The 71,108-nt window shown below is 52.9% G+C and overlaps 3 protein-coding genes across 3 annotated transcripts in view; all 3 read left to right on the forward strand.

The window, feature by feature from the left end:
* The first annotated feature begins 14,356 nt into the window (after nt 1–14,356).
* On the forward strand, nt 14,357–36,265 carry LOC133341664 (gelsolin-like). Its single transcript, XM_061550256.1, has 17 exons — nt 14,357–14,440; nt 18,192–18,412; nt 18,887–19,041; nt 19,183–19,344; nt 23,891–24,040; nt 24,437–24,526; nt 25,166–25,298; nt 25,868–25,956; nt 30,582–30,797; nt 31,717–31,838; nt 32,620–32,710; nt 32,889–33,059; nt 33,360–33,537; nt 33,948–34,069; nt 34,560–34,637; nt 34,976–35,060; nt 36,240–36,265. The coding sequence occupies exons 2-17, from the start codon at nt 18,220–18,222 to the stop codon at nt 36,263–36,265; spliced, it is 2,061 nt and encodes a 686-aa protein (XP_061406240.1). The 5' UTR covers nt 14,357–14,440; nt 18,192–18,219.
* A 2,088-nt stretch (nt 36,266–38,353) lies between these two features.
* Nucleotides 38,354–53,027, forward strand: LOC133341720 (scinderin-like). Its single transcript, XM_061550367.1, has 17 exons — nt 38,354–38,416; nt 40,558–40,774; nt 41,189–41,343; nt 41,482–41,643; nt 42,432–42,581; nt 43,075–43,164; nt 43,651–43,783; nt 44,408–44,496; nt 45,133–45,348; nt 46,295–46,416; nt 47,363–47,453; nt 47,609–47,779; nt 48,047–48,251; nt 48,657–48,778; nt 49,326–49,403; nt 49,626–49,686; nt 51,610–53,027. Exons 2-17 carry the CDS (start codon nt 40,582–40,584, stop codon nt 51,774–51,776), a joined length of 2,205 nt encoding a protein of 734 aa, XP_061406351.1. The 5' UTR covers nt 38,354–38,416; nt 40,558–40,581; the 3' UTR covers nt 51,777–53,027.
* Nucleotides 53,028–65,337: 12,310 nt separating this feature from the next.
* Nucleotides 65,338–71,108, forward strand: part of LOC133341635 (retinol dehydrogenase 8-like) — an 8,429-nt gene continuing 2,658 nt past the window's right edge. The window contains exons 1-5 of the mRNA XM_061550232.1: nt 65,338–65,469; nt 65,680–65,795; nt 67,663–67,824; nt 69,440–69,619; nt 70,578–70,671. Of these exons, the coding sequence (XP_061406216.1) occupies nt 65,687–65,795; nt 67,663–67,824; nt 69,440–69,619; nt 70,578–70,671 (545 nt within the window). The 5' untranslated portion in view covers nt 65,338–65,469; nt 65,680–65,686. The remainder of the gene's footprint in view (nt 65,470–65,679; nt 65,796–67,662; nt 67,825–69,439; nt 69,620–70,577; nt 70,672–71,108) is intronic.

Below are 71,108 nucleotides of genomic sequence, written 5' to 3' on the forward strand. Positions count from 1 at the left end.
CGTGTTGAGTTTTCTGTTGTCAATTTACTTTGCGGTGAAATAAATACGAGAGGCCTGGAGGTTTCGGGCTGCAGCGCACACGCGTGCCAACTGGTGATCAGCTCGACGCACGATCCACATCGCTTTTGCATCACGCGGGTTATTGTTGCTCCCATCATTGTTTTTACAACGCCTGCTGCCGGGGAGAAAAACGGAACGCATTCCAAGTTTGCTTTTACACACACCCCTTGACCCCGGCGGCGGCGACTGTGTGGCATGTCTTTTGTACGCTTTGCAGAAACGCGTTTGGTGCGGACGCGCGTGTTATTCCGCCTGCCTCGGCAGCCTTACGTGCTAAGCTCGCGAGCGCTTTCAAAAATAAATAAATAAAGGCCATTTTACTCACGTGAGAATTGACTCGATGACTTTACTCCGCCGGTGTGAGACGCTACTTCAAGTACTGTAGTCCTCTGCAGCGGAGATCTGGGTTCAAACCGGCGACGAGAGATATTTATCCATAATGGAGGGGTTTTTTTGGGGGGTTAGATCGCGAAAATATATATGTGTCGCGAAACCCGCCACCAACCGATACAGCCAATTAGTAAGGTTTGTCGCGTCAACAAAACGTGCCAATTAGTTACTCGTACAGCACACCGGTGTGTTGGAGAAAACCCACAACATTTACATTTACCACTCAAAAAACCTCTATTATGAATAACTTCGGTCGTTAAAGCCGACGTGTTAAATAGATCATTGATCATCGTCATCACAATCATCACCAGCCTTGGTTAATTCACTGCTGGGGGAAAGTCACGCCAAGCATTCACCACCTCTCACGATGTTGCGATGGTCGAAATTCCAAGAGGTGGAACGCGTCCGAGAGGAATGTCCGCAGAGGAGATGGAGCAATGAAACCAGCTAGTGTGGATTAGCACGGTTGGATACGTACGTGTGAAAGAATTTCAACATACATACATACATTCTAGACTTGAAGCTTTCGTAACTGCAAGGAATCATATTCTTAGGTGTTTTCGGTAAAGTCACGTAGGTAAAACATCAAAATTAATAAAATAATAAAATAAAGATCACGACGTTTCGGAGGCAACACAAGTCTCCGTCATCAGGTGGGACAGTCACAGCCAGATTAGCTGCATCAAGTGAGGCAATGATTCAAGATGTAATCCCTTAAAAGCGAGTTGAGGGGGGAGGACAGGGGGGGGGCTCATCAGAATGTGGTAGCCAATGAATGGAAAGTATCGGGAGAGAGGGGCCAAAAAAGGGTGGGCGACGGCGTGGAAGCTATTGTGCGCAAGCGACACACTGCTGCCCACGCCAACACATTGGACAGAGAGGGGGGAGGGGGAGGTCTGATACACATGATAGAAAGAAAAGAAAATGCGCATGTTTATACCAATGCTGGCTGAACAATGAAGAGATTACTGTTAAACACTCGGTAAAGTAAACTAGTGCCTGTCAGATAAGATGGTCAAAAAGTGTAATTAAGTCTTTTTTGCGTGGTTAATAACATCTTTCCAATGATTACTCAGTTTGTACCCATCATCACGGTTGAAATTATGTCTGTGTTTGTATATTTGTATGGCTTCGTGTACAAACCTTTGATGGTAGCCAGGAGGTTTGCAGAGAACCTTGGTCTCGGAAAAGACAATTTCATGAGAGCCCACTGAGTTGTAGCGGGCTCTCATGAAATTGTCTTTTCTGTCCAATGCGTTGGCGTGGGCAGCAGTGTGTCGCTTGCGCACAATAGCTTCCACGCCGTCGCCCAGCCTTTTTTGGCCCCTCTCTCCCGATACTTTCCATTCATTGGCTACCACATTCTGATGAGCCCCCCCCTCTCCTCCCCCCTCAACTCGCTTTTAAGGGATTACATCTTGAATCATTGCCTCACTTGATGCAGCTAATCTGGCTGTGACTGTCCCACCTGATGACGGAGACTTGTGTTGCCTCCGAAACGTCGTAATCTTTATTTTATTTTATTATTTTTATTAATTTTAATGTTTTACCTACGTGACTTTACCGAAAACACCTAAGAATACATACATACATATGGGTGCCTGGCTGGATTGTTACATTTTTGTACCGTGAGTGATGGCAGCTGATTAGGGAGGTCTTCATCCAGCAGTGGATTGACCATGGCCGATGATGAATTCTGTTCAGATAGGCCTCATTGTTCATCAAGCTTGAACTGTGATGGCCATGGTAGCGATGGTGGCGATGGTGGTGATGGTGGCGATGGTGGTGAATGGTGGTTGGTCACCGGCGAATCTACCTGGTCTGTCACTCCGCAACAAAGCTTCAGGTCTTCTCGGCTACAGTCATTCCCGTCCCTTCTCTATGCTTGCGAAACGTGGAACCCCCTAATGGAACATCTTCGCCAGAAACAATTATAGCTGGCCTGTCTACGAATCCATCCTGGTTTAACCAGGCGGATTGTGTGAGGAGCTCACAAATCCTTGAAGATCTGGACACAGTCCCATCGGTGAGCTCCTTCGGCAGGCAAGGCTGCGTTGACTGGGCATGTAGCCCGCATGCCCAGTCACCGCATGCCTAAACAGCTTTTGTTCGGCCGGATCGAGGGGGCTAAACAGGCGCGACACGGGCTAGAGACGAGATGGAGTGATGCGGTACAGGAGGACGTGGAGCTGAGTGGACTTGCCGATGACTGGTACTAGCGGTGTCAAGATCGGCCTCTGTGGTGGAGGCTCGTGAAGGATACTACTGGGCAGTTGGAGGCAGTCGCCCTCCAACAATAGCGGAGGGCGGAGGAACGACGCTCACAACACGAGTGGAGTGCCGTGTGGTTAAAACACAGCAAGTTGGCACTTGAACGTGCAATCATCTGCCACTCTCGCCCGCGCGCGTGATCAGGGTTGCGTCGCAAAAGCGTGATATCCGACGTTTCAGCTCCACGCGTCGGTAGCTTCTTCAGCCAGAACTGAAATTGAGCGGCTCACGTTCTGCCCCGAAACGTCGGACACCGTACCGAATAAAGCACCGCGGAAACAACACAACAGCAGCAACGCGACGGAGAGCCGTGCGGAACGACCGCCGCAAACCCAGGCAGGAGCAAGCTTCGCCCATTGCAAACCAAGGGCGCTCGTGGCGAGTTGAGATCTCGCAGTGAGATGGACAAGGCCCTTGCTGCAGTGAAGGAGATGCAACCCATGTAATCTCTCACGGCCTTCGGGCTTGACCACGTGGCGGAGGAGTTTTCGCCTCTTACCCTACCGTGATTTGGGTGGCAGGGGCAGTGCAAGGGCCGAGAAACGAGTGACCTTTAACAGAGGGCACACGTGGGGGGGGGGGGGGGGTCACGGAAAGGGCAGCAGGGGAGGGACGGGACAGAGTGGGGGTGAGGGAAGAGGAAGGGAATGGGCGATAGAGAAGAGGTGGTGAGGCTTTGAGAGAGGAACCGCATGGGAGGTGAAGGAGGTGGGTTGCTTCGTGTGCACGCGGAGTTGATTCAAGTGGAAGGGGTGCAGAGGAAGCTCCCAGCACGTGGAGCGAAACGTTGGACACTGTGCCGAAAAACACTGAGCGAGGACCCTACCACAACGCAGCGGAGAGAGAGAGAGGGAGGGAGCCATGCGGCACCACGCCTGATACAGCGCGCGCGACATTCTGGACTGTCACACTCCGCTGCCAGAGAGTGATCTTAAGGGCTTACTGACAACGCAGCGAGTTGCGATGGATGCTGACAGCACGGAAGATTAACTAAAACAAACTAAACTATTTTTATCTTACCAGGTAAGGCCCCACTGAGCTATGCAGCTCTTTTATCAGAAGCGATCCGGCCATCACGAACGCTATCTCAACGAAGTGGCTCATCACGTGGGAATTTGTAGCAGCCGAACACTTTAAGACGCGTGATGTTGATTCCTCAATGTGGAGGCAAAAACCGGAGGACCCGGAGACACATCGACGCGACCACGGGGATCACGTGCAAACTACACACACACATATATATAGCAGGCGTTCAGGGTCGGCATTGAACCCACAACCTCCTGCGTACCAGGCGAGGTAATTGACATCTCGCCCTCACCTCACCTGGATGATCCAGGTGAGGTGAGGGGGCAGCGGAGGGGGGGTCATCCAGGCTGGATGACCCCCCCTTCGCTGCCCCCTTCACCCCCTCCCCCGCCCCTCACCTGGATGACCCCCCCCCCCTCCGCTGCCCCCCCTGCACGCCAGGAAGTGCGAGGGCTGCAGAGTCCGCGCCAGCCAAATTATAAAATTCCGCCAGTCCGGATGAAACCTGGACGGGTGGCAACGCGACCGTAGGCGAGCTGCACCAGGGGCTTGCCAGGTGCTGTAGGCGGGGGCTGGCAGGTGCGGCCACAGGTGGCAGTGCCGAGTTGCCACCTGAGCATCACCCCTCCGCCTTGCGTGAGTGGGAGGTGTCCCGATTGCTGCCACACGAAGCCAACCCCCCCCCCAAATAAAACCTCTCACGAACACGAACTTTGTGGCACAACGTGACAATGAGTGTTGAGATTCGGGACACTGTTGCACCACAGCGCTGTGATCATCATCACCATCATCATTGTTGCTGTTGTTACACTGGCATCGGCAAGTCGAGGCGAACATTGTCCTCTCGAAACAAATCTGGCCAGGTGGACGGAGCGCTGCGACTCAACGAGTCAACTTGATTGATTGCACGCTACGAACGCATTTCATGTTGCTGCAGGACATTACGGGCAAAGGCAAAATGTAAGCTGAACTAAATAAACACGTGTGTTCGCCCAACGGCCTATTGATTCCTGCGGACTAACGCTATCAAGTTGTGTTTGTTTAAGCGGGCAACTTCTGGAATGGTTTTGAACCGTCTGCAGAGTAAGGGCTCGCTATTCACAATGCTGCCGGTTGTTGTTGTTGTTGGCAAGGGCACTCCTTGGTGACTTCGTTCGTCAGCTGTTGTCGGTACTCAAGGCAAGGCCGTAATATAGTGGAGGGGACACATCCCCCCCAATATTAAATATTAAATATAAAAATATGCTCAAAATGTCCCCTCAATATATTGCTATGAAACTATTTTTGCTATGCTGTGTAAATAAAAAAACATTTGCTAAACCTTGGCCACAATATCTGGACTTGTCTTCATATAAATCAACGCGTAGATTTCTGTTCATATGATTGTGGTTATGGTTGTACTTTATTATCCCTAATCTCTGCCACTGCATACAATGAAACAAGAAATGGTAAAAAAAAGTAAAAACAGAGCAAGGTAATACAATACATATTAGACATTATTGTAAAAAATAAATGAAAAGTCCATCCATGTGTTAGTTAATTTTTTTATATTTTAGGCAGGAAATTAGTTTCAAATTTAGATATTTTTTTGGGTTGAGACCCCCAGACACCCTGGAATATTTGGTCCCCCCCAATGTTGACTCCATGGCTATGACCTTGACTCAAGGTGAGACAGCTGTTCACCTCGCCGATCTCGTCAAGGAGCATAAACCACCATCACCTGAGCCTCGGTGATCTGAAACCATCAATCATCACGCGAGCTCCAGCCGGTCATCCTTGCAGCAGCAGCAGCAGCAGCGGCGGCTTTTGGCTGGACATCGAACAAATGCTGACTGGGTATCGCGCTTTTGGATGCGCTTCTGCGGCCGTCTGGAACGCTCTTTCCTTCCGATGTTAGGAAGCCACTGGATTTATGCGCTTTGAAATCTAGAAAACTATTTTTTTTAGAACTGATTTTCGTATTTCGTCGTACTTCCCTGCACCTGTGATTCGCGCGGTTGGCTACTTACGGTGCCACTTCTGTTTAATCATTATTCAGAATCAGAATATGCATTTATACTGCAGGAATCCGATGAGCTATAAAGCTCTTTTCTCAGATGTACAGTAGGGGCGGGTCAGAAAGTTACAACAACAAATAGTCCACAAACACGATCGGAGTGCAAAGTCTATGAAAGCTGAGCAAACCACTTAAGCAAATTAACATGTGTTTGGTCTTACCAGGTAAAGCCCACCGTGGAATTAACTTATTTTTCAGCAGCGACCTGGCCACAAATGTTAATGACCGTACCGCCCACTTCCTCCTCCGTGCCACTGATAGCCTGGCACGTCTCTACTTTACCCCCCAGCACACAACAGCAGGGTAGACCATCCCCCTACACCAGCCTTCCCATCGCCACACACAACAACAACAACCGCCCTTCACCACTAAGTGGCGGTGACCGTCAACTCACGGCGCTTGTGCCAGGCTAGGTGCACTCTTGAGGCCTAATGAAGTGCGCGAAGGCCCGCTGGCAGGAGGTCACGGAACAGACCCAGCCGGTACCATGGGTTGACTGACCCAGATGTCTGGCAGATGCACCACCTGCGCTCCCCACTGTGCCACCTCGCTTGGCTTTCGCTCCACGTCGCTCCGACTCGCCACCCTCGCACCAGCTCCACCCAGCCGGGCTTTACGAGGTCAAGGTGAGTGAGGGAGCAAAGTCGAAGACGTGCATTGACCATTGACGCGTGTGACCTCCTTACTCACTTAAAGCGGTCGCAATTAGTCGCCCGAGATTTGCAAGATAACGCGAGAGACAGCGATAAGGACGCCCACTCCTCTGGCGGTGATTCGTGACTGCTCGCACGCAACCTTGGACCGAGTTTCAGGTATTTCGATGTCGCCGGTTTTGCTGAGAGATCAAAGGCGCTGAGATCCTGGGTTCGAATCCAGGTCTCGCCCACTGCCCCCCCCCCGCCGCCCCCCCCCCCTCCAATGAAACCGGGCGAGGTTCAAGTTCAAGTTCACTTATTAGGTATAGCCCTGTGAGCCATTCGGCTCTTGAATCGGGTGCAACCGCAACAAACAAAAAACAAAAACATGAACAAGAAAATGTCTTAAAGTGACTATGTGACTATGTGCAAACAGAAAATCCAAGAAAAGACAGCAAAATATTGCAGAAAAAGCACCGTACACCAACACTGTGTACAAAAATCCCAGTGGGATGCAAGTCAAACAACAACTACAAGACAACTTAGATTAAGGCCTTCAGTCTAACTCTGTACTACAACAAACAAACATGGCCAAACCGAAAACTTTTCGAAAATCACCAAAATAAATCCAGAAAAGCAATGAAACAGTGATCATAGGAACTGTGACCGAATTTTCACAATAAACGACGAAAACAATATGTACTACCAAACTCTGCAGCCATAGCTGGCTGCATGAGTCACTCCACAACAGCAGGAGCATCAGTCGGAGTATCAACATTTTGCAATGCACCTTTAAGATCAGCACACTAAATCAAAACACAGATCATACTTTGCAGCGATCATCCGGAGCGAAACATTGTATTTTAGGCCACTGAATTGCAGTGGCAGCTAAGGGTGTACAACTCCTCTAGAGCAGTTTTGAGTGAAGATCTCATAGGTAGTAATTCAAGTTGCAGTTTATTGGCAATAGCATTCCAGAACCTGGGGGCATCAATAGCAAAGGCCCTTCCTCCAGTATTTGTACGGCAATAGGGAATGTGAATCTGGTAAATGAGCGAAGACCTTAGGTCAAATTTGTTCTTTGAAACAGAGAGGAGATCCAGCAGGTAATCTGCGGATTTCTTTGTAAGTACATCATGAATACATAAGATCTGATGCACAAGTCGTCGAACATTGAGAGATGTTAAGTTTGAACCAATGTAGAGATCACAGTGTTGAGTCATATATGGGCAGTTCAATGCAAATCTTAAGGCCGAGTGATACATTGAGTCAAGCTTCTTTAGTACAGTACTTGGGGCTGATTTATACACGATGTCACAGTAATCAAGTACAGGCAGTATGGTAGCTTTTATCAATTCCAAACGGAACATAGGGTGGAAGCAGTGCTTGTGTCGATACAGAAAACCAATTTTTATTTTTGTCTTTTTACCAATATAATCAATGTGATCTTCAAAATTCAGTTTGAGGGTCTCAGCCTAACGCAACGATGCGTGGATCAAAAAACAACGGTGGTTAGAGCCAGGGCTAATATTATACGGGACACGTTGGGATAGAGTCGTTAGGATTAGGGGCCGTTGGCCGGTGTGGTTAGGGCTACTGCTAGCGTTCGTGTCAGAGTCTGGTTGTCTAAGTGTCTTCTCGCCTTGTGTTATCCTACCACCACAGAGCTCAATACTCTATGGCCTACCGTGGCTTTCGCCATCGCCGATTCGCAAATGAATCATTACTTCCCGGCCGATGTGGTGCATCAGCAGTGCCACAGAACCCCCCCCCCCCCCCAGGGGTCACCGCGATTCGGGGCCGGCTGCCCGGTGTGGTTGAGTTGGGGCTCGTGTCAGAGTCTGGTTGGCTACGTGTGCTCTACCCCGAGTTATCTCACGACACCACAGCTCGATACCTCCACGGTCTTTCCCCCTTGTGTCCACTGTTGTGTTTACAGCGCAGTAAAGCCAATCCTCTGCACCATTATTCATTAACTCGAGGTTATTTGAAGAAAAATACTACTTCCACTAAATTACTGGCAATCGCTTCCGCCAAGGCTCGACATTCCAACGACTGCGCAGAACGGTCGGATACAAACTGCTGCGAGCCTATTCATCACGGGCCATCATCTATCCACTGCTGGATGACGGGCTCCCCGAGCCGACATCATCCGTCACGGTGCTGTCTCGTTCCTCCACGTGAGGCTGACGACCTCATTGAAAACGCCTGCTGTGTATTTACCGAAGACCCAACTAGTATAATTGAAAACGATTAAACTGTAAACTGTATGCTTTATTTGACCAGGTACCGTCCCACTGAGCTGTGTTGCTCTCTGGCTATCACAAAGGAAAGCTGAACGAAGTGGCTTATCATCATCACGTGGACATTGATAGCAGGGTGAGAGGCACGCAAACTCCAAATATACAGCAGCAGGCGTCAGAGTCGGGATCGAACCCACGACGTCCTGTACACCAGGCGAGGGAGTTAACATCTCCTAGCCACCATGGCGCCCTAGCAGCAAAACTAATCACCAAGGGCCGTCATCGCGGAGAACGTGAATAACGAGGTGAATAACACCTCGACCAGCACACACCTCGTTACCCATGCGTGTCTCTCCACAAAAAGTAACGCGAGCTATTACTCACACACACACACAGTGCACGGTGGACAGCGAGCGGCCGATGCTCACAGCCATTGTGGTACCATGAGGGGCCTCATCTTTGGCCACAAAGAACAACTTCAACAACAACAACAGAGTGCCGCTTGTTGCTGGTCGCTTTGGGGGTTCGTGTGCCCCCCCCCTTTGCCCGGGGATTTGCGATCGACGAACGCGGAGCGGAGTTTGAGTCGAGTGGAGGAGGCCATTAGTCGTCTGCTCGTGGCTTTGTTGCCGCCCGACACCACGGGGTCAAGCTACCGCATGCTCGGGGCCATTGTGCTCGTGCAGCTGATACATTGTACACATCATTTTAAAATAGTCTCTTACGCAAACCACATTGTTTTAATTCCTTCACCTGCCCCAGGTGAAATATGTCAATGCCTTCCCGCCAAGGTGGGTCGCGTTCGTGATTTTCCGACTGCCTGCCTGTCTGTCCGTCCGCCCGTTCCTCGCGCAAGGCCACGGTAACTCTCACGGAGACGACCCCCGATGAACGAATCTTGAGTCGAAATTCGCGTGGCTATTCGGGACTCGCCACGCAGCAACATTGGCCGCAATGATCCAAGGGATTTGCCCAACAGAGAACCCGAACGAAATGCCGCGGTCACTTGTTCGCAAACGGTGCTTTGAGCGCTGGGTTGGATCTCCAAATCACGGATACGCCTTTAATCACTGCGGCCGGTTTTAACTCACGTAAAGTTCCAAACAGTAAAACATAATAAGTACAACACGGTCGTGTTCTTCAACAGCACTGCGGCCTTAAACGAGAAAAAAAATCTGAAAATAGGCGACGTTTCAGGCAATGGGTCTTCTTCATCGCACTCATTCCACGTGGGCTGGCTGTGCCGAGCAATGGCTCTTGTCCATAGCGCACAGTTTATGTGCTACGAAGTAGGCCCATTACGCGAAACGTCATCGATGTTGTAACTATTCCGTTGTGTCCGCTGTGCATGTGCACCGCTGCCAACGTAGGGACAGCAGCAGCAGCAAAGGCGGCGTCACCACAAATATTCACAATGAAGGTTAAATCATAATACTGGTCGCGAAAGCCGTCGCGTTAAAATCACCAGATGTCGTTACTTTGAGCCCCGCACACAGCACGCAGATCCATGCGGTGATCACTAAACCCCGGGCCCCGAGTTTAGCGAACGCGTCCAGAGCAGTTTAACACGGAGTAGTGATCGGGCTTTAGCGACCAATACTCTCCATAGTACAGGGGGGGGGGGGGGGGGTTGCGTCAGATCGCGTGAACATGAACGCGTCGTGAACACCCGCCACCGCCCGACACAGCCAACCGGTAGGGTTTGTCACGTAAACAAAACGTGCCAGCTCGTTACTGCTTCAGCACACCGGTTGCGCGTTTGCGAGTAAACCCCCACTGCGACATTCACATTGCGAGTGACGTCTTGTGAGGGACTGCCACCAAGACGCAGCGAACACGCTCAGCCGACGGAGTTCTGCGTTTTTCGGGCCGTTTTTTGGTTGTCAACGGAGGAAACCACGGCCCACGTGTGACGAGGGCGCGGTCCCGATAAGGCGGCCGCAGCCCGAGGTCTGCTCAGGGATTTTGCAGCGCCGCACTCCGGGGCGGGGCGAAGGGACCCGCAGCGCAGTGCCACGGGTGGTGACGACACGCGCAGTGCGTCCAGCCCCCCCCTCCCAGCCCCCCCCCCCTCCCAGCCCCCCCTCCCAGCCCCACCCCAGCCCCCCCTCCCAGCCCCCCCCTCCCAGCCCCACCCCAGCCCCCCCCTCCCAGCCCCCCCCTCCCAGCCCCACCCCAGCCCCCAACAGCCCCCCCTCCCAGCCCCACCCCAGCCCCACCCCAGCCCCACCCCAGCCCCCCCTCCTAGCCCCCCCCAGCTCCCCCTCCCAGCCCCCCCTCCCCGCCCCCCCTCCCCTCCATACGCATCAAATGAGAAGACTAAATATTTACAATATTTTACACTGCACATCATTCGGTTCCCTCTTCAAAAAGGGGTGGACCAGCGCGGAAACGGATTCTAACAATACCGCCTCGTGCTGAGAGAGAGAAGCTCTCTGGAGGTTCAGCAAATCGGAGCTCCCTTCTGCTAGCGGTGGCGTGAGCGAGCAATTGCAGGGGCTGCGCCTTCACCTTGCATCAGCGCCATGTCCCAGCGATATTTATTGTGAGGCTAGTTCATCCATGGAAGCCTCACGGAGTCACAAGACTCTGCTTCAGGAGGGTCCTGCCAGCTTTGTTTTGCTGTAGGGGGAACGATGTTGTTGCTGCTGCTGCTGCTGCTGCTTTGTAATCCCAATTGAGGAACTTGCGGTGTCATTGTCAGCATTGGGGTTGTTCTTAGCTCTGGGAACACGCCCGAGAACTCAGATGAAACCGATGCAGAGCAGGGGGCGAAGATACAACAGCCGACGTGGAGAGGCGCCCGAGTCTGGAATCGAACCCAGGTGCTTCTCGCTGCGAGGCACGAGGTGAACGGGACATCAACGACACGCCACGCTTGTGCGATGGGGAAATCCGACCCAAACTGTGGACCGTATAGGAAATCCATGTACACAGAGATACATAGATACTCATACAAGTACATAGAGAGACCCATTGAGATACATTGAGAGCCATAGAGATGCATAATTTAAAAACATATATACATCAACAACAACCGCCAGTCGCCACTAAGTGGCAGTGACGTCACCACGACGCTTGTGCCAGGCTATGTGCACCTTGAGGCCACGTGATAATGGAGACACATACATATACTGTACTTATAGACCCATATAGACCCCCAGATAGATAGAGAGATACAGTACTCGAATATATATACACATACAGACTCAAAGAGATACATAGAGACCCATAGAGTTAATAGAAAGACTTTAACAGACAAGCCGAAGCAGTGCAATTGTACTCTTAGGTTTTTTAGGTAAAGTCACGTAGGTAAAAAATAAAATTAAAAGTTAATAAAAGTAATAATGAAAATAAATAATAAATCACGACGTTTCGGAGGCAACACAAGTCTCCGTCATCAGGTGGGACCGTCACAGCTAAAATGACTGCATCAAGTAATTTTTTGCTGTGACGGTCCCACCTGATGACGGAGACTTGTGTTGCCTCCGAAACGTCTTGATTTATTATTTTATTTTATTTCCATTATTACTTTTATTAACTTTTAATTGTAATTTTTACCTACGTGACTTTACCGAAAAAACCTAAGAGTCCGAATCCTTGCAGTCACGAAAGCTTCAACTCTAGAATTAAGTGCAATTGTGGCTATGCAACCAAAACTGTGGACAGCACAAGTAAGCCCACTATAGCCTGTGCCCATTACACGGAGGAGGAGGAGCAGCAGGAGGAGTAAAGCCACACGAACTCTCTCGCTCTGCTGAAGCCCTCTCGTCATGGCCAGCAGACCTCGACATTGCCATCGAGCTCCTGGCCATCTGCTGCTGCTGCTGCCATCATATGCAATTATATAATATACATGCGTGTGCGTGTCGCCAGAGCCGTCCCTACGTTACGGCGAATCGGGGCGAGCGCCCTGGGCCCCGCGCTTGGGGGAGGGGCGCGCTTCGACGTCACGGTGTCAGATGGAAGACTTCCGGTTTAGTTTGAAGGCGTCCGTGGGGGGCCCCACACGATGGGACTTACCCCGGGGCCTCCCCTCCCCGTGTGTTGCCAAACTGCTGCGACACGTGGTGCTGGACTCACGGCGGTCATCAACGAACACGGCGGTCAATAACGCGATCTGAAACACGCGAGAGGATGCGGCTCACGTAGGGCTCAGCAAAGGTCGTTAGATGATCCACCAGGTAACGTGCCCGGGTCATACGACCATGCAACACGCCTTGGCACTCCGCACCCATCGAACTCCCTTCTCCTCTCTCGTCTCCCCTCTCGTATCCGCTGGTCCACGTTCCCAGAGCTTCGTCTCAGCCGGTGACTCACTGAGCCAGCATCTCGGAGTCGAATGCGAATTGATATCTCCCCGGCGCTTTGCCTCACTCGTTGTCCAGGGCTTTGTCCCTGCAGAAGACGACTCGCTGACGAAGCATATCTAAGTCGCGTAAATAATCCCTGCCCAGGGCTTTCCCCAGATGATGTGTTCCTGGGCCGGCGCCGCCGAGGCTCCGACGCACGTGCAGAAAAAACAACGTGGAGAGAGAGAACTACTTCCCGATACGGAAAGAGGAACACGTGGATTAGAGAACAACACGCAGCAAACATCAAGGACCTCATTTGCCAGTCTCAAAATACAAGAATAGGTTTTCCCCTTTTTTATGACAACAAAACCTCGTGCCACGGCAGATCTCTCGCCCACTTCAGCAGTTTTGGCTTGCTGTGGTTGTCCCTGCTGCTGACGATTGCTTGTTTTGCGATCGAAACGTCGTGATTTATTATTTTTCTACCCACGTGACTTTACCGAAAGAACGAAAGAGTATAGGTGTTAAGATGTTAAAACACTACACTGAAACCTTTTACGAGGAATCGTGTCTGCATTAACCACAATACTTGTGGTCAGAATGCAAAAAACATACTCTGATAATATATGCAAAATAATGAATTAAATCAAATCAATACTGTATATGCATTGTCTTTGAAAGTGATTGGTTTGAAACTGAGTGGACCAATCAACGACCAGATCGCGCTCGACGTGCAGGAAGAACGAGACGGATCTCTGTCTCTCTGTGTCTCTCTCTCTGTGTGGCTCTCTCTCTGTGTGTCTCTCTGTGTGTGTCTTTCTCTCTCTGTGTCTCTCTCTGTGTCTCTCTCTGTGTCTCTCTCTGTGTCTCTCTCTCTCTGCATTGCAACACGGGGACGGACGGCGATGGCAAGGGGAGATACACATCCAGTAGTGGATCGATCGTGGCTCACTAATTCGATGATCGATCAAATCGGCTCGTGTGCCCGTGCTGGGTGATGATTGCTTCTTAGACGGCAGGGCAGTGGAGGGGGTAGGGACTGTCGACAGCTTGGCGCGGCCTTCATCCAGCAGTGGATTGGCCACGGCTGGTGATGATGAATTATTGATGAAGAGATGAGATCAGACCGCCTCCTGATCAGTAACTGCGCGGCCTGCTGAGTGCTCGGGGGAAGCAGTCACCCAGCAGTGGATAGAACATGGCAACTGCTGGCTGATGCGGATGCAATTCTTGAACTTGACAGATCGAGTCGCGGAGGGTTCAATGTGGTGGGGATGGTGGGGAGGGCTCCATTGAGGGGGGAGGGGGCTAGGGAGTGGGGGGGGAGGAGGGAGGGGCGGAGCGGTCAATGTGAGAGCGACGCAGCCACAAGTTTAAAAGGCGGGGGGGAGGGGAGAGAGAAGCGAGTCGGGAACTTTAGGGCATCGCAGTGCGACGTCCGTGCAAGAATCCGTCTCGGATCTCGTAAGTAAACTTTGTCTCACCGTCCGATCGGCGGCGTTCTCATCCCTCCCCCGCGGTGTATCGCGATTTCGGATGCGCTTCTGCGGCCGTCTGGAACGCGCTCTTCCTTCCGATACTAGGAAGCCAATTTTAAATCGTCTACATTGAAACCCCGTTTCTTTAGAGCTGCTGCTTGTTGTTGTTGTTGTGTTTAGTGTTGTTGTTGTTGTGTTTAGTGTTGTTGTCCTTCCCACGCACCTCCAATGAGCGCGGTTGGCGAGGTACGGTGCGAAAGAAGTTCAACGCACACACAGAGCAGCGCGCTTGCAACCCACAGGGCGCCAGTTGGAATCCATCTCCTCCGATGCGGCAGTTAAAACAATCGTGCAAGTTTCTTAAATACTTATACATTCTATTAAACATTACACTATTATGCTATTTATTATTATACAATCGCCATAGCATTGACAGTCGCGTGAAGGTACTAAGAGGAAGCAAAGGAATATGTCAGTGGGAGAGTGGTAGCAGGAAACTTGCAGCGGAGCAAAGACTCCGATCCGTGAAGAGAAAACAAAAGCTATATAGTCAAGGCCAGCGAATGGCATGCGGTCTGAAAGTCACCGTGAACATGAACACAATCAATCAAGACCCAAAATGGTTTATCACGTCCTTCCAATGATTGCTGAGCCAGAATCCATCTTCTCGGTTGAAATTGTCTCTGTGTTTGTATATGTGGATGGCCTCATGAACGAATCTCTCATGGTAGCCGGATTGCTTGCAGAGAACCTCCGTCTTGGAAAAGTCAATGTCATGTGAGCCCACTGAATTATAACAATGGTCTGCCACGGCTGAGGAGTTTGTCCTACCGTGTTTCATGTCTGCTTTGTGTTCACGGATTCGGTCCGAGACATGTCGTTTGGTTTCTCCAATGTAACTGCTACCACAGAGGCAACTTCGTTTGTAGACGCCAGGGTACTGTATGTCTGGAATCACATATTTTACAGACGGGACCAGATCACAGATTGTATGTACTGTGTTGAATCGGACATGGATCTTGTGTTTATTCAGGATTTTGGAGTTATTTTTTGTGACCCCCACAATGTAGGGTAAGGTGATGGTTTTGAATGGCTCATCAAGAGGATCCTTCTTCATGGTTGGAGTGATGGCTTTGCGGATTGTGTAGTCGGAGTAACCATTAGCCTTGAGAGCTTGGTGCACGTGCTTTAGTTCACTGGCAATGTGTTCCTGGTCGGAGATGCATTGGGCTTTATGGTGTGAGTCTTGATGAGGGAATTCTTCTGGGATGGATGGTGGTGGGAATCCGGTTTTAGGGAAGCATCCGTATGGGTAGCTTTCCTGTAGACAGTGGCTCATTGAACCATCAGGTCTCTTTTTTATTAGGACATCCAAAATGGGTAGCTTGCCATCTTTTTCGACTTCCATGGTAAATCTGATGGCTGGGTGTATGAAATTGATGTGGTCGAGGAATTGGTCTAGAGCAGGCCGGCCATGTGGCCAGATGACAAAAGTGTCATCCACGTACTTCTTCCATAAGGTTGGGCGTAGAGTGGCAGTCTGGATGGCATCAGTTTAAAATTTCTCCATGAAAACGTTGGCTACAACCGGAGATAGGGGGGAGCCCATTGGGGTGCCCTCAGTTTGTTTGTAGAAAGTTCCATTCCAGGTGAAGTATGTATTGGTTAAGCAGTGTCTCACCAGGGCGGGGGGGGGTACTTCAGCATTCAGTCCTTGATGAACCAAGTCTTCAATGATTGCGATGGTGTCAGGTACAGGAACTTTGGTGAATAAGGAGACCACATCAAACCTGACAAGCAGGTCGTCTGGGGACAGGGAAATACCTTGATTGTCGATACCAGGTGAGTAGAGTTTAGTACTGCAGAGGTGATTTTTCCAGTGAAAGGCCGCAAGATTTCAGACAAAAAGCCCCTTAAATACTATCACGTACCCTTTAAATACTATCACGTACCCCTTAAATACTGTCACGTACACCTTAAATACTATCACGTACCGCTTAAATACTATCACGTACCCCTCCCCCCCCACCCACACATTCGCATCTGTCCGCCCAGCGGCACAAATCGGTAAGGAACTCGTGTGGTGGAGTAAAGTGTGGGTCACTCCCAAGACGCCTGTCCAGCATGGAAGAGTAGGCCAAATACCCTCTGTGGTGGGAGGGGGGGGGGGGCTTTCTACCAGCAGCGGGGTGAGCGAGACATTGCAGGGCTGCACCTTGAGCCGTGTCCCAGTGGCAGTGATGTTAGCACGGTACACGGCTCTCAGTCTTCACTTGATGGAGCACGTGGGTGTCCCACTTCGGTGCACGCCACAGGTGACTTGAAGGGTCCTTCGTGGTAGTTCTGTGATATCCGCTTCCCGCGGACCGTTCTCTCACACGGACCTATGCGTTGCTCTCGAATCGTGATTATTTGGCTGCATTTTGCATACGCTGCTGTTGTCGAACACTCAGGAAGTTATTGCAACTATACTAGGCAATACAATTTGGACTGGTATTGCTACTAATTTTAACTGCATGAATATACATTGGTGTATTTATGTATGGTGTGTATGTATGTATGAGGCTATTGATGCGTGTGTATTGGCATGCAGTAGTGTAGAGCTTAGCGCCCTGCGGTGAAAACCCAGCGGCCCGACTTCGATTCCCGCTCACGGCCAACACCAGTGACGATTATTTGAACTAATCCTGTGCCTCCCCGAGGTCGACTCAGCCTCAAATGAGGCTGAGTCGACCTCGCCACTAGGGGAGACAAAGGCTGTCGGGCGTGGTGCAGGCCACCCACCCGCTCGTGTGCCGTGCCGGCCTTCTTCCAAGGCGCTCACGAACAGTACTTGCCCCAACAGTCTGTTGAAAGGCTACACGGGGGATCTTTGTCTTTGTGCATGTTAGTGAGTACAGTATCTTAACCTTCGACTCCTGTTGCCTGCACGATCCGTCTGGTTAGTACGCAGGGGATAAGCAATCTCATTCCAACGCAAAATCCAGAAAACAAGCAGCTCAAAAGCCACCAAAGTTCAATATTTACTATCCATTCAGTCCGGCTATCGGTCTTTTTTTTTATCTGAGCAATACTTTTGCGTGCGTGTCAAAGTATAAACAAGCTGACTGGATGGTAGTACAGCATTAAAAGACCCCAGCGAAAACTCACTTTATATAGATAATATAGATAAACAATCGCTCTCGACTTTACTTGTGACCTTAGAAAACAAGAAATGCACGCGATAGGTCGACCGTTTTGGGCAAATGACCCTTAACCTCAGAGCAGAGAGTGACCGGCAAAAAAGGTAGACACTTACCAAACACAGCATCCTCTCTGCCCGGCTCCCCCTGCCAATGTAATCCTCATTTGGCGTTGCGTTGTAATTCAACGAAGAATCGATCCGTGTTAGAGAACGGTCCACGTGAAGCGGATATCACCGAGCTACCACCGCCTCTGGATTATCACCATCGCACGTGCACCACTGCGCCATCTGCTGGCCACCACCTCGCACTTGTACGTACGTTGAACTTCTTTCGCACCGGACGTAGCCAACCGCATCGAATTGGAAGGTGCGGACGTTCGGAGGTGCGGGAATCGGAGGTGTCACAAATCTGCCCTGGCGCGATCCTCCAACCATCGCCTCCAAATCGTGGGGATCACTGTCACGCGCCAGGCTCACTCCACGTCTCGTATCTCACCCCGTGCCCCCCCACCACCACCTTATTCTTTTCTCCATCTTTCGACCCCCCCCCCAGACACCCCCCACCCCCCCGACCTGAAGCCATGGTGCTACATGCGGGGTTCAAGGGAGCGGGCCAGGTGGAGGGGCTGCAGGTGTGGAGGGTGGAGAAGCTGAGTCCTGTGGCCGTGGCACCCAACCAGTACGGCAACTTCTTCACGGGGGATGCCTACGTGGTGCTCAAGACGTTCGCCTTTGGCCCTGCGGTCAAACGATACGAGCTGCACTTCTGGCTCGGTGAGGCACACACTGGGCTCGAGGCCGCTCGCCCGCCGAACTCGCTCAACCCACTCAATCGCTCGATCAATTGCTAACTCAATCAGCCGTTGAACCACTCAACCATCGACTCATCAATCGACTCGCTCGATTAAACATCAACCCCCCCACCCCTTCCTCCCGCGTGTCTCCACCGTGCCATAGGTAGCGAGTCTGCCGCTGCTGCCTTGCTCACATAATGTCCCCGTGTATCTGTGTCCCCGTGTCTCCGTGTCCCCGTGTCTCCGTGTCCCCTTTTCTCCGTGTCTTCGTGTCCCCGTGTCCCCATTTCTCCGTGTATCCATGTCCCCGTGTCTCCGTGTCCCCGTCTCCCCGTGTCCCCGTCTCCCCGTGTCCTTGTTTCTCCGTGTCTCCATGTCCCCATTTCTCTGTTTCTCGGTGTCTCCATGTCCCCGTGTCCCCATGTCCCCGTGTCTACGCGTGACCCCACCGCAGGTAGCGAGTGCTCTCAGGACGAGTCCGGCGCGGCGGCAGTTCTCACCGTGCAGCTGGACGACTCCCTGGGGGGGCGGCCCGTGCAGTACCGCGAGGTGCAGGGACACGAGTCCAATTCGTTCCTCTCCTACTTCAAGGGCGGCATCAAGTACAAGGTGCGTGCGCACTCGCGTGAACCGCCCGGTGCTGCTGCTGCGTAACAATGGAGCGGCGAGCTCCCTACTCAGGTCAGAGGAGGAGACTCTGCAGGACCTCGTCACTTCGTCGTCATCGTCGTCGTTGTTTTTGTCGTGCAGGCGGGCGGCGTGGCCTCGGGCTTCCGCCACGTGGAGCCCAACGTGGCGGACGTGAAGCGGCTGCTGCACGTGAAGGGGCGACGCACGGTGCGTGCCACCGAGGTGCCGCTTTCCTGGAAGAGCTTCAACCAGGGGGACTGCTTCATCGTCGACCTGGGGGCGGTGAGGATGGGCGGGCAGTGGCCGCTAGCACTGCGGTGTTGTGTGTCATGACGCCTCCGGCCAGCTGGTTACCCTCTTGGCTTGCTCGCATCCGGTGGCGCGGCGTTGGCTAGGTGATGCTAACTCCCTCGCCTGGTATGCAGGAGGTCGTGAGTTTGATCCCAACCCTGTTGCCTGCTGTACATTTATAGTTTGCGTGTTCTTCCTGTGGTCGCGTGGATTTCTCTCCAGGTCTTCCGATTTTCCCCTCCACATTTAGGATCAACGTGCGTTTAGAGTTTTTGGCCGCTATAAAGGTCCACGTGATGATTTCACACTTCTTTGAGCTATTATATGTAGCCAGATCCCTTCTGAAAAAGAGCTATATAGTCTAGATTAAAAGTTTTGGTGACTGCAGGGATCCATACTCTTTGGTTCTTTCGGTAAAGTCACGTAGGTATTAAATAAAATTAATTAAATCACCACGTTTCGGGCGCAACACAAGCGGCTGTCATCAGGTGGGACAACCACAGCAAGAAACAATTGCTGAAGTGGGCAAAAGGGCTGCTGCAACAAGAGGCTATATAGGCAAGAGAAGGGGGGAGGAGCCAGGGAGGAGAGACAGGGAAGGTGGGGGTGCGGGGTAGGGGGAGTGGAAGCTACAAGCTAAGACACGTGCATGGCAAAAAATGCTGGGGTGGGGAGGGGAAGTGGGCGGGGCTGGAGGTGGGAGGGTTAGGAAACTGGAGATGCGGATATGAAGGCAGGCCAAAAGCAGTTATGGTTTTACGTGGTTAATAACATCCTTCCAATGATTGCTCAATCTGAATCCATCTTCACAGTTGAAGTTAGGTCTATGTTTATACATCTGGATGGCTTTATGAACAAACCTTTGATAGTAGCCCGAAGGTTTCCTCAGCACCTTGGTCTCAGAAATAAACAATATCAAGAGAGCCCACAGTGTTATAGCAATGGTCAGTCACGGCGGAGGTATTAGTTCTGCGGTGTTTCAGATCTGCCTTGTGTTCGCGAACACGGTCCGAGACATGTCGTTTCATTTCCCCAACGTAACAAACATCACAGGTGCAACATAGTTTGTAGACTCCAGGGTATTGCATGTCAGGAGTGACATCCTTCACAGATGGGATTAGATCCCCGATTTTGTGTACTGTACTGAATTGGACCTGGATCTTGTGTTTGTTTAAGATTTTGGAAATCTTTTTGGTAACGCCTGCTATTTATGGTAACGTGATGGTTTTGATCGGCTTCTCAGGGGGTTATTTCTCCATGGTTGGAGAAACAGCTTTGCGGAAAATGCGGTCCGAATATCCATTCATCTTAAGGGCCTAGTGTACGTGTTCCAGTTCACTGGCTATGTGGTGTTGGTCAGAAATGCAGTGGGACCTGTGGTGTAGTATTTTGATGAGGGAATTCTTCTGTGACGGATGGTGGTGGGAATCAGGTTTCAGATAGGAATCTGTGTGGGTGGCTTTCCTGTAGACAGTGTCACAAAGAGCCATCAGCTCTCTTCTCAAACAAAACATCCAGGAATGGTAGCTTGCCATCCTTCTCCACTTCCATGGTGAATTTGATGGATGAGTGTATCGAATTAATGTGGTTGAGAAATTGGTTTAATGCTGGCAGGCCATGTGGCTAAATGACGAAAGTGTCATCCCCATACTGTATCTCTACCACAAGGAAGGACGTAGGGTGGATGTCTGGATGGCATCTGTTTCAAATTTCTCCATGAAAACATTCGCTATCACTGATGATAAGGGGCAACCTATGGGGGTACCTTCATTTTGTTTGTAGAAAGTACCATTCCAGGTGAAGTAAGTGTTGGTAAGGCAGTGCCTAACCAGAGTAGGAACATCAGGGTTCAGTCCATATTGGACTAAATCTTCAATTATTGCTAAGGTGTCAGGCACTGGAACCTTGGTGAACAGAGAAACCACATCAAAGCTGGGGACAGTGAAATGCTCTTGATTCAGGGGCGGTTTCTTCATTAGGGCGATTGGGCGACGCACCACTAATGTCATTCAACCACAGAGTCACGCTAGCCGTCACTGTGCCTCTGGATATAGTCCAATCAGCGTCATGCTACGTTCTGAGTACCGCCTCTTTTTGGACGATTTCCCTCCAGCTGAGAATCGCCCCGAGTGGCCCCATAGACTTACATTCAAAGATGTTTTTTTTCGAACGGGGGCGCTGCAATGCATTCTCTATGGCTTCCGGGAGGGCTCGCCCTAACGTGCTTATGTCATCATACGTGCTTACGTCATCATACGTAAGCACGTTTCATCCAACAATATAATTTGTTGCCACCTAGTGGAATCTTTAATAAAATAAACTTGAGTGGTTTGTTTTAATAGTGAGTATAGAAACAAACAAGATGTATTGTAAGAGTCACTTTATTTTTCATTAATATTAAAGAAGTGAAGTTGCCTTTACATGCTTAAGCTGTTAATTTATCCATTGCATGGGTGGACCTTATCCTTATCAATCATCCAGACATTTGCCCCCCCTGAGAGATTTTGCAGGAGCCGCCACTGCCTTGGTTAGAGAGACCAAGTGAGCTGAGTTATATACTGCTGAGGTAGTCTTGCCAGTGAATGGAAGCAAGGTATCAGACAGAAAACGGGCCAGCTTGTAGATAGGTGAGTTGATCGTGGAAACGCTGGGCCGAAGTGGAGTGCCTTCTTTATGGATCTTAGGAAGACCATAGAGTCTGGGTGGTCTAGCAGCAGAAGGTTTTAGGGAGAGCCGTTAGACTGGTTCGATTAGAGAAGTCGAACTGGTATTGTTGGTTTTTGTAGTCAGGCGGTTCGTAGGATCTTTGGTGATTTTGGTGTAGCTGCCATCATTAAGAAGGTCCTGGATTTTGTTGTTATATGTGGTTTTATCCATGATGACAGTAGCATTGCCCTTGTCGGCCAAGAGGATGACTATGTCATCCCTCTTTTTCAATTTTGCGAGTTCAGAGCGCTCATCTTTGCTGATGTTACTAATGGGTTTCTTAGCATTTTTAAGGATGGTGGCAATTTGAGCTCTAGCAGCATCTGTCGGGATGTGTTCCAATCCTTTGAGGGCTACGTCGACCTGGGAGATTATATCATCCACTGGGATATGTTTAGGGGTGACTGCGAAATTCAACCCTTTAGCTAGTACCGATTTTAGGCTGTCAGAAATTGGGCTGTTACTGTGATTGATAACAATCTTGTTAACATCTAACTTTTTAACGTGTGGATCTGGCTTATTTTTTGACAGGAGGTTGAATTTAGCGATCAAGTTAACTTTACATTTGGTTGACATTGAATTAGCAGAGGAGACTGTCATGTTATCTAAATGGTTTCAATCAGAAGTGGACATTTTATCTGTTAATATTAGGTGTGATTGTAAGAGAGTCTTGTCTAAATTATCAAGTTCAAATCGGAGCAATCTTATTCTCTCTGAGATTAGTGATAGGCTGGCTTTAAACAAGATCCGTTTAGCGTTAGGAGAAGTGACAGCAGCAGATGTGAGTGTAAATGCGATAGGTATTACCTTGTTATCGCGACATCTCTTGAGGAAGGTTAGCGACTCGATTAGTTGCACCTTCTTGTCCCGTTGTCTGTTAAAAGCTCTAATAGATGTGTGGAAACCGTTCCGGTAGAGGCGGTTCAATCGAGTTTTGAAGTTTTCGTGACTGCAGGGATCCATACTCTTTGGTTCGTTCGGTAAAGTCACGTAGGTATTAAATAAAATAAAATAAATCACGACGTTTTTGGCCTGCCTTCATATCTGCATCTTCAGTTTCCTAACCCTCCCACTCCCAGCCCCGCCCACTTCCCCTCCCCACCCCGGCATTTTTTGCCGTGCTTGCGTCTTACTTGTCGCCTCCACTCCCCCTACCCCATACCCCCACCCTCCCTGTTTCTCCTCCCTGGCTCCTCCCCCCCTTCTCTAGCCTATATAGCCTCTTGTTGCAGCAGCCCTTTTGCCCACTTCAGCAATTGTTTCTTGCTGTGGTTGTCCCACCTGATGACAGATGCTTGTGTTGCGCCCGAAACGTGGTGATTTAATTTATTTTATACCTACGTGACTTTACCGAAAGAACCAAAGAGTATAGAGCTATATAGCTTAGTAGGCCTTACTTGGTCAAGTATAAATAGGCGATATTTTAGCATCCACCCCAGTGGCTGACAGACAGAATGCGCTGGATGGTTGCGAGCAGCTGGTTATCCCTCCATCTTAAACTAAACTACGAAAGGACGACAGAAAAACAAAATAAGCTTGCGCCGGAAGTCCCAATCAACTAGCACCTGAGGTCCCCTGGCCATGTACCGTATGGGAGGCCCAGGGCACTGAATCGCATCCCTCGGGGATCCTCCGGACCCTCCAGGCACAACGTGCAGACACTGTGGCCAGCCACGCGGAAAGTCCCCATGCCCACATGGGACACATGGGAGGAGAGGCTGCCATGCCTCTGCACCTCTCCGGGACAGAGGAGGTTTACTCGCCAGTTTGTGGTTTGCGACGCACTTGCTTCAGGAGTTGAGCCGTGTTGGTACTCGGGTGCTCCCTGTAGAACATCTACCAGTGGTGCGGCTCGGGCTGCAACCGCTACGAGCGCGTCAAGGCGTCCGAGGTGGCGCGCGGCGTGCGGGACCACGAGCGGGGCGGGCGGGCGACGGTGCACGTGGTGGAGGAGGGCGAGGAGACCGCACAGCTGCTTAACGTGAGCCGGGGAGGGGGGGCATCGTCATCATCATAGCGATCGTCATCATAGTCATCGTCACAATCATAGCCATCATCATCGTGATCATCATAGCCATCACCATCGTCGTCATCCTCGTTTTTGGAGTCGTTATCAGTCATCGTTATTATTATTAAAATCAGTGGCAGCAACACGACTAAAATCGTCACCATCATACATATGGCTCTGTCGTAATAGCCTAAACTAGTAAATCATCAGCAATATAATTACGATCGCCACCACCATCGTCATCCATTATAAAAAACAGCAGCAGCACATCTTTTTATCATCATCATTATCACCATCATCATCGCCACCATGATCGTTATGACCTTCGCGTTATTGACCTATCAACCCTGACTCTGCACACCCTTCCAGGTGCTGGGCCCCAAGCCTGAACTTCCACCCGGGACCCCTGATGATGTGGAAATGGATATCTCGAACCGGAATTCAGCCAAGCTCTACAAGGTTACAAACAAGGACCAAACAACGATGATTATAACAACACATTATTTCTAAGATTCCTTACTTTGTTTTAGGTACACAAGATGTTGTACAAAAAAATGTCATAGGCCACGGGGAGGAAAAACTAAGAAGCCACAGAGAAGTCAATTCAGAGCCCCTTAAAATGGCTACCTGATACTCGAAGGTGGGAACCCCCCAATAACTGACAGCCAGCGTGACGTGGCTGTCCGTGCCAATGGCTCGGTTGAGCAGTAGATTACATGTCGCTCAACTCCACGTTGAATTATGCTGCTACTGATAATGATGGTCGTTGCAACGAATATATGGAGAGTATGATGATGGTGATATTATTACATTAGTTGTGAATTATGTTGATGATAATGATGATAATGGTAGTGGTAATAATGATGGAGAGATGAAGATTACGATAATAAAGATTATGATCATCATCATTGTGGAGGGAGGAGGATGATGGTGGTTGTGGACGACGATGATGTTTGTGGTAATCAAGATGATGATGGTGATGATGATGGAGGGATGAGGATTATGATTGGGTAATAAAGATGATGATGATGATGATCATCATTATCATTGTGTAGGAATGAGGATTATGGTGGTTGTGGATGTCGTTGATTGCCACAGATCTCCGACGAGAGCGGCCGCATGGAGGTGAAGGAGGTGGCGAGCGCGAGTCCCTTCCAGCAGTCACTGCTCGACTCGGCAGACTGCTTCCTGCTCGACAACGGCTCCGCGGGGCAGATCTTCGTGTGGAAGGGTGAGGGCTAGGGTTAGGGTGAGGGCTAGGGTGAGGGTTAGGGTGAGGGCTAGGGTGAGGGTTAGGGTGAGGGCTAGGATAAGGGTGACGGTTGGGGTGAGGGCTAGGGCTAGGGTTAGGGTGAGAGTTAGGGTAAGGGTCAGGCTAGGGGTTAGGCTGACGGCGGACCCATCACAAGCATCATCTCAGCACTCCACCAACCCACCATCCCATCACTATCGTCCCATTGCACCATCATCCCATCATCCAATTGCTACAATCCCATTATCATTCACACAGCCAAAGTTCCCAGCCGTGATGGGGATAGATAGAGGATGCTGAGTCTGACTATTCTCATTCAAGAGGGGTCCCGCTATATTATGCAGGGGGGGGGGGGGGGGGGCACAACAAGTTGCTATTTCATTTCCCAACTCGGTCATTTGCCGGTAATGTTTTTTTTTCTACCACCAAGTTGGACCATGACGCCGCCACGTACTACCGAATGTTGTATGAAGATGATCACGTGGTGAAGTGGTTAACAAGTTGGGGAAGTGGTGAAGTGGTTAAGTGATGAAGTGATGTCGCTGCAGGCAAGAGAGCCAACTCGAACGAGAGGCAGAAAGCGATGATGACCGCTGAGGAGTTCATCAAGAAGATGAGCTACTCGCCCAGCACCAAGGTGACGCAGAGACACCAACCACACCACCACCAACAACAACAACACCAACAACAACCCCCCAGCGGTCCTCTCACTCCGCACACTGCGCCTTTGGGAAGGGGAATCTTGAGTTTTGGAGATGTTTGCATAAATTGCTCATCCTTGCACGACTTGTAGTTCTCGTGTTTATGAGTCGAGTAGTCAAACACGTTCGATTGGCGCTGCAGAGTCACTGGGGTGGAGCGGTAGCGCTGTGGTTGTCGCCCTGCACTGTGAACCGAGTGGCACGAGTTCGATTTCCCGGCCACGGATGACATCAGTGGCAAGTGGTATCCAAATCGGTTTGGGATAATCCCGCTTAACCAACCTCCACCTACCCCTATCATTACCCCAACCCTTACCACTACCCCTACCAATAGCCAAACCCCTACCACTACCCCAACCCTTACCACTACCCCTATCACTACCCCAATCTATACAACTACCCCAACCCCTACCACTGCCCCAACCAATACCCAAACCCCTACCACTACCCCAACCCTTACAACTACCACTACCCCAACCCCTACCACTACCCCTACCCCAGCCATACCAATACCTCTACCACGACCCCAACTCCTCCCACTTCCCAACCCCTACCACTACCCCAACCATACCCCAACCCCTATCACTACCCCAACCCCACACACGCAGCCCAGGACACACACGCAGCCCAGGACACACACGCAGCCCAGGACACGTACACAGCCCAGGGCGCACACACACAGCCCAGGACACGCGCAGCCCAGGACACACACACAACAACAACCGCCATTCGCCGCTAAGTGGCGGTGACGTCACCACGACGCTTGTGCCAGGCCATGTGCACCTTGAGGCCACGTGAAGTGTCGAACGCCCGCTGGCAGGAGGTCACGGGGCAGACCCAGGTGCCACGGGACGACTGACTGAGATGACCGAGATGACTGGCTGATGCACCACTTGTGCCCCCTACTGTGCCAACTTGCTGTGTTTTAGCCACCCGGCGCTCCGCTCGTTGTTGTGAGCATCGCTCCTCCGCCCTCCGTTGTTGCTGGAGGGCGACTGCTCCAACTGCCCAGTAGCGTCCTTCACAAGCCTCCTCCATAGAGGCCGATCTTGACATCGCTGGTACCAGTCATCGGCAAGTCCACTCAGCTCCACGTCCTCCTGTACCACATCACTCCATCTCTTCTCTAGCCCGTGCCGTGCCCATCCGGCCGAACAAAAGCTGTTTAGGCATGCGGTGGCTGGGCATGCGTGCTACATGACCCAGCCAACGCAACCTTGCCTGCCGGAGGAGCTCACCGATGCGACTTTGCCCAGATCTTTCAAGGATTTGTGAGCTCCTCACACAATCCAGCCTGGTTAAACTCAGGATGGATTGTAGGCAGGCCAGCCTAAATGTTTCCAACCGGCGAAGATGCTCCATTTGCGGGGTCCACGTTTCGCAAGCGTAGAGAAGGGAGGGAATGACCGTGGCCGAGAAGACCTGAAGCTTCGTGCGGAGCGACAGACCAGGTAGCTTCCACACAGTGTTACGCAACCGATGAAAAGATATTGCCCCTCGACTCATTCGGAGTGAGACCTCTGCTGTTAAACTGGAGCCGGTCATAAGCACACTGCCAGGTATGGGAAACTCTCCACTCTCGCCACTACTGCCCCATCACCGATTGGGAGTTGTGGGGGTGGAGTGTCCGATGGTACAAAATACCCAGGCAGGTGCTTAGTTTTAGTGGGGCTGATGGTAAGGCCCCACCTCTTAGTGGCACGCTCCAGTCTCAGTAGCAGCATCTCCGACTACTCCTCTGAATGAGCAGATATTACCAAATCATCGGCATACATAACGTGGTTGACCAATAGGGAGCCATCCCTTGATCGCACCCGGGCATCGATCAGCCTCCCATTCTATCTGTACCAAATGGAAATTCCCCCGGTACAGCTATTGAAGGCTTCATGAACTACATGGTCAAAATAGCTGTTAAATAGTGTGGGAGCCAGAGGACATCCTTGTCACACCCCAAGGTGTACAGGGAAAGGCTCTGACTCCCGGCCACATAGTTTTCTGCTCACCATCATGAAGGTCCTTAATGATCGTCAGCAGAGGGTCAGGGACTCAGAAAGCACGAAGGACAACCCAGAGCCCAGGCCTAGTGATGGTATCATAGGCCTTGACCAGGTCAATAAAGCAGAGATGTAGGTCTTGTTGGAATTCCCTACACCTCTGCTGTAGCAGACGGACAGAAAATATGGCATCTGTGCAGGACCGCCCTTTCCTGAAACTGCATTGGGACTCCGCAAGCCTCTCCTCAGCGTGCTTAGCAAGGCGATGTTGAATAATCCTTGCCAGGACCTTTCCCGACACACTGAGAAGTGAGATGCCCCTGTAGTTGTTACAGTCTGTGTGGTCCCCCTTCTTAAAGAGGGAGACCACCAGGGCATCCTTCCAATCCTGCAGAACCCGTCCAGTGGTCCAGACTGTTGTTATAATGTCATATAGGGCAGTCTGTGCACAAACGCCACCCTCCCTCAGAATTTCGCTTGGGAGATCATCTCTGCACGGTGCCTTTCCTGGTCTCAGACTCCGGATCGCCTTCAGTACTTCCTCAACAGATGGCACTTCAGCCAGCCACTCACAGGAGGTGACTTCTTCCAATATTTGAGGCAACGCAGCTTCAGCAGGGTTATCCCCACTTTGTGCCTGGCTGAGGGATTTCCCCTCCCCCAGGACCTCACAGAAATGCTCAGCAAATCTGCAAACCTGTTCCTGGGGGTCAGAGATTGGATCACCGTTTTTTCCCCTAATGATGGTAATAGGTGTGGCGCTGCAGGTTACTTTTTTGATGGAGTTAAATAGTGATTTGTGATCGCGGGCCACTGAGGCATTCCATCTCCTCAGCAACCCGCGACCACCACCCATCCTTGCAGCGCCTTATGGCTGTCCGAACCTCCGAGCGAAGGCTGCGGTAAGCCTCCTCATTCTCTGACGTGGGATGCTGTAGCCGATGAGAGTGGGCCTGTCGCTTTTTCTCAACCATCCTGAACATCCTCCTCTGTCAGCCAGGGTCTCTGGGGAGGTCTGGACCGCGTACCCAACGCAGCCATTGCAGCTGCATGAGTCACAGTCCTAAACCTCGCCCATTTACCCTCGACATCAGGAGGAGTGGGGGACGATGCCAACCCCAGCTGCAAGCGATGATGCAATTCTCGCTTGCAACTTTCATCAGCTAACTGAGACCAGGTGACTTTAGGTTGGAATGGGGTCCTGGGTGTACACACACCACCGGAGTAGAAGAATGGCAGGCGCATCTTATAGTCGATGGTCAGAGGGCAGATCAGCTCCACTGTAGGTCCTGGTGTCAAGGACATGGGCTCGCATCCGCTGGTCTGTCACTATGTAGTCCAGCAGATGTTCTTGCTTGGACCCGGCATGCATCCATGATGTTGTGTGGATGCGCCGATGCCAGAAGAGTGTGTTGGTAATTACAAGCCCATGGGCTGCACAAAAATCTAGCAGCCTCCTACCGTTGTTATTGAGGTGATCTGGCCCATGCCTTCCAATCACTCCAGACCAGGTGCCAGCATCATGACCAACTCGGGCATTGAAGTCACCCAACAAGATGACTCTGTCCCGAGTGGCCACTTTATCCAGCACCTGTGACAGAAGGTCATAGAAGGCATCTGACTCATCGGCTTTGCCTGCATCCCTCCACGTATGTTCTTCTTCGGTGGGCGCATAAGTAACCACGACCACCACTCCTCGCCTCCGGTTGATGGGAAGGCGAGCCCAAAGTAGCCTGGGGCTTACAGCTTCCCACACCTCACCGCCACGCTCCCAAGCCCCCTTCATTCTTTTGTTCAGAAGAAGAGCCACACCCTGTTGATTGGTAGTCTCCTAACCCGAGTAGAGAACTGTCCACCCCTCATGGTGGCAGGAGCCAGAACCGGTCCACCGGACCTCCTGAATGCCACAGAGATCCAGGCGGTACTGGTCTAGCTCCACAACAGAGGAATGGCAGACTCTCCTCCGCAGTGAGCGTTCGAACGTTCCACGTGGCCACACGAAGTGGCTTTTCGTTGTTTCTGGAGGAGCCCCGAGGGTGAAGATTCAATCTCCTGGCTTTGCCAATTGGGGTTTGGCCAGGTGACGTCATAGACGCCTGTCCCCCCGGGGCCTCCAGCACAAGCTTATTCGTTACATATTTACATCATAGTTTAGTGGTAATGAATTAAAGGTGGAGGGGTTACCAGCCCCTCGCACCCGTCCAGAGCCCCCGTTTAGCCACTGTGGTGGTCACAGACGCCATGAGGGGAGAGGCCAATCCGCATTGGCCCTCCCCCCACAGCGCTGGCCACGACAAAGCTGCCCGTCTGGCACCGCGAGGAGGTAAGGGGTTGTTTTGCCGGACTACACACACAGCCCAGGACACACACACAGCCCAGGACAAACATAGCCCAGGACACACACAGCCCAGGACATGCACAGCGCAGGACACACACACAGCCCAGGACACACACACAGCCCAGGACACACACACAGCCCAGGACACACGCAGCCCAGCCGTGCGTAGCGAGTAGAGAAGCTCCCCCTCTCTCTCTGTTGCTGCTCCTCCCACGTCACTGCTCCCCAGGTGTCAGTGCTGCCCGAGGAAGGGGAGACGGCGCTCTTCAAGCAGTTCTTCCTGAGCTGGAGGAGTAAGGACGACGTCGTGACGCCCGGCAAGACGTACAACGTGGGTAGCGTCGCCCATGTCCAGCAGGTGCCCTTCAACGCCTCCACCCTGCACTCCAGCCCGGCCATGGCCGCGCAGCACGGCATGGTGGATGACGGCAAGGGAGAGGTTCAGGTGAGCAGGGGGTGGGGGGAGGAGGGCAGGGAGGGGCGTACTTTGAACTTCTTTCGCACCGCACATAGCCTACCGCACGAATCGGAGGTGCGGGAGTGAAGGACAGCGAGGCGTGCTGGAGAGTGGGCATGGTAATGGGGTTTGAGAGGGGTAATTGGTGGCTCGCTCGCACTCGCTCACCAACTCGCTCACCAACTCGCTCACCAACTCACTCACCAACTCACTCGTTCATCCACCCACCTACTGGATCATGCGTGCACCAACCCCACCCACCCACTCGCTCACTCATCCGCCGACTCGCATGAGACGACACACGCGAGAGAGAGGCATGCTGGGAAATTAGACAAGGGCGAGGTTCAGGCGAGGGGAGGGAGAATAAACGTGTGAGTGAGCGGTGATTATGAGTTGGTTCACTGGCAATGCCCGTCGTGTAACGCATCTGCGCGTTAAACGAGGACTGCCTGTGCGTGGTCACCTCGCCCTTAGCCGGAGCTTCAGCACCGCTCATTGCCAAGGACTCGGAACGGCTCCACTTGAGATTTGAAGCTCACGGCTCACCTCCTCCACGAAAGCGATTTATATTTTATATATTTATATTTTGTATATTTATAGTTTATATATTTGTATTTTATATATTTATAGTTTATATATTAATAGGTTATATATTTATATTTTATGTATTTATATTTAATATATTTATATTTTATATATTAATATTCTCAATATTTATATTTTACAACTCTGAGAATCCCCGAGGTGCCTAAGTCTGGCCTCAATAAGACTCGCGCATTCACACAACGAATCGTTATTTTGTTATTACGACAATCTGATACAGCCCAAGGCAGCTACCGCCTGCACCACCCCACAGCTACCTCCGGCACCCCCCCAACTACCTCCTGCACCCCCCCCCCCCCCCCAGGTGTGGCGCGTGGAGAGCTGTGGCCGCGTGAGTGTGGACCGCACCAGCTACGGGCAGTTCTTCGGCGGCGACTCGTACATCATCCTCTACACGTGGTGCAGGGGACAGATCCTCTACACCTGGTGGGTGGGGGGAGGGCACGCGTCGGGACACGGGGGCAGAGGGGGTGAGGGTGGGGGGTGCAGGACCATGGCTCGATCCGACAGGTCTGGGGTTGGAGGACGGGGAGAAGGGCGGGCGAGGGTGGGGTGAGACACGGGACGTCGGGTGGCTGTGATGCCAGCGGTTTGGAGGCAAGGGTTGGGGGATCGCACCCGTGGAGATTTGTGAAACTCCGACTTGGCACGGTTGGCTACATACGGTGCGAAGGAAGTTCAACGTCAATGAACATACCAACACAAGAAGGGGTATCCATGCCTTAGCGCCCCCCCTCCCCCCCCACTATAGCCAATCACGGGCACGAATTTATTCGGAGCCAGACCCTAGTTTACACGTGTGAGTGAGTGGTGTGTGAGAGTAGTGTGTGTGTGTGAGTGGTGTGTGTGTGAGAGTGGTGTGTGTGTGAGTGGTGTGTGTGTGGTGTACATGTGGACATGTGCATGTGTTGGGGAGTGTAGCGGTTAACGTGCGCTGCGCTACGAACCCAGCAACCCGATTTCGATTCCCGCTCACGACCAACACCGGTGCAGTTATAGGAACCAGTCCTGGGCCACCCCCCCTCTAGGTAGACTCAGCCTCAAATGAGTACCTTGCGCTTTGTGTAAACATCGCCACTACGGAGACAAAAACGGCCGTGCGTGATGCTGTCCCCCCACCCCCTCCCGTGCCGTGCCCGTCGTAGTCGTCGCTGCTCGCTTCTGACCCCAACGGAGGAACCTTTGTGTTTGTGTGCGCCGGGAGCAGGCAGGGCAGCAAGTCGAGCAAGGACGAGATCACGCACTCCGCCTTCCTGTCCGTGCAGCTCGACAAGGAGCTGGGGGGACGGCCCATGCAGGTGAGCAACACGCGCGCCCCAGGGAGCAGGGCACCACCCTCCCTGTGTCAGTGCCCCGAGGCTCACAGGGCCCAGTCTCAGGCATCTGTGGGAATCTGGTTGAGATCGTGCATTGGATGTTCACAGCCTGGAGCCAGTGGCGGATATTCCACGTTGTGCCCCCCCCCCCCCCCCCCAGGTGCGCGTGGTTCAGGGCTCTGAGCCCCCGCACCTGCTGTGCCTGTTCGGGGGCAAGCCCCTGGTGGTGCACGCAGGGGGCACCTCCCGCCATGGGGGGCAGAGCCCCCAGGCCCCCACGCGACTCTACCAGGTGCGCAGCTCCTCAGCAGGCGCCACCAGAGCCGTCGAGGTGAGGTCGTCGTCGTCACCCTCGTCATCATCCTCGTCATCTTCATCAACATCGTCGTCGTCATTGTCATCCCCGTCGTCATCCTCATCATCATTGTCATCGTCGTCATTATCACCCTCGCAATCATCATCGTCAACATCATCGTCGTCTTCATCCTCGTCAGCTTTGGTGTCTGCTGTACGGCTTCGGGAGTGTCACCACGTGCGCGCGAGCCGTTCGGCACGATGTCCGACGGTTTACTTGATGCGACCTTCCCCCGGCCTCCATGCGGAACTCCCCCCCCCCCTCCCCCACGCGAAGGTCCCCCTGAGCGCCGCGTCCCTCAACTCGAACGACGCCTTCGTGCTGCTGTCCCCCAAGAAGACGTTCATCTGGGAGGGGAAGGGTGCCGAGCGCAGCGAGCTGGACGGGGCAGCCTACGTGGCCCAGCTGCTGGGACGCCGGACGCACGCCGACCTGGCCGAGGGGGACGAGCCAGGTGGGGGGCGAGGGGTAACCTGGGGGGCACCCTCACCCTAACGCCCCCCCCCCTTCTCCTCCCCGCCGAGTTCCGCGGTCATCACAGTCACGACGCCGTCGCCTGCGACTCGCGGGCCGTGGTGTTAACAACCTCGCCTGGTACACAGGAGGTCGTGGGTTCGATCCCGACCCTGACGGTACCTGCTGCATATTGGGATTTGTGTGCGTCTCTCTCTCCCCGAGGTCGAGGGGATTTCTCTCCGGGGTCTTCCGGTTCAGTCGCTCGCCATTGGCCCCAGGGCTGGGCAGAAACAAACAAACCCCGGCCCAAATGCTCATTTGAAGCAGGAAGCCACCGAGACTTTTTTTACTTTCTAGAGCCATCACCGATCGGTTGCCCGTTCCTCTCCCCCACCCCTCCCCCCACAGATGAGTTCTGGTCACTGCTGGGTGGCAAGAAGGACTACCAGAGCTCGCCGAGACTCAGCACCAACTACAACGACCACCCGCCCCGCCTCTTCGCCTGCTCCAACAAGACCGGCCGCTTCCAGGCACGCTCCCCGCCACGCCCCCCCCCCCCTCGTAGAGCTCTCGAGAGGATCATCTGGCTTCTACTCCCCTCCACTCATCCTAGATCCACCACTCTCTCTCTCTCCCATCGCTCTCCTCCCCTCCACTCATCCTAGATCCACCGCTGTCTCTCTTTCCCATCGCTTCTACTCCACTCCACGCACTCTCCGCTTCCAGCGACCGAGGCTCTCTGGCATATCGCCCCCCCCCCGGCCCCCGCGCAGACCTTTGCCGCTCGATTGGCGGGTCGCTCCTTCTCTGCTGCTGCCCTCACGGTCTGGGGCCCTGTCTCGCTGACCACCTCCTGCCTCCTTACCCCCACCACCCCCCAGTGCCCCACCCCCCGGTACGGTGGCAATTCTCACCCCCCCCCCCCCGTGTGCCCTTGCTGACCCTGACGGGCGATGCTCGCCGACGGCAACGCGCCATGGCCGCGTGTAGAGCTCAGCGTCATGTCGGTCACGCCCACAGGTGGAGGAGGTGGCGGGAGACTTCACTCAGGAAGACCTGGCCACCGATGATGTCATGCTCTTAGACGTATGGGACCAGGTAACATCATCTTTTTTTATTATTATTACATATTAATACCATCAGGGTTAATACTGTAGGGGACAGGGCGGATAGTGTTGTTAGGGTCAGGGGCTGGCTGGCTTGTGTGGTTAGGGCCACTGCTAGCGTTCGTGTCAGAGTCTGGTTGTCTAAGTGTCTTCTCACCTTCTGTTATCCCACCACCACAAAGCTCAATACTCTGCGGCCTACTGTCGCTTTGGTCATCGTTGATTCTCAAATGAATCATTACTTCCCGGCCGATGTGGTGCACCAGCAGTGCCATCAAACCGCCCCGGGTGTTTAGGCACCAAACCCTCGGCTCTCGGGAACCCCCGCAGGTGTCGCCGCGGCACAAGTGGCGGCTGCGCCTGGGGGTCCAACAGCCGACTTTGTACATGAAGCAGCCCCTGTTCCAGTCCGCTAGTGGGTGTCATCTTTCACAAGGACGCGAGGCAACTTCACCACAAGCCAACGACGTGGCGACCGACGAATGCAGCGATGAAAGAGAGTCTCGGCCTCGCTGTGCGCTGTGTTGCACCGCTATCCGAGTAGTTAACCTCGCATCCAATAAACCTTCAGAGCCAGGGTGAACATCCGACTCCAAATGTAATTGATTGAATTGAACGAGGTAAAACTGATGGAAAAACACAGCACAAATCCAGCATCTGTTAATACTTGAAAATATCAATACAATGAATGAACACTACAGCATTATAACATTGTCTTAGATAACATGAACTCAACAATAGATCCTGGATCGACCAGGCACCTACATTAGTACTGAATAGCTATACAAGAGAATAAGCTACTGTGTTAAAGGCACATCGTGTAATCAACATGCTGCAGCCTAAATGTACAGCACTACACATAATACTGAATTGTGGATGAGATATTTCCTCATCCTTGCTCTCAAGATCGCAATATAGTTACTTGGGTACAAGTCTGACTCGACTTATTCAATTACAAGTAACATTTACAATAAGGCAAGTTGCAGGCTTCGTTGTTAACTAGGCCTCGTTTTTATCATAACAATTTAACAGCATTATAAAGGCATTTACAGCATTATAACGGTCATTCTAACATTATAACAGCATTCCCAGTATTATAAGAACATAAATGCACTTACAGACAATGCTTCTTAAAGTCCCACAATGTACAGTTACAGTTGGCTTCACTGGGACGCGATTTGTGCCGCCATCTTGAACTCTGTGTAATGGCGGACCCCCAGCCTCGTGGCTGAAAGGCTGTCAAATTGGAATTTCATGGTCACGTGCCCAAACTCAACCTCAAAAAAGGGAATTGCTGTATACACACACCCCCACTCCTGCCGTGGAGCAAAACACCTGCCGTGAGGCAGAACAACGAGAGAAGAAGAGGGAGGAGGAGGGGGGAGGAGTACACAAAAACAGCGGCAGATTTTTTTATCAACGATAATTTTCCGGGAGAGAGAGAAACCCAAGAGGACTGTAGACTCGTGTTCACGGCAACCACGTCTGGGGAAAATAAAATCTGACTTCCAAAATGTACGAGTCATGCGGCACCAGGGTGACCGCGTGGCCACCGTGCCTCCCCTCTTGTATCCCCTGGTCCACGTTCTCAGAGCTACGTCTCAGAAGATGACTCACTGAGCCAGCGTCTCTGAGTCGGATGCGAATTGATATCTCCCCGGCGCTTTGCCTCAGGCGCCAAGTGTCCCCATTATTTGCCGGTCACTCATTGTCCAGGGCTTTGTCCCAGAAGACGACTCGCCGACGAAGCATATCTAAGTCGCGTAAATAATCCCTGCCCAGGGCTTTTCCCCAGATGATGTGTTCCTGGCCGGCCGCCGCCGAGTCTCCAACGCACGTGCAGAAAAAACGTGGAGAGAGAGAGACGCGCGCATTGAACTACTTTCCGATACGGAAAGAGGAACACGTGGATTAGAGAACAACACGCAGCAGGCTCAAGGACAGAGGAACACGTGGACTAGAGAACAACACGCATCAGTTTCAAGGATTGCAGTCGCGGTGTCAGTGAGCGAGCATGGCTTGGGCAGGACGCCACACGGCCAGAAGAGATGGACGATGCCCCCCCCCGCCCCCCGTGGACAAGGCTGGTGACAGAGTGGCAGCCAAGGAAGAGAACGCGTTCCGAGAAGCTTGACCACCGAGGAGATGGAGCCATGAAACCAAGTTCACGTGTGGACGCTAGGAGGATTATTAACATGGCACGATCGTGAGAGGTGGCGGCGGATTGGGGGATGGCTTCATCCAGCAGTGGATTTACTAGGGTTCATGTGTTATTTATTCATGCCTGGTGGGGTAACCTTTAACTTTTATATCCGCTTGTGCCCAAACCTGCATGTTTACGTGGTACATAACTCTCACGCGTCACATGCTCCGTGCCAACAACCTCGCTTCCTCGTTGTATATGTCGACATCAAAGCGAAGCTCATAAACAAACTGGCATGCCAGTGCAGTGCCTGAGGCTAGGGTACAGCCCTGCAATTCCTTGCAAACGCCACTGTTGGCGGAAGGGGCCTAGACTAGCCCCCTGCACAACAACAATAACCGCCATTCGCCACTCAGTGGCGGTGACGTCACCAAGACGCTTGTGCCAGGCTATGTGCACCTTGAGGCCACGTGAAGTGTCGAACGCCCGCCGGCAGGAGGTCACGGGGCAGCCCCAGCAGGTTGCCGTAGGTTGACCGACAGAGATGAGTGGCCGATGCACCGCCTGTGCCCCCTACTGCGCTACAAGGACACACGCGCGCACGCACCACCTCGATTTCATCGCTGCGTCTCCACGGCGGAGGGGCTCTCGTGGGGGGGGGGGGATGGCAAATCCCGACTTTGGCTGCCTGTCCGTCGCTCGTCTCGAGCACGCGTTGCCGGCCAAGACCACGTATCTCTCCCTCTGATCCGCGCGTCGTTCCTCTCGTTCAGTAACTCCTGTGTGTGCGCGCATGTGTCGCACTTCTTTCGCACCGTGCGGAAGCCCGCCCGTGCCAATCGAAGTGCGAGTCTCCCGTGGAATGCACACGACCCCCCCCCCCCCCCAACGCGAATGCAGAAGGACGTCTCCTCTGGCAAGCTACCCCGTCCAGGTTGCGCCGTCCCCATCCGGCCAGCGCGAGTTTTAAACTCAACAACTCGCTGTGAACACGACGGCTGGTTACGTGCAGTGCTAAAGAAGGTCAACAGACAATGCGTACAGCAGACCCGAGTAGGACGTCCACCGTGGAGATGGAGGGACCAGATTGCGCTTTACGTGCAGGAGGAACGAGACGGATCTCGCTCTCTCTCTCTCTGAAATCGGCTCGTGTGTCCGCGCTGGGTGATGATTGCTTCTGAGACAGTGGAGGGGGTAGGGACTGCCGACAGCTTGGCGAGGCCTTCATCCAGCAGTGGATTGGCCACGGCTGGTGATGATGAATTATTGATGAAGAGATGAGATCAGACCGCCTCCTGATCAGTAACCGCGTGGCATGCTGAGTGCTCGGGGTAAGCAGTCACCCAGCAGTGGATAGAACATGGCAACTGCTGGCTGATGAGGATGCAATTATTGAACGTGACAGATCGAGTGGCGGAGGGTTCAATGTGGTGGAGGTGGTGGGGGTGGTGGGGATGGCTCCATTGAGGGGGGGCGAGGGAGTGGGGGGGAGGAGGGAGGGGCGGAGCGGTCAATGTGAGAGCGACGCAGCCACACGTTTAAAAGGCGGGGGGAGGGGAGAGAGAAGCGAGTCGGGAACTTTAGGGCATCGCAGTGCGACGTCCGTGCAAGAATCCGTCTCGGATCTCGTAAGTGAACTTTGTCTCACCGTCTGTTCGGCGGCGTTCTCATCCCTCTCCCGCGGTGTATCGCGATTTCGGATGCGCTTCTGCGGCCGTCTGGAACGCGCTCTTCCTTCCGATACTAGGAAGCCACTTTTAAATCGTCTACATTGAAAACCCCGTTTCTTTAGAGCTGCTTGTTGTTGTTGTTGTGCTTAGTGTTGTTGTTGTTGTGTTTAGTGTTGTGTTTCGTGTTGTTGTCCTTCCCACGCACCTACGATGAGCGCGGTTGGCGAGGTACGGTGCGAAAGAAGTTCAACACAGACAGAGCAGCGCGCTTGCAACTCATAGGGCGCCAGTTCCATCTCTTCCGACGCGGCAGTTAAAACAATCGTGCAAATTTCTTAAATACTATCATGTACCTCTTAAATACTATCACGTACCCTTTAAATATTATCACGTATCACTTAAATACTATTACGTACCCCCCCCACCCGCACATTCGCCTCTGTACGCAACGCGGCGCAAATCGGTAAGCAACTTGTGTGGTGGGGTGAAGTGTGGGTAACTCCCACCTCTTCCAAGACGCCTATCCAGAATGGAAGAGTAGGCCAAATACCTTCTTGGGCGGGGGGGGGGGGGCTTTGTACCAGCAGCGGGGTGAGCGAGACATAGCACATTGAGCCGTGGTCCCAGTGGCAGTGATGTTAGCACGGTACACGGCTCTCAGTCTTCACTTGATGGAGCACGTGGGTGTCCCACTTCGGTGCACGCCACAGGTGACTTGAAGGGTCCTTCGTGGTAGTTCGGTGATATCCGCTTCCCGCGGACCGTTCTCTAACACGGACCGATGCGCTGCTCTCGAATCGATTAATCGTTGAATGACAACGCAACGCCAAATGAGAATTACATTGGCAGGGGGAGCCGGGCAGGGAGGATGCTGTGTTTGGTAAGTGTCTACCTTTTTTGCCGGTCACTCTCTGCTCTGAAGTTAAGGGTCATTTGCCCAAAACGGTCGGCCTATCGCGTGCATTTCTTGTTTTCTAAGGTCACAAGTAAAGTCGAGAGCAATTGTGTATCTATATAAAGTGAGTTTTGGCTGGTGTCTTTTAATGCTGTACTATCATCCAGTCAGCTTGTTTATACTTTGACACGCACGCAAAAGTATTGCTCAGATTAAATAGGAGACCGATAGCCGGACTGAATGGATGATAAATATTGAACTTTGGTGGCTTTTGAGCTGTTTGTTTGTTTTCTGGATTTTGCGTTGGACATGAGATTGATCATCCCCTGCGTACTCACCAGACGGATCGTGCAGACAAACAGGAGTCGAAGGTTAAGATACTGTACTCACTAACATGCACAAAGACAAAGATCCCCCGTGTAGCCTTTCAACAGACTGTTGGGGCAAGTGCTGTTCGTGAGCGCCTTGGAAGCAGGCCGGCACGGCACACGAGCGGGTGGGTGGCCAGCACCACGCCCGGCCGCCTTTGCCTCCCCGAGTGGCGATATTTTCACATCGCACCAGGTACTCATTTGAGGCTGAGTCGACCTCGGGGAGGCACAGGATCAGTTCAGATCATCGTCACTGGTGTTGGCCGTGAGCGGGAATCAAACTCGGGCCATTGGGTTTTCACCGCAGTGCGCTAAGCTCTCCGCTACTGCGACATGCCAATACACACGCATCAATAGCCTAATACATACATATACACCATACATACACCAATATACATTCGTGCAGTTACAATTAGTAGCAACACCAGTCCAAATTGTATTGCCTAGTATAGTTGCAATATCTTCCTGAGTGTTCGACAACAGCAGCGTTTGCAGGATGCTGACAAATAAGCACCGCGTCTGGATTATCACCATCGCACGTGCACCACTGCGCCATCTCCTGGCCACCACCTCGCACTTGTACGTACGTTGAACTTCTTTCGTACCGTACGTAGCCAACCGCATCGAATCGAAGGTTGCGGACGTTCGGAGGTGCGGAAATCGGAGGTGTCACAAATCTGCACTGTCGCGATTCACCAACCATCGCCTCCAAATCGCGGGGATTGCTGTCACGCGCCGGGCTCACTCCACGTCCCGTGTCTCGCCCCGTGCCCCCCCCCCGCCCCACCACCACCACCTTATTCTCTTCCCCATCCTCCGACCCCCCCCCCCAGACACCCCCCCTCCGACCTGAAGCCATGGTGCTACACGCGGGGTTCAAGGGAGCGGGCCAGGTGGAGGGGCTGCAGGTGTGGAGGGTGGAGAAGCTGAGTCCTGTGGCCGTGGCGCGCAACCAGTACGGCAACTTCTTCACGGGGGATGCCTACGTGGTGCTCAAGACGTTCTCCTTCGGCCCTTCGGTCAAACGATACGAGCTGCACTTCTGGCTCGGTGAGGCGCACACTGGGCTCGAGGCCGCTCGCCCGCCGAATTCGCTCAACCAACTCAATCGCTCGCTCAATTACTAACTCAATCAGCTGTTCAACCGCTCATCCATTGACTCGTCCATCGAATCGCTTAATTAAATATCCACCCACCCCCACCCCTTCCTCCCCCGTGTCTGCACCGCGCCATAGGTAGCGAGTCAGGCGCTGCTGCCCTGCTCACATCATGTCTCCGTGTCTCCGTTTCTCCGTGTCTCCGTGTCCCCGTGTCCCCATTTCTCCGTGTATCCATGTCCCCGTGTCTCCGTGTCCCCGTCTCCCCGTGTCCTTGTTTCTCCGTGTCTCCGTGTCCCCGTTTCTCTGTTTCCCGGTGTCTCCATGTCTCCGTGTCCTCGTGTCTCCGCCCGTGTCCCCGCCGCAGGTAGCGAGTGCTCTCAGGACGAGTCCGGCGCTGCTGCCCTGCTCGCCGTGCAGCTGGACGACTCCCTGGGGGGGCGGCCCGTGCAGTACCGCGAGGTGCAGGGACACGAGTCCAACTCGTTCCTCTCCTACTTCAAGGGCGGCATCAAGTACAAGGTGCGCGCGCGCTCGCGTGAACCGCCCGGTGCTGCTGCTGCTGCGTAACAACGGAGCGGCGAGCTCCCTACTCAGGTCAGAGGAGGAGACTCTGCAGGACCTCGTCACTTCGTCGTCGTCGTTGTTGTTGTCGTGCAGGCGGGCGGCGTGGCCTCGGGCTTCCGCCACGTGGAGCCCAACGTGGCGGACGTGAAGCGGCTGCTGCACGTGAAGGGGCGACGCACGGTGCGCGCCACCGAGGTGCCGCTTTCCTGGAAGAGCTTCAACCAGGGGGACTGCTTCATCGTTGACCTGGGGGCGGTGAGGATGGGCGGGCACTGGCCACTAGCACTGCGGCGTTGTGACGCCTCCGGCCAGCTGGTTACCCTCTTGGCTTGCTCGCATCCGGTGGCGCGGCGTTGGCTAGGAGATGTTAACTCCATCGCCTGGTATGCAGGAGGTCGTGTGTTTGATCCCAACCCTGACGCCTGCTGCTGTATATTTAGAGTTCGCGTGTTCTCTCTGTGGTCGCGTGGATTTCTCTCCATATCCTCCGGTTTTCCCCTCCACATTTAGAATCAACGTCACGCGTTTAGAATATTTGACCGCTATGAATGTCCACGTGATGATAGCACACTTCGTTGATATATTATTTGTGGCCGAGTCGCTTCTGAAAAAGAGCTATATAGCTTGGTGGGCCTTACTTGATCAAATATAAATAGGCGATAGTTTAGCATCCACCCCAGTGGCTGACAGACAGGATGCGCTGGACGGTTGCGAGCGGCTGGTAATCCCTCCACCTTAAACTAAACTACGAAAGGACGACAAAAATCAACTAGCACCTGATGTCCCCTGGCCATGTACCGTATGGGAGGGCCAGGGCACTGAATCGCCTCCCTCGGGGATCCTCCTAGACCCTCCAGGCACAACGTGCAGACACTTTGGCCAGACACGCGGAAAGTCCCCAGGCCCACATGGGACACATGGGAGGAGAGGCTGCCATGCCTCTGCACCTCTCCAGGACAGAGGAGGTTTACCCGCCAGTTTGTGGTTTGCGACGCACTTGCTTCAGGAGTTGAGCCGTCTTGGTACTCGGGTGCTCCCTGTAGAACATCTACCAGTGGTGCGGCTCAGGCTGCAACCGCTACGAGCGCGTCAAGGCGTCCGAGGTGGCGCGCGACGTGCGGGACAACGAGCGGGGCGGGCGGGCGACGGTGCACGTGGTGGAGGAGGGCGGGGAGCCCGCACAACTGCGTAACGTGAGCCGGGGGGGGGGCATCGTCATCGACGTCATCGGCTTCGTCATCATCATTGCCATCGTCATCATCATTGCCATCATCATCGTCGTCATCATCATAGCCATCGTCATCATAGCCATCGTCATCATCATCGTCGTCATCATCATAGCCATCGTCACGATCATAGCCATCATCGTCGTGATCATCATAACCATCACCATCGTTGTCATCGTCGTTTTTGGAGTTGTTATCAGTCATCGTTTTTATTATTAAAAGCAGTGGCAGCAACACGACTACAATCTTCACCATCATACATTTGGCTCTGTCGTAATAGCCTAAACTAGTAAATCATCAGCAATATAATTACGATCGCCACCACCATCGTCATCCATTATAAAAAACAGCAGCAGCACATCTTTTTATCATCATCATTATCACCATCATCATCGCCACCATGATCGTTATGACCTTCGCGTTATTGACCTATCAACCCTGACTCTGCACACCCTTCCAGGTGCTGGGCCCCAAGCCTGAACTTCCACCCGGGACCCCTGATGATGTGGAAATGGATATCTCGAACCGGAAATCAGCCAAGCTCTACAAGGTTTCAAACAAGGACCATACAACGATGATTATAACAACACATTATTGATGAGATTCCTTACTTTCTTCTGGGTACACAAGATATTGTGCAAATCCAAAAATAAATTTCATAGGCCACGAGAAGTCAATTCAGAGCCCCTTAAAATGGCCGCCTGACACTCGAAGGTGGGAAACTCCCAATAACTCACAGCCAGCGTGACGTGGCTGTCAGTGCCAATGGCTCGGTTGAGTAGTAGATTACTTATAGCTCAACTCCACGTCGAATTATTCTGCTACTGATGATGATGGTCGTTGCAATGAATATATGGAGAGGATGATGATGGTGATATTATTACATTTGTTGTGAATTATGTCGATGATAATAATGGTGGTGGTAATAATGATGATGGAGAGATGAAGATTTTGATTAGGGTAATAAAGATTATGATCATCATCATTATGGAGGGATGAGGATTATGGTGGCTGTGGATGTCGTTGATTGCCACAGATCTCCGACGAGAGCGGCCGCATGGAGGTGAAGGAGGTGGCGAGCGCGAGTCCCTTCCAGCAGTCACTGCTCGACTCGGCAGACTGCTTCCTGCTCGACAACGGCTCCGCGGGGCAGATCTTCGTGTGGAAGGGTGAGGGCTAGGGTGACGGTTAGGGTGAGGGTTAGGGTGAGGGCTAGGGTTAGGGTTAGGGTGAGGGCTAGGGTGAGGGTGAGGATTAGGGTGACGGTTGGGGTGAGGGCTAGGGTGAGGGTGAGGGCTAGGGTGAGGGTTAGGGTGAGGGCTTAGGATGAGGGTGAGGGTCAGGCTAGGGGTTAGGCTGACGGCGGACCCATCACAAGCATCATCTCAGCACTCCACCAACCCACCATCCCATCACTATCGTCCCATTGCACCATCATCCCATCATCCAATTGCTACAATCCCATTATCATTCACACAGCCAAAGTTCCCAGCCGTGATGGGGATGGATAGAGGACGCTGAGTCTGATTATTCTCATTCAAGAGGGGTCCCGCTATATTTTGCAGGGGGGGGGGGGGGGGGGCACAACAAGTTGCTATTTCATTTCCCAACTCGGTCATTTGCCGGTAATGTTTTTTTTTCTACCACCAAGTTGGACCATGACGCCGCCACGTACTGCCGACTGTTGTATGAAGATGATCACGTGGTGATGTGGTTAACAAGTTGGTGAAGTGCTGAAGTGGTTAAATGGTGAAGTGGGTAAGTGATGAATTGACGAAGTGATGTCGCTGCAGGCAAGAGAGCCAACTCGAACGAGAGGCAGAAAGCAATGATGACCGCTGAGGAGTTCATCAAGAAGATGAGCTACTCGCCCAGCACCAAGGTGACGCAGAGACACCAACCACACCACCAACACCAACAACAACAACACCACCACCAACAACAACAACAACACCAACAACAACAACAACCCCTCAGCGGTCCTCTCACTCCGCACGCTGCGCCTTCGGGAAGGGGAATCTTGAGTTTTGGAGATGTTTGCATAAATTGCTCATCCTAGCACGACTTTTGGTTCTCGTGTTTATGAGTCGAGTAGTCAAACACGTTCGATTGGCGCTGCAGAGTCACTGGGGTGGAACGGTGGCGCTGTGGTTATCGCACTGCGCTGCGAACCGAGTGACACGAGTTCGATTTCCCGGCCACGGATGACATCAGTGGCAAGTGGTATCCAAATCGGTTTGAGCCAATCCCGCTTAACCAACCTCCACCTACCTCTACCATTACCCCAACCCTTACCAATACCCCTACCAATACCCAAACCCCTACCACTACCACTACCCCGACCACTACCCCGACCACTACCCCAACCCCTATAATTTCACCAACCCCTATCACTACCCCAACCCCACACACACAGCCCAGGACGCACACACAGCCCAAGACACACGCAGCCCAGCCGTGCGTAGCGAGTAGAGAAGCTCCCCCCTCTCTGTTGCTGCTCCTCCCGCGTCTCCCCCAGGTGTCGGTGCTGCCCGAGACAGGGGAGACGCCGCTCTTCAAGCAGTTCTTCCTGGGCTGGAGGAGCAAGGACGACGTCGTGACGCTCGGCAAGACGTACAACGTGGGCAGCGTCGCCCATGTCCAGCAGGTGCCCTTCAACGCCTCCACCCTGCACTCCAGCCCGGCCATGGCCGCGCAGCACGGCATGGTGGACGACGGCAAGGGAGAGGTTCAGGTGAGCAGGGCGTGGGGGGAGGAGGGCGGGGAGGCGCGTACGTACCTTGAACTTCTTTCGCACCGTACGTAGCCAACCGTGCTAATTGGAGGTGCGGGGGTGAAGGACAGGAGGCGTGCTGGAGAGGGGCATGGTAATGGAGTTTTAGAGGGGTAATTGGTGGCTCGCTCGCACGATCGTGGCCACCTAGGCACTCGCTCACCAACTCGCTCACCAACTCGCTCACCAACTCGCTCATGAACTCGTTCACTAACTGGCCCACAAACTCACTCGTTCATCCACCCACCTACTGGATCACGCGTGCACCAAACCCACCCACCCACTCGCTCACTCATCCCCCGACTCGCGTGAGACGACACGAGCGAGATAGAGGCTTGCTGGGAAATTAGACAAGGGCGAGGTTCAGGTGAGGGGAGGGAGAATAAACGTGTGAGTGAGCGGTGATTGAGTTAGTTCACTGTCAATGCCCGTCGCGTAACGCGTCACTTATCAGGAACGCATCTGCTGCGTTAAACGAGGACTGCCTGTGCGTGGTCACCTCGCCCTTAGCCGGAGCTTCAGCACCGCTCATTGCCAAGGACCCGGAACGGTTCCACTTGAGATGTGACGCTCACGGCTCACCTCCTCCACGAAAGCGATTTATATTTTATATATTTATATTTTAAATATTTATAGTTTCTATATTTATAGTTTATATATTTGTATTTTATATATTTATAGTTTATAGATTTATAGTGTATATATTTATATTTGATAGATTTATATTTTATAGATTTATATTTTACAACTCTGAGAATCCCCGGGTGCCTAAGTCTGGCCTCAATGAGCCTCGCGCATTCACACAACGATTCGTTGTTTTGTTATTACGCCAATCTGCCACAGCCCAAGGCAGCTACCTCCCGCACCCCCCCCCCAACTACCTCCTGCACCCCCCCCCCCCCGCCAGGTGTGGCGCGTGGAGAGCTGTGGCCGCGTGAGTGTGGACCGCGCCAGCTACGGGCAGTTCTTCGGCGGCGACTCGTACATCATCCTCTACACGTGGTGCAGGGGACAGATCCTCTACACCTGGTGGGTGGGGCGGCACGCGTCGGGACACGGGGGCGGAGGGGGTGGGGGGGGTGCAGGACCATGGCTCGACCCGAGAGGTCTGGGGTTGGAGGACGGGGAGAAGAAGGGCGGGCGAGGGGGGGTGAGACACGGGCCGTTGGATGGCTGTGATGCCAGCGGTTTGGAGGCAAGGGTTGGGGGATCGCACCCGTGGAGATTTGTGAAACTCCGACTTGGCACGGTTGGCTACATACGGTGCGAAGGAAGATCAACGTCAACGAACATACCAACACAAGAAGGGGAATCCATGCCTTAGCGCCCCCCCCGCTATAGCCAATCACGGGCACGAATACATTCGGAGCCAGACCCTAGTTTACACGTGTGAGTGAGTGGTGTGTGTGGTGTGTTTGTGTGAGTGGTGTGTGTGTGAGAGTGGTGTGTGTGTGAGAGTGGTGTGTGTGTGAGAGTGGTGTGTGTGGTGTGTGTGTGAGAGTGGTGTGTGTGTGTGAGTGGCGTGTGTGTATGGTGTGTGTGTGGGTGGTGTGTGTGGTGTGAGTGGTGTGTGTGTGTGTGGTATGTGTGTTTGGTATGTGTAGTGTGTGTGTGAGGGGTGTGTGTGGGTGGTGTGTGTGTGGTGTACATGTGGACATGTGCATGTGTTGGGGAGTGTAGCGGTTAACGCGCTGCGCTACGAACCCAGCAACCCGAGGTCGATTCCCGCTCACGACCAACACCGCTGCAGTTATAGGAACCAGTCCTGGGCCACCCGCCCCCCCCCGCTAGGTAGACTCAGCCTCAAATGAGTATCTTGAGCTCTGTATAAACATAACATCGCCACTACGGAAACAAAAACGGCCGTGCGTGATGCTGTCCACCCACCCCTTCCCGTGCCGCGCCAGCCGTAGTCGCCTCTGCTCGCTTCTGACCCCAACGAAGGAACCTTTGTGTTTGTGTGCGCCGGGAGCAGGCAGGGCAGCAAGTCGAGCAAGGACGAGATCACGCACTCCGCCTTCCTGTCTGTGCAGCTCGACAACGAGCTGGGGGGACGGCCCATGCAGGTGAGCAACACGCGCGCCCCAGGGAGCAGGGCACCACCCTCCCTGTGTCAATGCCCCGAGGCTCACAGGGCCCAGTCTCGGGCATCTGTGGGAATGCGCATCGGATGTTCACAGCCTGGAGCCAGTGGCGGATATTCCACGTTGTGCCCCCCCAGGTGCGCGTGGTTCAGGGCTCCGAGCCCCCGCACCTGCTGAGCCTGTTCGGGGGCAAGCCCCTGGTGGTGCACGCGGGGGGCACCTCGCGCCATGGGGGGCAGAGCCCCCAGGCCCCCACGCGACTCTACCAGGTGCGCAGCTCCTCAGCGGGCGCCACCAGAGCCGTCGAGGTGAGGTCGTCGTCGTCACCCTGGTCAACATCATCCTCGTCATCTTCATCAACATCGTCATCATCGTCATCATCATCCCCATCGTCACCCTCATTATCGTTGTCATCGTCGTCATCATCAACATCATCGTCGTCTTCATCCTCGTCAGCTTTGCTGTCTGCTGTACGGCGTCGGGAGTGGTACCACGTGCGCGCGTGCCGTTCGGCACGATGTCCGACGGTTAACTCCCTGCGCAACTCCCGCACCTCCCCCCTCCCCCACTCGAAGGTCCCCCTGAGCGCCGTGTCCCTCAACTCGAACGACGCCTTCGTGCTGCTGTCCCCCAAGAAGACGTTCATCTGGGAGGGGAAGGGCGCCGAGCGCAGCGAGCTGGACGGGGCGGCCTACGTGGCCGAGCTGGACGGGGCGGCCTACGTGGCCCAGCTGCTGGGCCGCCGGACGCACGCCGACCTGGCCGAGGGGGACGAGCCAGGTGGGGGGCGAGGGATAACCTGGGGGGCACCCTCACCCTAATGCCCCTTCTCCTCTTCGCCGAGTTCCGCGGTCATGACGGTCACGACGCCGTCGCCTGCGACTCGCGAGCCGTGGTGTTAACAACCTCGCCTAGTACACAGGAGGTCGGGGGTTCGATCCCGACCCTGACGGTACCTGCTGCATATTGGGATTTGTGTGCGTCTCTCTCTCCCCGAGGTCGAGGGGATTTATCTCCGGGGTCTTCCGGTTCAGTCGCTCGCCATTGGCCCCAGGGCTGGGCAGAAACAAACAAACCCCGGCCCCAATGCTCATTTGAAACAGGAAGCCACGGAGACTTATTTGACTTTATAGAGCCATCACCGATCGCCCGCCCGTTCCTCTCATCCACCCCTCCCCCCTGCAGCTGAGTTCTGGTCGCTGCTGGGCGGCAAGAAGAACTACCAGAGCTCGCCGAGACTGAGCACCAACTACAACGACCACCCGCCCCGCCTCTTCGCCTGCTCCAACAAGACCGGCCGCTTCCAGGCACGCTCCCCGCCACGCCCCCACCCCCCCCCCCCCCCTCGTAGAGCTCTCAAGAGGATCATCTCGCTTCTACTCCCCTCCACAAAATCCTAGATCCACCGCTCTCTCTCTCTCTCCCATCGCTCTACTTCACTCCACTCATCCTAGATCCACCGCTCTCTCTCTCTCCCATCGCTCTACTCCATTCCACTCATTGTAGATCCACCACTCTCTCTCTCCCATCGCTTCTACTCCACTCCACGCACTCTCCGCTTCCAGTGACCGAGGCTCTCTGGCATATCGCCCCCCCCCCCCCCCCCCCGCGCAGACCTTCGCCGCTCGATTGGCGGGGCGCTCCTCTGCTGCTGCCCTCACGGTCTGGGGCCCTGCCTCGCTGGCCACCTCCTGCCTCCTTACCCCTACCACCCCCCAGTGCCCCACCCCCCGGTGGGGTGGCAATTCTCACCCCTCCCCCCCCCCTCGTGTGCCCTTGCTGACCCTGATGCTCGCCGACGGCACGCACCCCGGCCGCGTGTGGAGCTCAGCGTTGTGTCGGTCGCGCCCTCAGGTGGAGGAGGTGGCGGGAGACTTCACTCAGGAAGACCTGGCCACCGATGATGTCATGCTCTTAGACGTATGGGACCAGGTAACATCATCTTTTTTATTATTATTACATATTAATACCATCATCATCTCCACCAAAACCATCACTACCATCATCATCACTCTAGAATCTCGCCACCGTCGTCACCATCATCATGGTGCTCCTGTTTGGGTTCCCATGCTCCCCTTCCATCCCCCCCTTTCCTCCCTCACCTTTCATTTCCTCAATCACCCCACCTCCCCCCTCCTCCCCCCATCCCCGCAGCTTTTCCTCTGGATCGGCGAGGATGCCAATGACGTGGAAAAGAAAGAATCGCTCAAGTGTGGTGAGTGTCACGTGTGGTCAGTGTCACGGTGTCACGAGCCACACGGCCAGGCACTGCGTTGGGTCGGCATTCTGCAAGGCCCGAACCGCGAGCCGCGAGCTGCGAGCCATAAACCGTGAACCCGCGCCCCTCCAAAGTTGCAGCGGCGATTTGGGAATCGCCGGCACCGCCCCTGGCTTGGTTGCGATCGTACCTCGCCAACAGGATACCACGCACGGCTCCGTTCACCGGTCATTGGCGTCGTTGCGTGTAGGGGTTTGCTGTTGTTCACGGGTCCGCTGTTGTTCATGCAACGCTTGGGCAGTTGTTGGCGCAGGCTATCGCTTGGCTGCCGTCCTTGCTTGGCTGTGGTTCCTCAGGGCTCTGAGTCATTCTCCCGCTTCAAGAGTGAGTAAATATCGTGCACATCATATGTTAATCATTGTTTTTATGGGGATGGCGAGCTAAAATGCATTTGTCAACGAATATGTAGTGCTGAACTTTACGCGGACAACTTCTTCCTTTTCTGTCGTCACTTTATTTTGTCCAACACAGCACATTTCGCCACCATTCTCCAGCGCGTTCTCCGCTCGCTCGCCGCGCTCCGCCAGCCTCGCTCGCTCCATTCCTCCCTCTCCCTCTCCGTCTCACCCGACTCCCCTCTCTGCTTCTCCGTCCCACTCCAGCCGTCGCTCTCTCTCGGCTTCTCCGTCTCACTCCGTCTCTCTCGTTCAGCTTATTCTTCTCCACTGCTACTCTACACTTCTTCTTCTACTCCACCCGACTCCGTCCAGTTCCCAGCACAACTCCCTGTCTCACTCTGACTATCCCGTATTTATGCCCGTCCCTATTAATTTCCAATTAATTACTGGAGTCCCCCCTAATGCCTCGCCACCCCCGGCCCTCGGCACCACCTGTCCCCATTCCCAGACTTAGCGACGCCACCCTGTCCCTGACAACAACAACCGGCCAATCACTGTCCTGCATCCATAATTGCCTAACGGGCCGTCTCCATCTCCTCCGTTGTCCCCCAGCAACACCAGCCTGTCCCGGTACGACCTCACTGTCCCCAGCCGACACGTGTTTACAATTACCCCCCTTGGCGCGCGTTAAACTACTACAAATATATGAACACACACAGTCTCACTAATCATATCCTATGGTGTGTATAGCAGTGAAATGGAGAAAAAATCTATAAACTTGTCCGACAAAGGAACGGAAAAACTGCGTTAGTGTTTTGAACAGCAGACAGAAGAAAAATGGTGAAGTGTCTCACTCGGACTGCTCGTGTGATTGAATTCCTGCTCGGGCTTCCCTGGGCTCTAACCGTATCTGCTCCACTGTGCCGTTGACCTTTTAACTTTAAATGACGTTCATCTTGCCGGCACTTCTCTCCCGGGAGGCTTGTGCAAAAAGAAAATACTTTTCAAACCTGGTGGCTCACCGCAGGGACGATCCCCATGCCTACGCAGGAGACACCGCATGTCGCGTGTGCCCCGCGGGACATGAACTCCGTGCCGGGAGCTGTCAACGCCATAGGGAGCTTTGCCCACGCACATCAGCCAGTGGATGTCTTCAAGCCGGCTCAAAATCAATCTAGATCGAAACCACGATCTCCTGTATACCAGGCGAGGTAGTTAACATATCTTAGCCACCCGTGGCATCGTATTCCAACGTGTCCTAAAATTTGCCCGTCACTTCTCGGTTACGCAGCGCATCTCAAGACGTTTTGACGCGACAGCGCAATATTTAAACGTCTTAATTGTTCGTAGCCCTTCTAATTGTGCAATCTTTGCCTCGCGTAGAGACCCACGTGTTCACATAGACACCCACAGACTCATGCAGACACCCACAGACTCACGCAGACACCCACAGATTCACGCAGACACCCACAGACTCGCCGTGTCCCCCACACACCCCCCCACTCCGCGTGTTGTCTCACAGCCAAGTCGTACCTGGAGACGGACCCGTCTGGCCGGGGGAAGGACACCCCCGTGGTGGTGGTGAAGCAGGGGCACGAGCCCCCCACCTTCACCGGCTGGTTCCTCGCCTGGGACCCCACCAAGTGGGACTCGGACCCCTTCGAGAAGATGAAGGCATCGTTCAAGTAGGGGGCGAGGATCCGAGGCGAGGCGCGTCCCTGACGCCCAGACGCCCGGCTGTCTCGTCCCGAGAGAGACGCCCTCCCTGGCTGTGTGCCTGCCCTGGGGCTGTCTCGACAGCTGAGCCCGGAAGCTTTCGTTCGTGAGAAAATAAACACTTTACAGTCGCGGTCAAACTACAAACTGTGCTACTGCGTTCGACAGTGGTGACCTGAGCACAAATGACGTTCATCAATAACCCTGTCCTAATGGGGTAAACGTTTATGTAACAGGTCACGTTTGGGGCTATTGGCCGTATTCATCGCAGCAAGATCTGAATGGAAATCTAAGACTTCCTTGCCATGAAGAAGGGCCATTGCTTGAAACGTTGCATGTTTTTCTTAGGGCAGAGTCATCGAGGAATGTGAGATTTTGTTAAATGCATCATTGTGCTGTCATTAGCATTGCCACCGTTTTTACTGTAAGTTTGAAATTTTACAGCAATACGATTTTAAGAATGCCCCATACTCAGGCAGTCGGTAGCTCAGTAGTCGGCGTAATACGGTGTGAACCCAGCACAATGCGGTGTGGACCCAGTGTGGTGAAGTATGGTCGAACGACAAATGACCGACAGCAGATTGTCAAAGGGCTGTACGTACGTTGTAATGTATTCAGAAAAGTGTCGCTGAGTCTCAAGACCCTTTTTCAACAGTCATGCTAAAGTGGCATATTTGGCCAAATCTATGAATTCGTGTTTTGTATTACTCCGAGAGTCAATGTTAAATGCACTGTCGAGGATTAAATATGACAAATATACCTGTGACTATGTTTTTCTTGAGGACGCAGCTTCAAGGTCGTGTCAGACAGCCGCGGGCACCGTCGCCCAGCTAAGGAGCTAGGAGACGATCTAGCCTGTTGGTTATTTGGGCAGTGTCTTATTTCCAGGCTGACCCCATTCGTTAAGTTGCCATCATCAAAAAGAACCATCCAAAGCACTTTCAGCGTTATAGAACACTGTACTAAGCATACGAGGGTGCATTTCATCACCACCAAAATGTTGTAATAAAGTCATATCTTCGTCCATTAGTTTATCAGCCTTCTGGACCAATGCTTTCCAAGGGTTCCCCGTATAGCCTTAACAGGCTGTCGGGGCGAGTGCTGTTAGCGAGTAGCAGCACCTATGGAGGCTGGCAAGGCACACGAGGGGGTGGTGTGGCCAGCGCACCCCGCACGGCCGCCTTTGTATTGCAGTGCTGATGTTGACACACCGCACCAGCTACTCATTGAAGACCAAGTCATCATAGGAGAGGCCCCAAAAGCTGCTTAAATAATCGCCACCGATCTTAGCCACGATTGGGAATCGAACTTGGGAGGTGGGGGGAGGGGACTGGGTTCGTAGCGAGGACGACGGAGAAAGACACAGGGATGGTGGTAAGGAAAGGATGTTGACCATTCTGCACTGACGGGTCCAGACAAAGTAGAACCTGGTCTACACAAAGTAGAACCTGGTCTACGGTTGTTCATATCTCGGTGCCGCTTGTCCCGTTGGTTGCATCCCGCACCTCTGGCGAGCACGGTTGGCTTCGTGCGGTGCGAAAGAAGTTCAACGTGCATAGATTTCGATTTAAAGCTTTCGTGACTGCAGGGATTCATCTTCTTGGTTCTTTCGGTAAAGTCACGTAGAAGGGAAGTAATAACGTCGTGATAATTATTGTATTATGTTTTATTTTTATTATTTTATTACTTCCCTTCTACGTGACTTTACCGAAAGAACCAAGAAGGTGCATAGATTTGCTTAAATCTATTGTGATGGCGACGAGAGACAAGACCATCCAGTTTCTGAAATGTATTGTGTGGCGGATAGAGATGCAGGGACGACAGGAGGAGAAAGAGATGGCATAGGGACACGGAGGCTATTGCACAGTTCCATTGGATATCAGTTCAATCAAAACATTGCAACAAAAAATAGGAGGCATTATATCTGGAGTGTACCTCGTACATACGGACAGGGTGACATGTACACGCCAGTGCACGTCAATTGAACCAGATATGTCTTCTGGGGTGTGTGGTGCAGTAGTTATCGCAGTCTGCTGTGAACCCACCAACGTAGGTTTAGTATCTGTCCACAGTCGTGAGTGTGTAGTGTGTGATATCTTGAAGCTGTCCTGGCTGCAGGCCCCCTTCACCAACTCGCACTCGCCAGACGAGTGAAGGTCAAACAAACCCATTGAAGTTCAAACAACCCCTTTGGAGGTGAAACAAACCCAGCCGAGTGAAGGTCAAACAAACCCATTGACCGACAGGCCATTGGGGAGGCCATCACTCAGCAGTGCATTTGTAGTGGTTTAACGCGCGCCAAGGGGGGTAAGTGTAAACACGTGTGGGCTGGGGGACAACGGAGGAGACAGAGACGGCCCGTTAGGCAATTAGGGATGCAGGGCAGTGATTGGCCGGTTGTTGTTGTCAGGGACAGGGTGGCGCCGCTAAGTCTGGGAATGGGGACAGGTGGCGCCGGGGGCTGGGGGCGGAGTTGGTCGGAGCGGAAGAAGAAGCATAGAGTAGCAGTGGAGAAGAAGAAGAAGTGTAGAGTAGCAGTGGAGTAGAAGAAGACGTGTAGAGTAGCAGTGGAGTAGAAGAAGAAGTGTAGAGTAGCAGTGGAGAAGAAGAAGAAGAAGTATAGGGTTGCAGTAGAGACAGAGAGACTGAACGAGAGCGACAGTCGGAGTGAGACGGAGAAGCCGAGAGAGAGCGACAGTCGGAGTGAGACGGAGAAGCCGAGAGAGAGCGACGCCTGGAGTGGGACGGGGAAGCAGAGAGGGGAGTCGGGAGAGACGGAGAGGGGAGAGGGAGGAACGGAGCGAGCGAGGCCGGCGGAGCGCGGCGAGCGAGCCGAGAACTCGCTAAAGGATGGTGGCTAAATGTGCTGTGTTGGACAAAATAAAGTGACGACAGAAAAGGAAGAAGTTGTCCGTATAAAGATCAGCACTACACATTCGTTCACATTGCCTGTGGTCATAGAAAGTACAACTTGCAGGAGATAAGTCGATTTATTGTTCTGCCAACGGCACAGTCGTCTGCAAAGTTATTACTTGCAGGCTGAACTCCACAGCGCTGTCGATTTGGGGCGCCGCAGTGGCGAGATGGTAACTCCCTCGATCCTGACCCTGACGCCTGGACATTTTTTATTTTCAAGTGTTTCCCCGTGGTCGTATGGATTTTTCTTCGGGTCCTCCGGTTTCCGCCTCCACGTTTAGAGTATTTGGCTGCTATACATTTTCACGTGATAAGCCACTTGATTGTGCTGTCATTTGTGGCTAGGTTACTTATAAAAAAAGTGGGCCTTACCTACTAAAATAAAAATATATAGTTTAGTTGCATAGTTTACTTTTTAGTCTAAGTAATGCTCTTTACAGCTTTCAGTTTATGTGGGGACTGCCTGCATAGAATGAATACAATATTCCTCTGTTTAATTTGTGTGTAAAAGATAATTATCTTTTATACATCTTTTAGTCACTCGCAATGAAGCCTACACAATAAAGTCACAGGCTAAGCCATTGCATATTTGGACGTCATTGTACTCCTGGCATTGATAGAGGTCACAATGGTGGGTGGGTCCTATATGAGTCATCCAATATAAATCGAAAATCAGATTGATGAAGTGGATTTAGTCTATAACAGAGGTTGTTGGGTTAGATCACGTAAATATAAAGTGTCGTTAAACCCGCCACCACCCGACACAGCCAATTATTGTTTGTCACGTGAACAAAACACGCGAATTCGTTCCTAAATGTTGTGGGTTTACTCTCCCACACACTGATCTGCTGTCCTCGTAACGAATTGGCACATTTTGTTTACGTCACAAACCTTACTAATTGGCTGTGTCGGGTGGTGGCGGGTATAATGACACCGCATTTATATTTACGTGATCTAACCCAAAAACCTCTATTATGGATAACATTGGTCGCGAAAACCTATTACACGTTAAACTGGATTTATTCTCTTTAGTATTTCATTGGTAGCTGATCTGTAAACAGCGTCACAGTCGTCAGAAAGTGGTAGAATGACAGCTTCAACAATATTCAGATGCAATCAAATGGAAAAACGGGTTGTTTGTATAAAAATCTGAACTTTTTTGTTAATTTGATTTTATCTTGCGATGCGATGAATGTGGGGCTTGGAACATAAAGTTTAGACTCAATCAGTAAACGCCAGCGCTGGATTTGGAGCATTCCCTTTGTTCAATGGTGCTGTTGGCAAGAGCACTCCGTGGTGCCGTCACTCGCAGCTACTGTCGAGACTCAAGGCGATACAGATTCCCCTTCTGTTTGAGCCGTTATCAGCGACTGACTGCACCGCCCACTTATCCACGCCTTCCGTGCCATTGATAGCCTGGCACCAACTCTCCCCGACTTTCTCGCACGTCCACACCTCGACTTTACTCCCAGGACACAACAGCAGAGTAGACCATCCCTCTCCCACCCTCTCATCACCCTCTCATCACTGCTCCACCCAGCCGGGCTTTACGAGGTCAAGGTAAGTGAGGCAGCAAAGTTTAATACGTGAATTGCCCCAGTGAAAGCGGTCGCGTAAGATCGTGCCAGAGAGCGACAGTCTGCAATAAGGAAACGCAATCTGCTCGCGGCGATTCGTGACCGCTCACACGCAGCCAACCGTCTGCTGGGTTCCAGGTGGCGGTCTTGTGATGTCGTCAGCGGGATAAAAGGCCAGAGGCCCTGATCCAGCATCGCTGAGAACCTGGGTTCGAATCCAGGTCTCACTCTTCCTGGCCCTGATCTTCATCGAGCGCATTGGGGTGGTTCGCATTCATTCACAATGTATGTTTGGTAGTAAAGTAGTCGTAGTAGTCTTGCGTTGTCTTCTTTGGTCTCCCCCCCTCCCCACGGTGTGTCTCTCGCCACCCTCTGCAGCACTCGCGGAGAGCCTCCAACAGCCGGGGCGGCGCTCCACGCAGGGCGCCGTTCGCTGCACGGCGAGAGGCAACGGCCGCTTCGGGGACTCCGTCAAGGCCCTCCGCGACGCGCCTTGTGTCTGTCGCGATTAGACCTTGACAACTCTCTGCCCTTTCTCCATTCACTGCCTCCGTTTCATTGCAATACACCGTGGACCACATCGTGAACAGTCGCTGATATTAACACCATCGTTTATCACCCACTTCCCATGCGAAATATTGACCGTTGTAGCTTTCTACCATGAACAGTACGCACTAACTAACGTTGATATGGGATTTGTAATTACCGCTATCCTAGGGTGGCTACACATCATCATTCACAATTCTCAGGAAAAAGCAGAGTCGAGCGAACTCCCTGTCTTGTCAGGGCCAAGGGCACTCCGAGTGAGACCGCGCAGGCAATTGCCACAATTCCGTCGATAAGGGAGACGATTCTATACACCCTTCATCGTAAACATAACCAACCCGATTACACATTGACGGTACATTCATGACAGTAGTTCCTCGGTAATAAATGCAATGTCGTCAGGTATGGATTTATCAGTCCACTAATGGTCGGTGTATCGTTATCTGCGATGTTATCTTTCAAGGCCGACACGGGATTGGGCTGCCAGAGAGAGGATTGGTCTTTGTTATCACCTCTGTAAACATCAATCTGCAAAGAGTTCTTGTAAAGAGTCTTTTCAACAACGAAATTAGGCGAAGCGATCCAATGCTTTTGAGGTCATTGCACTCTTATGGTCAAACAACGTAATGCATTTATTTATTTTGTTGTCTCTGACAAACAACATTGCTTCAAACTTCAACGTACCACGGGTGAAACCTCAGTGCTTTCCGACTCAATCCGTTGGTAATGTGGGAGCAACTTTAGTACGGTACCAAGTACTAAAGTCGTGTTCCTGTTTGGCGCTCACTTTCACCTGCGGTGAATGCAATCGTTATCATCGCCAAATAAATACACTCTAGAGAAAGCAATACGGAACGCAAACTTAATCACTCTGGTCACTCCCGCCTGGTTGCTGCTAAAGTTCGGAATGCAGTGAGCATCGTCATAATGATTTAGAAATTGTGATGCACACATTTTTTTTTCGGACTCAAAAGAGAAAAAAAAATATTCAGATGCGCAGAAAACCACAGCCAATGCAGGAAGGTAACCAGAGCCGGTGTCAAACAATTTCCCAAGCTCTGCGGTCCTACATCGCGATGCTTGGTTAACGCCACGAAAGGGTGTTATTATATACACGTGGGAGGACACCGGAGCACTCAGAGAGTCGGTGACCCTTGGCACGGGCTGGTAGTAAAGGGCATTTCACGCGTCTTTGTGTGATCCACCAACCCTCGCCTCCACAGCGCTGGATTGCAGGCATGCTCCACACCAGCCACGATCAATCCCCTGGTGTACACAGAAATACGCCTTTGCCTTATCTGCCAATAATACAGGGGGTGTTAGGATGTTCAAACACCAAATAGACACCGCTATTAGTACGAGGCATCAAGTCTGCATTAACCACACGTGCTTGCGGTAAAACATGTGTAATAAATCCCGTTCAGACGACGTCTTGACTTCAGAGTTGTTTATTCGTTTTCCCGTTCACAGCCTTCCACCGCATTCACACACTCGGTTCCCTTCCTCCCTCTCTGCTCCCTCACGCTGCTGGCTGACAGCGTGAGAGACTGCCGCGGCCCGCCACGTGGCTGGTGCGGGACCACGGCACCAGCGTGGCTTCCCCCTTCGTTCCTCCGCACACTGACCACGTGCTGTCTTTCTCCACCCCTTATAATCCCTGGCCCACGTGATACCACGTAGCTAATCCTCAGCCACACCCCTAGAACTTTCTCGAAGATACTGTCTAGCTCCAGGGCTACGCCCCTGGCTCGACTCCCCATTGGCTGCGGGCTGAGGCCGGCAGAGCCTATCACTATCGCCCAGGTGTAACCTCACATTACACATGCAAACAAGTATGCTTAGATAATGTTCGTATCAAACTTGATTTGGCGCTTTCGTGACTGCAGGAATTACTCTTTGGTTATTTTGGTAAAGTCAAGTAGAAAGATAAAATGATAAATTAAATTGTTATTTTCTCTTTCTACGTGACTTTAAATCAAATTATTTAATGTATTTTCTCTTTCTACGTGACTTTACCGAAAGAACCTAAGAGTAATGTTCGTATCCTCCTTAAAAGTGATTGGCCTACATCAGAGACATCCTCTTTAATGGCGTTGTCTCAAAGGCGCTGCAGCGCAAAGGACGCCAATAGGCAATCGGTACAAGGATGGTGCAAACGCCCAAGCGTTAAAAGCTCAGGTTAATCAGTTTTATCTACGGCACCCTGTTTTACCTCCTCTATTATTGCCCACTCTGGCAATAATACAGGAGGCGCTAAGATGTTCAAACACCAAATAAACAAGCCACTACAGAGTGAAGGCTTCCCAAGGCCGTCATCGTCTCTGCGATGTAACAATCGACCTATACAGCAGCTGATGTCTTCGCTGCATCTCCACAGTCGAGTTCCTCTTGGGGGTGTTATCCCCTGTGGCTGCTCTTCCATCATTAGTCTCGACCACCGGTCATCGCCCGGAATAGCGACACGTGCTACCCAGAGCACGCTTTCCTTTCTTACCAGTCAATGTGTCTCTGTCGTGCGTCTGTCCTCTAACACTCGTGCTCCTCTCCCTCTCTCTGTCTTCCAATGTAATCCCAACAAGGGTAACGAAACACATTCCTGCGGAGGGAGCTGGTAGGAACGTTGGGTTGCTCGGTCAATGGCCTGGGTCAACGGAGGCGTGGTGTATTTCGCAAATATGGCCGACTGTGAGGGCGGGCACAAGCCGGCGTGAGTAGGTTAAACGTTGAGTTTTATAAGGGCACTACGGGGTGACCATCCCCTCCCCACCTAACCCCACCCCTCCCACACCCCACCCAGCCCCACCCTCCCCACCCAGCCCCTCCCAGCCCTTCCCCAACCTCCCCTCCCCACCCTCCCCAACCAGCCCCTCCCCACCCTCCCCTCTCCACCCAGCCCCACCCCACCCAGCCCCTCCCCACCCTCCCCTCTGCACCCAGCCCCACCCCTCCCATTTTTGGATGCACGACGGACGGACACAATAATCCCCTGTAGGCTGGTGGAACCAGGTGGTTCCTACCAGTATTAATTATGACTTATCTCTATGACAGGGAGAAGGAGAGAAGCGGCCAAATGCGTAAAAGGCGCGGGGAGGGGTCATCGGGGCCTTTGGGGCATCGACAGAGCAACCAGCACGGTTTTGCAAGTTCACCTTTGATCTCGCGAGTTAAACTATTTTAACTTCAGTCGTTTTTCTCCTTGAGCAGGCATCGTGCTGGCTGGAACTCGGATGGCTAACCACCATCAGCGCCATCTCCACGCGTGGATTTTTCTCCGCAACGCCGATAGGGCTGAGCCCTGCTCGTGCGCACGTGGTGGAGGAGGGCGAGGAGATGGCGCACAGCTGCGTGAAGTGCGCCGAGGAGGGGGGGGGGGGGCATCGCGAACGTCACCATAATCATCGTCATCATTATTGTCAACAACAACATAATCTTCGTCGTCGTCACCATTGTCAACATCGTCGTCGTTGTCAACATCACCATCGTTATCGTCATCATTGTCAACATCATCACTGTCAAAATCATCGTTAATGTCAACATCATCGTAATTGTCAACATCATCAACATCATCGTCAACATGACCATCGTCATTGTCAACTCTATCATTACCACTACTGTATTCCGTATCATCATCCGCTATGACATCACCTGCATTACCAAAGACCCCCCATGTAGCCTGTAATAGGCTGTTGGGGCAAGTTCTGTTAGCGAGTAGCACCTATGAAGGCCGGCACGGCACACGAGGGGGTGGGTGGCCAGCATATCGCCCGGCCGCCTTTGTCTCCCCAGTGGCGATGCTTATACACTGCACCAAGTACTCATGTGAGGCTGAGTCGACCTAGGGGAGGCCCAGGACCGGTTCAGATAATCATCACTGGCGTTGGCCGTGAGCGGGAATCGAACTCGGGTGGTAGCCGGTTTCGTAGCACAGCGCGCTAACCGCTGTCATCAATACCACCACCACCACGATAATGGCATCTGTAGTAGCAGCAGCTGCAGCACCATAATTATATCTGCTCAACCTCACAATCAAGCATATCAACCACGATATCACAATTATCTGCTTATAATCATAACAATCACCGTCACGATCATCAGCAGCTGTCTTCTTCGTCATCGCCACCACCACCACGATTGTCTGAATGCATTGCATGTTACTGTCATGGATGACTACAAATGCGGCACTTCTTGGATGAACTTTATTGTCCACAGCAACAACAACAACGCCCAGTGCCCACCACCAGCTCGCTCCGCTCCCTTGCTTCTTTCTCCTGAGCGCCCCCCCCCCCTCTCTCTCCTCCCTTTCATCCCCCCCCCCGCCTCTCTCATTCCCTTCCTTCTCACCGATCCCTCTGCACCCTTCTAACAATCCCCGCCTTCTGTCCCTCTTCCAAACCTTCCCGACAATGGCTATCGAGCGAGCTCGCCATATCTCTCCTTATGCAGCATCGCCCCCTCGTGGCGACTACGGCGTAAACGATATCCATCTCACCCGCATGCCCTGACAAAGACGACGTTATCCGAGATGTCGAACATCCTGGACATTGTTGCCCGCTCGATCCTGACCTCTCACCCCCTACAAGGTGCTGGGCCCAGGGCCTTCTCTCCCACCGGGTACTTCTGATGATGCGGCCAGGGAAATCGACACACGAGAATTCAGCCGTCCTCTACCAGGTAACGATCGTGATGATGGCGATGGTGGTGGACATTGTTGGTGGTGATTGTGGTGGTGACGAATCTATAGAGAGGGTGATTATTATTGTTGCTGTAATTAATGAGGATGATAACGCTAAGAACAATGATGTCAGAGATTGTGGAGAAAATGCCATAACGCCGCTGCTGCTGATGAATGTTTCTTGGTGGTGATGGGGGAAGATGTGACTAAATTCAGGATGTCCTCTCATGTCATGCCATCAGTCATAGATGTATTTATCCAGTATCGGGTGGGAGTGGGTGTATGGGTGTGAGTTGATGGGGGGGTAAGTGGGAGTGTGTGTGTGAGTTGGTGGATGAGTGGGTGGATGGTTGGTATAATAGCCACTGTCACACGGCGGTACACTACCGTGTAACCGTGGCAATTACACCACTGTTTAACAGGTAGGGGAGGGAGGGGCTCAAGGCTTTTGTGATATAACGCGGAACGCGCCATCATACTACAGATCGCGCACCATTATCGTGCAGAAAGGCGCACCGCTACAACGTGGAACGCGCACCATTGTAATGTGGAACGTGCACCGTGATAACACGGTTTCTGAGCGATTGTCGACTAACTACTTTCCTGAGCTGCGCGGCTGAGCAGTACGAGTTAGTCCACGACGTGACACAGTCACGCGATGGCGTACATGGTCTATCGCCAAACTTTATCGTGGCACTACTCATGTGGAAATCGTTTTCGGCTTAACGCGATTTTTCGCCGAGCGCGGCACTTTTCAGGAACGCATCTACCGCGTTAAACGAGGACTGTGCCCTGCTGCTGGCAAATCCCTGCTCCTACCCGAGGTCTCCCGTCCTATCACGGCAGTGTGGTCCTCAATCCGGGCCCACCAACCCACCGGGCCGACTCCACCTGGTTCCGCTTATCCCGCACGTCGCCACGCATCGTTTCAGACCACCAACCTGATGGCCGTCACCCGGGGCATTGGGCCCTCTCGACTGCCGGACCTATTTGGGGGTTGGGCCCCTGGCGGTGCACGCGGGGTGTACCCCCAGTGAAAGGCAAGGGCGGCCCGCAGGTGAGCAGCTCCTTGGAGGGGTGGCCCCAAAACCCCACTCCCACCCTCACCCCCACCCCCACAGGTCATTGTGTGGATCGGTTCGGATTCCAGCGAAGTGGAGAGGGAAGAATCCGTCAAGTGCGGTGAGTGGCGCACGGTGCCACCCAGCGTGGCGCCCATATTCAACGGTGAGATTTGATAACAAACCTGTGTGAGGATGAAGAAGTGGGTCCAACTATACTACCGCCACCATCGTTGCCATCTGCAAGGTGTTGGGGTTGGGGTGGTGCTGAGATATTGTAAAGAATCACGCCGCGCGGTTCGAGAGGTGCAGCGGTGCGTGGAGGGAAAGATGTGAACTACCTCGCCTGGTATACAGGTCGTGGGTTCGATCCTGAGCTGACGCCTGCTGCTGTATATTTAGAATTTTCTCCCAGTGGTCGCGCGGATTTTTCTCCAGGTCCTCAGGGTTTTCCCCTCTACATTCAGAATCAACGTGACTGTATAGTATTTATGCAGCTCAGTGGGCCTTACCTGGTCAAATGAGAAATGTTTACAGTTTAGTTTAGAAGCCGGGCGGCGGTGTCCGTCTTCGCCGTGCCGGGCGGCTCGCCTCCCGCTCGCCGTGGCCGCCGGCGTCGCGATGCCCGAGAGAGTGGAGGGAGATAAATCGGAGGCGTGGACATTGGAGGAGAAAATGGAACGAGAGCTGAGAAAGTGGGCAGAGGAGTGCGGGCAAGTGCACGCTTGCAATTACACCGAGAGACGGGGGTAGAAACGCGCGGATTGGATAGCTCGGTGGGTTTGGAGGGAGCGCCTCGCTAGAAGTTGATGCTGGCCGGTGGCCGAGACGGTGTGTAAACATCGCCACTGGGGAGACAAAGGCGGCCGAGCGTGGTGCTGGCCACCCCACCCCCTCGTGCGTCGTGTCGGCCTTCATAGGTGCCACTCGCTAACAGCACTTGCCCCAACTGTCTGCTAAGGCTATACGGGGGATATTTGTATAAGTGTGTGTGTATATTCTAGATTTGAAGCTTTCGTGACTGCAAGGATTCATATTCTTAGGTTTTTTCGGTGACTTTACCGAAAAAAACCTGAGGATATGTGTGTGTATATATCTATGTTCGTTCAAGCAAAAATATCCCCCGTATAGCCTTACCAGATGTTTGGGGAAAGTGCCATTAGCGAGCACCTATTAAAAGACGACGCCCGGCCGTCTTTGTATCCCCAGTGGTGATGTTTACACACAGCCGCACCAGGTTACGGCTGAGTCAGAATATCGATCTTATCTAGTTTTATTATGCTAGCCAAAGATTTGATTTTGACCTTCGGATAAAATCAACATTCTCTCTGTATTTTGCAATAAAATGTAATTTTAAGGAGTTGTAACGCGTGGCAAATGCAGTCCAACGTTCATCGCTTTGCACATGTCGTATGCATCGTTGCTCACGCTAAGGTACAGTTCTCATACTTATCAAAGACACGTCAAGTAGACAACAACACGAAGCATTAAACATTCAGCATTGCAGGAGCGTGCATCAGACGTAAATTGAAAGATGTGGCCTGTCGGCTTTAACGCTGCAGTAAACCCTCTACACATCCACGTTTACTGTGATACACAAAGAAATACGGAGAGTTCTTTAGTTCATCACGCCGCAAATGTTGCCGCAAACCGCAAAGTATTTATTTTACCGGTTTAAACCGATAACCGCATCGCCGACTTTATGTGAACGAAAATAAACAAATTCGCCCGTTTTCTCATTGGAAAAAGGTAAATGTCAAAACATCACTGTCCTGGTCACAACAGCAACGTTTGTGGGGAACAATAATAGCCATTTCCTGTACTTTTTAGGCATAAGCAATTACGAAATAACACTTAGTACCCAGGAACAAAAATTGTTACATATTTTTTCTTCTTGGTTCTTTCGGTAAAGTCACGTAGAAGGGAAGTAATAAAATAATAACAATTAAACATAATAAAATAATGTGTTACATATTGCTATGAAACTGTTGATCTCTGCGTGTCGCTCTGCCGCTGTGAACCTCTGTGTATCTTCGTGTGTCTGTGTGTATATGTGTGTCCGTATATCTGCGTATAATCTGTACCTCTGTGTCTCTGTCTATCTGTGTCTGTCTCTGGGTCGCGCCTGCCGCTGAAGGACTTAGAGTCTCGTGGTGCACGCGGGATTAGGGATTAAAGAGAGAGAGACGCAGATTTAATTTAGCCTCTCTCCGCGTGATGAGGCTTAGCGAGAGAGCGGCGGGAGAGGTAACGGGGAGACTGGGTGAAGTGGAGATGGGAGAAAGAGGGAGGGAGATGGAGCGAATGGAAGAGGGAGGTGAGAGAGAGAGACATTGGAGTGAGACTGGGAAGGAGGGAGGGAATTAGGAGAACTGGACACCTAGAAAGAGAGAGAAGGGAGCAAGGTGGAGGGATTGATGGAGGGAGGGGTGGGGGATCAGGGAGGGAGGTAGAGAGGAGAGGCATAGAGAGGAAGATAGAGGGAGGGGGGGGGGTGGTGGAGAGGAGAGAGGGGCACGGGGAGAGAGAGGGGAAGGGTGAGCGACAGAGAGAAGCAGGGCTGATGGGAGCGAGAAGGGAATGAGGGAAACGGCGAAGAGAGGAGACGGAGGGACCGAGTTCGAGAGAAGGGGGACGGCACGGATGCAGGGGGGAGAGGGAAGATGTGGGAGAGCGAGGCTGGGCTCAGAGAGGCAGGGGACGAGAGGAGGAGAGGTCGTCGTGGAGGGTTGGAGACGGGGGCGGGGGGTGTAGGCAGGTGGCGTCGGGGCAAGAGGTGGCGCGAGTCTAAGCTACAGAGCTCCCGCTCATCCCCAGGGCAGACTTCTCGCCCTGTGGTCACCCATCGAGTCTGTCACCAAACATCACTCGCGCAGCACAAATTGCCTCTGCCGGTACTAACCACCACCACCACCGACCATCAACCCATCATCACCACTCAGCCAACATCACTACCGGATTCTAACCACCTTCACACTCCACCATCACTACCAGCTCCTAATCACCATCACACACCATCACACGCCACCATCACCGGCACGCGAGCCGGTATCGGGAGTGGAAGTCGTGCGACCTCTCACCCGCTAGTTGGTCCGTGCCACCAGGTCCACCATGGGCAGCACGGACGGCAAGGCCGTGGTGCTCATCACCGGTTGCTCGTCTGGAATCGGACTGGAGCTGGCGGCCAGGATGGCTCAAGATCCCAATAAACGATACACGGGTAAGGATGATGACGACGATGATGACGATATCATCATCAGTAGCAGCAGCACTATCATCATCAGCAGTACCATCATCATCAGCACCATCATCATCAGCAGCAGTACCATCAACAGCAGCAGCAGTAGTACCATCATCAGCATCAGCTGCAGTACCATCAACATCAACAGCAGCAGCCTCATCATAATCAACAACAGCATCAGCAGCATCGCCACTCACCATGATCACTCGGCATCGTAGGAATGTCAACACATTCATCAATAACACTGGCCTAAAGTAAAAATGTGTTTGTGTGTATATATTAGATGACGATTCAGGCAATGGTCCTAATTCATAGGTTGAGGGATAGTGAGGCCAGGGAGCTTGAGCGATTCGTAGACTGCACTGCGATAGGAATGGATGCAGCGGCATCATAATGCAATCATCACCGCTGATGACAGCCATCATGCCATGTAACGTGAAGGTTGTGGCTGTTGTCTCTGTTGTCTTGTCGTTGTGGCTGTTTGTTGTTGTGGTTATTGGGTGATTGCTGCTGCTGCTGTGGCTGTTTTGTTGTTATTGTATTTGTTGCTGCTGATGTTGTGGTTGTTGTTCTGTAGTCGTGGCTGTTGTTGTGGTGTCTGCTGTTGTTGTTGTTGTGATGCTGCTGTGACTGTTGTGGCCGCTGTTGTGGTAGTTTTCTTGTTCATGTTTTTGTTTTTTATTTGTTGCGGTTGCACCCGATTCAAGAGCCGAATGGCTCACAGGACTATACTTAATAAATTAACTTGAAGTTGTGCCAGGACTTGGACCTAGGAGCTGCGGGTACTTCTACTGGCGAGCGATTTGCCGCCGATAAGGGGGCCACCCATTTAGTCGGTACGCACGAATCTGTCAAAAGTTGACCCCTCCCCCCCTCCCTGTATGCACGCGAACTTTTTACACCCCCCCCCCACCCCCGAATCCTATAGAACCGCCGATATTTAATACACGCAGAAACTATCAAGGATTAATAATATTCACGTGTTTAAGCAAAGAGAAAGTCCACCACCGGACTATCTAACTCATTTGAAGGCCAATGTAGACACATTATTATCGAGGCTTCACCCCACGCCCCCCATACGCAAGCGAACGCATTTGGGTTAACCCCCCTCCCCCCTCCATGCGTACCGACTGAGTGTATGGCCCCGAAGTGCATTTGACGTTACCCGCGTGCAGTGCGATCACACGCGGCGACGGCTGTTGGATCAGACTCCCCCCCACCCCTCGCTGGCGTGAGTTGGTGCCGCGTGCGGTCGTGTTAATTACTCATCACCCTCATTGACCCAGACGATGGCGTCGGTAGTGACGTCACGGTCACAACGTGATTTTGTGCTGCTCAGTTGACCGCGGAGGTGCTCATCTTCTCGCCGAGGCAGTCAGAGAAACTCCACATTCCCATAGCGGGGGCGAGTCCATCCGTGGGACAACCACTGCTGACTTCCCAATAAAGTTGTGAAAATGTTATCGAACTCGGAGTGATGATGGGCTGAGTCAACCCCCCCCAATCAGGATGTGAACTCGCAACCTTCCGATTGCTAGCCGCTCGCTCGGTCGATGGGCCACCTGGCCGGTTGATGGTGCTGATGATGATGGTGCTGATGGTGATGATGATGGTGCTGCTGATGATGATGGTGCTGCTGCTGATGATGGTGCTGATAATGATGGTTCCAATGACAGTGCTGATGATGCTGATTATGGTGCTGATGTTTATAGTGCTGATGATAGTCCTGCTGATGATGATTGAGCTGATGATGATGATGGTGCCGATGACGGTGCTGTTGATAGTGGTGATGGTGCTGCTTATTATGATAGTGATGCTGATGATGCTGATGGTGCTGCCGGCACAGTGATCGCCACGATGCGGAGTCTGGAGAAGCGGGGCGCGCTCGAGGAGGCTGCGGGAGCGGCGCTCGGCTCCTCGCTGCTCGTGCAGCAGCTGGACGTGTGCAGCGACGACTCGGTGCGGGACTGCCTGGCTGCCGTGCCGGGAGGTCGTGTGGACGTGTTGGGTGCGAGCCCCCCACCGACCCCCCCCCTCCCACCCACCACAATCATGCCGACAGCCTGGCTCTAGCACGACTATGCAGCCAGACGAATAGCAACTTAATACCTTCAGTCTGTCTCTCTGCCATGAACACCGCCGCCCCATCTGTAGCGACCCACCACCAGCCTGCACCGAACATCTTCAAGTGACACTTATCCCCGATACAAAGACAACCACCCCCCGTATAGCCTTAACAGATTGCTGGGGGCAAGTGCTGTGAGCGAGCAGCAACCTACGAAGGCCGGCAGGTTGGTGGGGAGCACCACGCCCGGCCGCCTTTGTCTCCCTCGCAGCGATGTTTACACATCGCCCCAAGGTACCCATTTGAGGCTTGGCCGACCTGGGGGAGGCCCAGGACCGGTTCAGATAGCTGCCACTGGTGTTGGCCGTGATTCGGGAGAATCGACCTCGAGTCGCCGAGCTCACAGCGCGGTGCGCCAACCTCGAGAGCGCGGCCGTGCACAGCGACACGGCTCAGCCGCGATGGCCGTGAGCACCACTCGGACGCGGATTTCACGACGCGACTCGCGCTACCGCTGCCCGCATCCTTCAGCTACTCTGAGGCATGCCACGGGAACACGAGACCACCGATACCACCGCCAGCATCACCGACGACACGACAGTGACACCGTCACGCGGACCAAACCGCCAGCCCGGGCGGCACTAAAACTCTCCCACTTAGGCGATCAATTTACACTTCACACTGCCGGCCACAACAACATTAACACCCCCCCCCGGCCCCCTACTCCCTAATACAGCCACGCTACCCCTAGCACTGCCATCATCAATTAACCCCGAAACCACCCACCACGCTCTCGGTAATCTTGCCGCCACTTTACCCCTCGCGCCCAGGATACCCTCCCAATGTACAATCAACACGGCCACCCACCGTCACCTTACCCAGCGCCTCCCATCCACCTCGCCATGTGTTCATCCCATCATCATTACAACCACTTTGCTCTCAGCACTCTGCCCCTCCCCCGTCTCTGTAACTGTGCAGTGTCGCCAGACGGCCCCTTACACCACCACCCGTCTGCTCACACCACCACCTTGACCATGATAATCACGTTCAGCTTCGTATTGCGTCGCATTTCATGAGGAACCACAAATGAGCTGGAAGGTAGCCACTCGGCAGCGAGCCGGCGCTACCAACAAGTGCCCAAGCTCTGCAGTCCTATATATATTAAGATGTTTTAAGCACTATCATTCATGTTTATGCTTTACTTGCCGTGCCTGCCTGTCCATCTGCCTAGAGGCCTGCCTGTCTGCATGCTACCCGATATGCCTTCTCTGCATGCTACCTTATCGGCATGCCACCCTATCGGTCTGCCACCCTTTCTGCCCGACTGCCTTTCTGCATGTCCGTCTTGTTTACCTGCCTACCTGCATGCATATCTCACGTCTCTCCACGTGACCGCTTCCTCCGCACATCCCTTTTGCCGTCCATCTATCCATCCATCCATGTGTTCATCCGTCCATGTGTTCATCCATCATCCATTTGTTTCATACGTCCGTTTATCCGTTTTCCCATCTGCCATTTTTCTTCCCCGTCCATCCTCTGTCCGTGCGCGCTCGCGCAGTGAACAACGCGGGCGTGGGTCTCATCGGTCCCGTGGAGGGCCAGACCATGGAGGCGATCAAGGCCGTGTTCGACACCAACTTCTTCGGCGTCGTGCGGATGATCAAGGCCGTGCTGCCCGACATGAAGCGCCGGCGCAGCGGCCACATCGTGGTCATCAGCAGCGTCATGGGCCTGCAGGGTGCGCTCCGCTACCACCGGGCCTCGCGCGCCGACACGCGCCTACCGCAGGGCCACAGAGCGAGTGTGGCGGGAGGGGCGGCTATGAGACACCCAGAAAGGTTCTGGGCAAACAGTGGACGGCGTCCGCTAGTCCACGTTTTTTCGCTCCCTTCGGCAAGGGCTGGGTTGGCTCTTTGCAGCACCACCATCACCACTACCAGCAGCAGGAATCGACTCTTTCTGGGGTTACCGGCAGGGTCATCACCCATCGCCACACGCTGCGCACGTGGCACACGGCTGTTTTGCAAAATTCGGACAACGGCGAACCGTTGTGTGCATGCGTGTACGTTGAACTTCTTTTACGCCGTACGTGGCCAACCGTGCTAATCGGAGGTGCGGGGGAATACAAATTGAGGCCTCTTTTCCCAGCAGTGGCGTGAGCGAGCAATCTTTTTCAGTAATTCTTCAACGGGCCGGTTTCAAGTGGAGCAGAGGTGCCGGCATTTATCCAAGGGTCTCTCTTATCTCACCAGGGTTACCGAATAACTGATTGACCTTTGTGTGTGTGTGTGTGTTCGAGTGTGTTCACAAAGGCGGCCGGGCGTGGATGCTGGCCACCCACCCCCTCGTGTGCCGTGCCGTCCTTCATAGGTTGCTCGCTAACAGCACTTGCCCCAACAGTCTGTTAAGGCTACACCGGGGAACTTTGTCTTTTTGTGTTCAAAGTGTACCGAGCATGACACAAGCGTCGTGATGACGTCACCACCGCAGAGCGGTTGTTGTTGTGTTCATGTGTGTGTGTTCATGTGTCTTGTGCGTTTGTGCATGTCTTCATATCCGTGTCCATGCGTGTGTTTATGTGTGTCTGTGTTAATGTGTGTATGTTCGTGTGTGTTCATGTGTTGTGTGTGTTCATGTGTATGTGTTTATGTGTGTGTGTTCATGTGTGTGTGTGTTCATGTGTGTGTCCCGCTCAGCCGTGGTGTTCAACGATGTCTACGCGGCCTCCAAGTTCGCCGTGGAGGGATTCTGCGAGGCGCTCGCCATGCAGTTGGCCAAATTCGACATCCAGTGAGTGGAGCGGCCTCGCCCAGGGCCGGAGGCGTGCCTCCTGCACAACGTAGCAGGCCTCGATATGAACTCCCGTCCACTAGCGGATGAAATCTTCATGTATAGAGAGGAACGCAGAACTTGGGGGAAGGGGAATTTGGCACCTGATTCTTGCGCTAACCACTACAATACCGCTACCCACACCATTAACATCACCACAAAAGTAAAAAAATCCCCTGTATAGCCTTAACATACTGTTGGGGCAAGTCCTGTTAGCGAGCACCTATGAAGGCCGGCACGGCACAAGAGGGGGTGGGTAGTCAGCACCACGCCCGGGTGGCGATGTTTAAACACCACACTAGGTTCTCATTTGAAGCTGAGTCGACCTAGCGGAGGCGCAGGACCGGTTCAAACAATCGTCACTGGTGTTGGTGGTAGTGAGGGGGAATCGAACCCGG

The sequence above is a fragment of the Lethenteron reissneri genome, chromosome 12 (genome assembly GCF_015708825.2).
Source record: "Lethenteron reissneri isolate LAM-NWPU_2019-01 chromosome 12, ASM1570882v1, whole genome shotgun sequence".
Taxonomy (NCBI): Eukaryota; Metazoa; Chordata; class Hyperoartia; order Petromyzontiformes; family Petromyzontidae; genus Lethenteron; species Lethenteron reissneri.

Coding starts and splice junctions, on each gene's coding strand:
- LOC133341664 (XM_061550256.1), top strand. CDS start 18,220: ATGGTGCTACATGCGGGGTTCAAGGGAGCGGGCCAGGTGGAGGGGCTG. Junction 24,041..24,436: donor AGACCGCACAGCTGCTTAAC/GTGAGCCGGGGA, acceptor ACACCCTTCCAG/GTGCTGGGCCCCAAGCCTGA. Junction 33,538..33,947: donor GGCCGAGGGGGACGAGCCAG/GTGGGGGGCGAG, acceptor CTCCCCCCACAG/ATGAGTTCTGGTCACTGCTG.
- LOC133341720 (XM_061550367.1), top strand. CDS start 40,582: ATGGTGCTACACGCGGGGTTCAAGGGAGCGGGCCAGGTGGAGGGGCTG. Junction 40,775..41,188: donor CGAGCTGCACTTCTGGCTCG/GTGAGGCGCACA, acceptor TCCCCGCCGCAG/GTAGCGAGTGCTCTCAGGAC. Junction 44,497..45,132: donor GCTACTCGCCCAGCACCAAG/GTGACGCAGAGA, acceptor CGTCTCCCCCAG/GTGTCGGTGCTGCCCGAGAC.